The following is a 70,825-nucleotide window of genomic DNA, read 5'->3' on the forward strand; positions in this document are numbered from 1 at the left end:
GTATAAACCCAAAATCTTTGATCATCTAATCAAAGCATACATTCCAACTCCGAGATGCTTACTCCAGTCCTTAGAGGATCGCTGAAGCTTTGCATACTTGTTAGCATCTTTCAGGATTGACAAAACCTTCTGGTTGTATCACATACAACCTTTCCTCAAGAAAATCGTCGAGGAAACAATGTTTTGACATCCTATCTGCAAGATTTCATAAATAATGCAGTAACTGCTAATATAATTCCAACAGACTCTTAGCATCGCTACGAGTGAGAAAGTCTCATCGTAGTCAACTCCTTGAACTTGTCGGAAAACATCTTAACGACAAGTCAAGCTTTCTTAATGGTGACACATGCCATCATTGTCTGTCTTCCTTTTAAAATCCATCTGCACCCAACAGCCTTACGACCATCAAGTAGTTCTTCCAAACTCTATACTTTGTTTTTATACATGGATCCTCTCTCAGATTTTATGGCCTCAAGCCATTCGTCAGAATCCGGCCCCACCATCGCTTCTTCATAGCTCGTAGGTTCATTGTTGTCTAGCAACATAACTTCCAAGACAGGATTACCGTACCACTCTGAAGTAGTACGGATCCTTGTCGACCTACGGGGTTTGGCAGTGACTTGATCCGAAGTTTCATGATCACTATCATCAGCTTCCACTTCAATTGGTGTAGGCGCCACAGGAACAACTTCCTGTGCCCTGCTACACGCTAGTTGAAGTGACGGTTCAACAACCTCATCAAGTCTCCACCATCCTCCCACTCAATTCTTTCGAGAGAAACTTTTCCTCGAGAAAGGACCCGTTTCTAGAAACAATCACTTTTGCTTCTGGATCTGAAATAGGAGGTATACCCAACTGTATTGGGTATTCTATGAAGATGCATTTATCTGCTTTGGGTTCGAGCTTATCGGCCTGAAATTTTTTCACATAAGCGTTGCAGCCCCAAACTTTTAAGAAACGACAGCTTAGATTTTTTTCTAAACCATAGTTCATACGGTATCGTCTCAATGGAATTGCGTGGTGCCCTATTTAAAGTGAATGCGGTTTTCTCTAATGCCTAACCCATAAACGATAGTGGTAATTCGATAAGAGACATCATGGTATGCACCATATCCAATAGGGTGCAGTTATGATGTTCGGACACACCATCACACTATGGTGTTCCAGGCGGTATTAGTGGTGAAACAATTTCCACAATGTCTTAATTGTGTGCCAAACTCGTAACTCAGATATTCATCTCTATGATCATATCATAGACATTTTATCCTCTTGTCACGATGATCTTCAACTTCACTCTGACTTAAACCTTTCAATAATTCAGACTTGTGTTCCATCAAGTAAATATACTCAGCATCTACTCAAATCATCTGTGAAGTAAGAACATAACGATATCCACTGCGTGCCTCAGCACTCATTGGACTACACACATCAAAATGTATTACTTCCAACAAGTTGCTTTCTTATTCCATCTTACTGAAAACGAGGCCTTTCAGTCATCTTTCCCATGTGGTATGATTTGCATGTCTCAAGTGATTCAAAATCAAGTGAGTCCAAATGATCCATCTGTATGGAGTTTCTTCATGCATATCTACCAACAGAGATGGTTCGCATGTCTCAATCTTTTCAAAAACGAGTGAGTCCAAAGATCCATCAACATGGAGCTTCTTCATGCATTTTATACCAACATGACTCAAATGGCAGTGCCACCAGTATGTGGTACTATCATTACTATCTTATATCTTTTGGCATGAACATGTGTATCACCATGATCGAGATTCAATAAACCATTCATTTTAGGTGCAAGACCATTGAAGGTATTATTCAAATAAACAGAGTAACCATTATTCTCCTTAAATGAATAACCGTATTGCGATAAACATAATCCAATCATGTCTATGCTCAATGCAAACACCAAATAACAATTATTTAGGTTTAACACCAATCCCGATGGTAGAGGGAGCGTGCGATGGTAGAGGGAGCATGCGATGTTTGATCACATCAACCTTGGAAACACTTCCAACACATATCGTCATCTCACCTTTAGCTAGTCTACTCAGCCTTTTATTTCGAGTTACTAACACTTAGCAACCGAATCGGTATTTATTACCCTGGTGGTACTAGGAGTACTAGTAAAGTACACAACAATATAACATATATTAAAAATACTTCTGTCGACCTTGCCAGCCTTCTCATCTACCAAGTATCTAGGGTAGTTCTGCTTCAGTGACCGTTCCCCTCATTACAGAAGCACTTAGTCTCGGGTTTGGGTTCAACCTTGGGTTTCTTCACTAGAGCAGCAACTGATTTGCCATTTCATGAAGTATCCCTTCTTTCCCTTGCCCTTCTTGAAACTAGTGGTTTTACTAACCATCAACAATTGATGTTCCTACTTGATTTCTACTTTCGCGGTGTCAAACATCGCGAATTGCTCAAGGATCATCATGTTTGTCCCTGATATGTTATAGTTCATCACTAAGCTCTAATAGATTGGTGGCAGTGACTATGGAGAACTATCACTATCTCATCTGGAAGATTAACTCCCACTCGATTCAAGCGATTGTAGTACTCAGACAATCTAAGCACATGCTCAACGATTGAGCTTTTCTCCCTTAGTTTTGCAGGCTTAAGAAACTTGTCATAGGTCTCATACCTCTTGATGTGGGCACTAGTCTGAAATCCCAATTTTAGTCTTTGGAACATCTCATACGTTCTGCGATGTTTCAAAAACGTCTTTGGCGCCTCAATTCTAAACCATTAGCATTGCGCACTGAACTATCACATAGTCATCAAGACGTGTATGTCAGATGTTCGCAACATCCACAGACGACGCTCGAGGTTCAGCACACCGAGCGGTGCATTAAGGACATAAGCCTTTTGCGCAGAAATGAGGATAATCCTCAGTTTACGGACCCAGTCCGCATAATTTCTACTATCAACTTTCAACTAAATTTTCTCTAGGAACATATCTTAAATAGTAGAACCAAAGCGTAAGCTACGACATAATTTGCAAAGGCCTTTTGACTATGTTCATGATAATTAAGTTCATCTGATTATTTAATGAACTCCCACTTAGATAGACATCCCTCTAGTCATCTAAGTGATACATGATCCGAGTAAACTAAGCCGTGTCCGATCATCACGTGAGACAGACTAGTCATCATCAGTGAACATCTTCATGTTGATCGTATCTACTATACGACTCATGTTCAACCTTTCGGTCTCTTGTGTTCCGAGGCCATGTCTGTACATGCTAGACTCGTCAAGTCAACCTAAGTGTTTCGCATGTGTAAATCTGGCTTACACCCGTTGTATGCGAATGTTAGAATCTATCACACCCGATCATCACGTGGTGCTTTGAAACAACGAACCTTCGCAACGGTGCACAATTAGGGGGAACACTTTCTTGAAATTTTAGCGAGGGATCATCTTATTTATGATATCGTCGTTCTAAGCAAATAAGATGTAAACATGACAAACATCACATGCAAATCATAAAGTGACATGATATGGCCAATATCATCTTGCGCCTTTGATCTCCATCTTCGAGGCGCGGCATGATCACCTTCGTCACCCGCATGACACCATGATCTCCATCATCGTGTCTTCATGAAGTTGTCTCGCCAACTATTACTTCTACTACTATGGCTAACGGTTAGCAATAAAGTAAAGTAATTACATGGCGTTTTTCATTGACACGCAGGTCATGCAATAAATTAAGACAACTCCTATGGCTCCTGTCGGTTGTCATACTCATCAACATGCAAGTCGTGATTCCTATTACAAGAACATGATCAATCTCATACATCACATATATATAATTCATCGCATCCTTTTGGCCATATCACATCACATAGCATACCCTGCAAAAACAAGTTAGATGTCCTCTAATTGTTGTTGCATGTTTTACGTGGCTGCTATGGGTTTCTAGCAAGAACGTTTCTTACCTACGCAAAAGCCACAACGGTGATATGCCAATTTCTATTTACCCTCCATAAGGACCCTCTTCATTGAATCTGATCCGATTAAAGTGGGAGAGACAGACACCCGCTAGCCACCTTATGCATCAAGTGCATGTCGGTCGGTGGAACCTGTCTCACGTAAGTGTACATGTAAGGTCGGTCCAGGCCACTTCATCCCACAATGCCGCCGAATCAAGATAAGACTAGTAACGGCAAGCAAATTGAACAAATCATCGCCCACAACTACTTTGTGTTCTACTCGTGCATAGAATCTACGCATAGACCTAGCTCATGATGCCACTGTTGGGGAACCTAGCAATAATTCAAAATTTTCCTACGTGTCACCAAGATCAATCTAAGAGATGCTAGCAACGAGAGAGAGGGAGTGCATCTTCATACCCTTGAAGATCGCTAAGCAGAAGCGTTACAAGAACGCGGTTGATGGAGTTGTACTCACGGTGATTCAAATCGCGGAAGATCCGATCTAGCGCCGAACGGACGGCGCCTCTGTGTTCAACACACGTACAGTCCGGGGACGTCTCCTCCTTCTTGATCCAGCAAGGGGAGAGGAGAAGTTGAGGGAGGACTCTAGCAGCACGACGGCGTGGTGGTGGAGCTTGTGGTATTCCTGCAGGGCTTCGCCAAGCTCTACGGAGGAGAAGGAAGAGTTGGAGGAGGGAGGGGCTGCGCCAGGGAAGGGGGTGCGGCTGCCCTCTCTCTCCCTCACTATATATAGGGGGAAGGGGGTGGAGGAGGCGCCCTAGGGTTCCCTAGGGGAGGGGCGGCAGCCATAGGGGAAACCCTAGATGGGTTTGGGCGACCCCACCCCTAGGAAACTTGCCCCCCAAGCCGGGAGGGGTGGCTGCCCTAGGGGAGGCGCCCCCACCTCTCCAAGTTACGTGAGATGGGGTGGGAGGGGTGCTCAGCCCCTTAGTGGGCTGATGTGCCCCCCTCCCCTTGGCCCATAAGGCCCCCCAACGCTTGTCGGGGCCTCCGAAACCCCTTTCGGACACGCTGGTCGTCACCTGGTACCCCCGGAAAAATTCCGGACTCCAATACCCTTCGTCCAATATATCGATCTTCACCTCCGGACCATTCCGGAACTCCTCGTCACGTCCTGGATCTCATCCGGGACTCTGAACAACCTTCGGTAACCACATACTATTTCCCATAACAACTCTAGCGTCACCGAACCTTAAGTGTGTAGACCCTACGGGTTCGGGAACCATGCAGACATGACCGAGACATCTCTCCGGCCAATAACCAATAGCGGGATCTAGATACCCATATTGGATCCCACATGTTCCACGATGGTCTCATCGGATGAACCACGATGTCGAGGATTCAATCAATCCCATATACAACTCCCTTTGTCTATCAGTATGTTACTTGCCCGAGATTCGATCGTTGGTATCCCTATACCTTGTTCAATCTTGTTACCGGCAAGTCTCTTTACTCGTTCTATAGCGCATGATCCCGTGGCTAACTCATTAGTCACATTGAGCTCATTATGGTGATGCATTACCGAGTGGGCCCGGAGATACCTCTCCGTCACACGGAGTGATAAATCCTAGTCTCGATTCGTGCCAACTCAACAGACACTTTCGGAGATACCCATAGTGTGCCTTTATAGCCACCCAGTTACGTTGTGACGTTTGGCACACCCAAAGTATTCCTACAGTATCCGGGAGTTGCACAATCTCATGGTCTAAGGAAATGATACTTGGCATTAGAAAAGCTTTAGCAGACGAACTATACGATCTTGTGCTATGCTTAGGATTGGGTCTTGTGCATCACATCATTCTCCCAATGATGTGATCCCGTTATCAACGACATCCAATGTCCATGGTCAGGAAACCATAACCATCTATTGATCAATGAGCTAGTCAACTAGAGACTTACTAGGGACATGTTGTGGTCTATGTATTCACACATGTATTACGGTTTCCAGTTAATACAATTATAGCATGAACAATAGACAATTATCATGAACAAGGAAATACAATAATAACCATTTTATTATTGCCTCTAGGGCCTATTTCCAACAAGAAGCCACTAGTGAAACCTACGGCCCCGGGGTCTCTTTCTCATATTATTTGTCTTTGCGATCTATTTTTCTTTGCTTTTATTTTCAGATCTTTTAAACCAAAAATACAAAAATACCTTGCTGCACTTTATTTTATTTGGTGTTCCATCAATCAATATTTACTACTCTCTCACATCCGTTTGCCAATTTCCGGCGCCGCTACCCGAAAAGGATTGACAACCCCTTTCACACGTTGGGTTGCGAGTATTTGTTATTTGTGTGCAGGTGTTGTTTATGTAGTGTTTCTTGGTTCTCCTACTGGTTCGATAACTTTGGTCTCATCACTGAGGGAAATACCTACCGCCGTTGTGCTGCATCATCCCTTCCTCTTTGGAGAAATACCGACGTAGCTTCAAGCCGCATCAATGTGTTGTTTCGTAAGGGGCTGATTTGGATCCGCATGTTTCATGCTATGGTTAGGTTTATCTTAATTCTTCTTTCATAGTTGCAGATGCTTGTGAGAGGGGTTAATCATAAGTGGGAGGCTTGTCCAAGTAAGGACAGCACCCAAGCACTGGTCCACCCACATATCAAATTATCAAAGTAACGAACGTGAATCATATGAGCATGATGAAAACTAACTTGACAACAATTCCCATGTGTCCTGGGGAGCGCTTGCTTTATATAAGAATTCGCCCAGGCTTGTCCTTTGCTGCAAAAAGGATTGGGCCACCTTGCTGCACCTTAGTTACATTTGTTACTTGTTACCCGTTACGAATTATCTTATCACAAAACTGTCTGTTGCCGATAATTCCAGTACTTGTAGAGAATACCTTGCTGAAAACCGCTTGTCATTTCCTTCTGCTCCTTGTTGGGTTCGACACTCTTACTTATCGAAAGGACTACGATAGACCCCCTATACTTGTGGGTCATCAAAGATCTCATGAATATAGCATTAACTAAGACATAACTAAGTCTTGGTAGACCAGAATTTTAGCAAAACCATATCGAAAGTGTTGTTAACACCAAAACATATCTCCAAATTTTGTTTTATATTGATCCTAATTTGGTTTGAATATTTTTGATAGAAGAAAATATCAACATACATAACTGAAGACACGGGCGAGGAAGGTTCCGGACAACTTCTGCTTAAACATACAAATAGTGAAGGGGTGGAGTGACTCTCAGTGCACACCGTTGGAGGATGGTTGTCACGTTTGAGAAGTAGTCGGCCTTGCCCAAAACGGAAATCGCTATCTGCAAGAAGGAGATGTCGGAGCCATTTGGCACGTACCGTTGGCCAAGTTCATGCATGCATGCATGTGTGGGCTGCTCTTGTTGTTCCGCTATATAAGTTCCCCTCCTACTCCTCCCTTCCGTCTACCTCCCGCCCCTGACTACCCCAGCTTCCTTCAATCGCAGTTCACCGTCACCCTTGACTCCCTCCTCGCCCTCGTCAATGACATGTCACGTGCTGGAGGTGACGGCATGCCGGCCAAGGACAACAACATTGCCGCTGGCAAGACCACCCTTTGAGCCCGCCTCCAGGACGCCATCTATCGTCGCCAGTCGTTCGACGCCCCGCTCTACGTAAGTGCCTCCCTCATCCTTTCACTTGATCGTTCTCACCCTTCTTCTCTTGATTGCCCCTTCTTGCTTCAATCGCAGTTCACCATCATACTCGACTCCCTCCTCGCCCTCGTCGAGGACAAGCTTAGAATCTTTAGTAGACGTGAAGAGATGACAAAATCATAGAGAAAACGTTGGACCAAACCCAGCAGTGGAAGTCCATTGATCAACCCACAGTGAGAAGGGGGCCAAAGCCCCCTCCCCTCTTTATCAATGGTTTATTAGAAGTAGAATGCACCCAATTACTAAAACACGTTTTCTCGCTAGTTGTGTTGAAAGTGTTTGGCATATTCGAGTGCAAAAGTTGTGTTGATGACTAATGCATATGTTGGTTTTCCTACTCCGCCCAGAAGGTGACGAGGCCCACACCATCATCATAGAACGGCAAATTATCTTGACCTGCGAGCAGCATGGAGAAGATATTAACATCGTCGCCTACCATGTGTCAAGGCCCACGACCATGGTCATCAAAGAGAGAAATGTGTTGCTACGAGTTTGGTCATGGTCGAAGGGGCCATGTGAGTGTTGTTCGTGCTCATCCATAGAACAAAAGTAACGTGAGTTTGTTCATGCTAATTTTTGAAGTATCTTTTTCATGGTAAAGTTCATTTGTCAAATCTCTATTATCTTCTCGATGTGAATTATGGATTTTATTCAATAAAGGGCGGTTTTTATCATAAAATGAAGCATCAAGCAGATACAAAATATAATGAGTAACATCCGGCCTCTACATAAATAGGATGCACGCAATCAAACACCAAAAGTCGGATGAAAGGAAATATAGCAAAAGCCGACAAATCTGCAATGATAGAGTCCTATAGACTGACACTATGCCTATGTCGAAAGTGGCGGTGGATCGATCCGGAGGTTATGCTGCCACCCATGTTGAAAAAAAAACCTTCGTAGTCGTCTGCTCCAACCACGTACACATGCCTTGAACAATAGTCAAAGCGACTGAAGCACATAGGCTCCCACCCTTGTTAGCATTTTGAACCTATTTGGGATACCATCCAACCAATGACCAAATATATTGGCAACACTTATGGGCGGATACAAATTTGACGGTATTTGGATGACTTACCATATAGAATGTGTAAACTTGCATTGGGAAAGAAGGTGTTTGATTGTCTTGTCATGATCACAAAAGCAACACTGCTTACTTCCTGGTCAGTTTCTCATGCAAGGTTTTTTTATTAACATAACTACCCTATGAAGATACCACATGAAGATTTTAACTTTTAATGGAATCATCGACTTCCAAATTTTATTGTTATTACGCACTTGTACCTCAGAATGTGTGAGCGTACAGTAGATAGAGTCCATTGTGAAAGGCCCCGGTGTAGTAAGGTTGCAGCGAAACACATCCCGACCTTGTGTCAGGTTAATCGAATCCAGCCAGGATAAAAGATTATGCCCTGACATAAGTCTGGGGCAATCAAATCCCTCCTGAACGAAATATGCGATGGGGATGGACTAAGCACCTACGCAATAGTATTAATCTTATTGCGGGAAATTGTGTACAAAGCTGGATATTGTTCTCGAATACTGGCATTGTCTAGCCATATGTCTTTCCAGAAATGGAACTCTGACCCATCCTTTATCATGGAAGACCCAAAGCAAAAGAGATGCTTCTTTGCCGTCATTAAGCATGCCCAAAAGTAAGAGTCACCAGGTTTCCAATAGGTCTGAGGCACCGCCTTCTGGCTTAGATACTTGTTGCGCACCATGGTTTGCCAAACACCATCCTCAATAAGAAGTTTGAACAAGTATTTACTAACTAGGGCCTCATTCTTGGCCTGCAGGTCATGAATTCCAAGGTCACCTTGGTCTTTCGCCCTACAAACCATGCTTCATTTGGCTAGCCTGTACTTTTTCTTTTCACCATCTCCTTTCAAAAAGAATCTGTATCTAAAATAGTTCGGTCTTTGTAGGACCCCTTTTGGGAGTTGGAAAAAAGAAAGCATATAGAGAACCATATTTCTGAGGTCAAAGTTAATCAAAACTTGTCGTTCTCCGATTGAGAGCAGCTTGGCTTTTCAACTGATCAACTCTAGATGCTCCTCTACATGTTTCCACTCCGCAATTGTAAGACGTCGATAGTGAATTGGTATTCCCAGATATTTAATCAGGATTTGGTCATGTAGCAATCAAACAGGTCAGCATAATTGGCAGCCACCTCAATGGCTCCTCCAAAGCAGAAAAGTTCGTTATGAAAGTTAATTTTGAGACCCAACATTTGCTCAAACGTTGAAAGAAGAGTTTCATGTTTTGAGCCTTGTCCATGTCATGTTCCATAAAAAGAACTGTGTCATCGGCATATTGTAGAATAGAGAGGCCAACATCCACAAGGTGTGGCACTGCTCCTGCAATTTGGTCGTCCTGCTTGGTGTGCTCAATCAGAATAGCCAACATGTTAGCAACCATGTTAAATAACATTGGGGGCATGGTGTCACCCTGTTGTAGTCCTTTTCTGTGTGAAAGTAATGGCCTACATCATCATTGACTTTGATGGCCACATTACCTCCACTTATAAAATTTTGGATCCACTGACGCCATTTATCGGAAAAATATTTCATTCTTAGGCATGTTGCTAATATGAATTTGGACATGGTTAGCAAAATACTTTTTTTATATAAAATACAATAATGTTTGTGATATAGGGATGGAAAGTGAGAGCGAAAATGATTGCATGATTTGTGTGCTACTCCTAGCGTAGAGCACTGATTCCCCACCGAATCAGAAGTTCTCACATAGTACACCGGAGTGCAAACTAGTACAGTGTGATATTGGATTAGCTCATATACAACAAAACCTCCATCAAATAAAAAAATTGCGTCAAGTCTTAGTCCATCAACAAAAAATGAAGGATGGAGTTATACGCAAACAAAGAATAAATAGCAGAAATTATATAAATTCATATAATATGCGAAGAGATGAAGGAGGGTTTTGAGGGAAACACATAGCATGCTCGTTGGTTGTCTTGAAAGTGTTGGCATCTCATGGTGCAAAAGTTTTGCTGATGCCTGATGCATATCTTGGTTTGCCTACTTATCAAGCATGAGCTTCTTGTTAAAAAGCGACACTAGGATATTTTCTGTTCCTTTTGCAAGTTCTGAATTTGAATTAGACAGATTCTTCATCTGACTCTCCTGCCTAAAGATCCTCTCCTTCGGAGACATGATGAGTGGAAATGTTCTATTTTTCTTTATCGTATCCTTTCTTTCTCCTTCTCGTTCTCGTTTGACATTCTTTCTTTGTCTTCTCAATTTCACCCTCGTCAACATTATCTGCATACAAGTCATCACCACCACCACTTATGTCATAATCATTATCCACTATTTCCCTAGATCGAATCTAAATCTCAATAATCTGATGTTCTATCACCTTTTGTTGAATCTTATTCCTCCACGACAAAGATAAACTTGTTCTTACTTCTAGTCTTCATGCTCCACCTTGCTTTGTGCCTCTTGCTTTGTGGCCTTAGGTTATAAATTTTTGCTGATGTCTAGATCTGGATACGCAATTTGTATAGGCATTGGGACACTTTCTGAATTGATGACATGCTCTGCCTTAGGGTCTTCTACTTAATTTGAGTGTGTCTCACTTTGGATATTGTTCCTTGGCTTTGAAGGGTTGAGAATTGAGGACAGATAAGCTACTGGGAACTCCAGAACATCATCTAGAATGATGGCCCTCAAGTTGTCATCACGATCAAGATAAATACTCTGAAAAGGGTCCCAATTGGCACGAAATCAAGGCATTTTCTTGTGTCATCCTCAATTCTAATTCATATTAAACCGTTCATGTTGACTACAAGTATTGATACAAAGTAATAGCCTTTAACCTTACCATTGCATACCGGATCTCCTCCATGACGTTCTCAATTAGAAGAGGCACCCATATATCCTTATCTAGATAATCATACAAATGCCATGACCATTAACTTAGGATTGATTACTACCGGTGCCAAGAAAGTACCTACCATGGTTAAACTCTGCTGAGAAATAATTGCCGCCTAGAACTTCAAGAAGAATCCATACATTCCATTTCACAGGTTGCGTTCAATTAATTTATTTTCGGAACAAAAACCCTCCCAAACCCCTGCCCGAACATTAGCACATTTCCTAATCTCCATCATCTTGCACCGCTAACGATCGACAATGTCAAAATAAAGAAGCCTTTTTTGACAAGTAAAACTCCAAAAAAACATGATAATGCGAAGAGATTAAGGAGGTGGAGCACCTACGGGGGGACGAGAAAAAGACGTCACCACCTCTTCCAATTAGAGGACAAGCACTTCGGCAACGAACTCTTCATCCACACGTCGGCGGTCACTTTCGCCCATTGCCGTAACTCGTACGGTCACATGCAATGCCGCCGCCAGTTAGTGTCACTTCCGCGGCCCTCATTTTGAACAAACTCGGCAAGGCAGAGCACTTGCCGGCTGGGATGATTTGACATGTTAGCACCGTGCCACGTCGACCATGGACGCATATGGTGATCGTAGATGGCCCTCCAGTGACCATAAATCACATTTTTCTCACTGGAGTGAGTCACCACTGGTGCATTTTGGGTTAGTTTATACTCGTACGTACTACTTGTATATAGTACTGTGCTTATTAAAATTAATAACGAGGCAGATACTAAATCGGAGCTGCGGCCGGTTTCATCCGACACTCGGAGGTACCCTGCCAAATGGCTCTGCTTTCCCCCTTCCTCCTTGGGGCGCTTCCCGAGAGCGGGCGGCAGGCGACGTGTCGCGGGGGCAGGCGGGCGTGCGCACACCTGGAGCGCATGGGCGGCGACACCCAAACTCCTCCCAGTCCCCCACTCCCCCGTGCTCAGCTCGCCGCCCCGCCTATTTAGGCCCCGGGATAAGGACGGGCCCGAGGCCTTGATGCTTCTCGGCGCCTCCATCTCACCGCAATCCGGCCACCATGGTACCGCTCTCCCGCCTCCTCCTCTGAAGATCCGCTCTACGCATTTCTCTAATCGCCGATTGACATTGCCCTCTGTAGTAGGAGTAGTTGCTAATCTAGTAATTTGGGCGCGCCCATGGGTTCTTGTTCTTCCATTTCAACACAAGAAATCGTTTGCTTGCTGATGACAAATGTCTTAGAGTTCTTGCGTTTCCTTTTCTGTAGTTTAGCTGGCCTGTGGTTCTGATTCTGAAACGCCCTCGTACGTGATGGGTTCCGAGTTATGTACCATCCTGTCTTCATGGTTCTGATTCTGAAACCCCCTATATGTGATGTTTGTGCTCTGACTTATTTCTCAGTTTCAACTGTGAACATGGGCATTACTGCATCTGGCAAGAATCTTGAGGATGTAAAAATAATGGCAGTAACTGGTCACTCCTGCCTGTATAATAAAGTTTGCTATTGAGTCGTATTGAGAGGGGATACACTTTACTACAACTACAAGAGTTGTACAGTAGATTTTACTGGAAAAAAATGGTCATTTCCTTCCTGATGTATGTGTACGATGCATCAAGTCACTAATCTAGCCGTTGAATCGAATGTATGGCTCACTTCCTTTCCCCCTAGTATCTGTATGCTGCTCACGGAAATGTTGATGTCCTTGGAGGTACACGAGACAAGATCACGGACTCATGCGGCTGAAGAAGGGAAAGATGCCCCAAAAAGGCAGAAGGAAGAGCACAAAGAGCAGGAAGGGGGGAAGGAGCGGCCCTCCAAGAACAAGAAGCCGGCCGAGCCAGAGGCACCAACCAAGACCAAGAAGCTCAAGGGTGGGGAGTCGGAGCTAGATGGGAAGGAAAACTCGACGAAAGAGTACACAGATTTCTGCAAGGCCATAAGAGAGCACCTCTCTGTGGAGGACATGCGCAAGATCCTCGAAGCCAACGGGCAAGACGCTTCCGGATCAGAAGATGCAGTTGTTCCAAGCTGGTATAGTCTATTTGACATTCTGAGTGAAATGTTAAGAAATGTTAACAACATGCTTGATGATTTGCTCATATGATAAATGTTCTGCCAAATGTTCACAACATGCTTGATGGTTTCAGTGAGGATATGATGTTTTACGGGCCGCTTGAGAAGTGCCCAACATGTGGTGGCCAGCTTGAGTGCAAGGGGTGGAAGTACAAGTGCACTGGTAAATACAGTGAGTGGGCAAGCTGCATTTTCAGCAGCAGCAATCCTCCAAGGAAATCTGATCCTATAAAGGTGCCGGAGGAAATCAACAATGATTATGTGAACAAGGTAATGAGGCCACACTCTTCTTAGTATATTTATTTACCAGTGCTGCATTCACTTGGCGAGCGGTCTACAATCTGAAATAATTTGCCTGTTACCCTGCAGTGGCTGAAGCAGCAAGAAGGGAAGGGGTACCCTAAGCGTGATGTGGACGAAGAGGCCCATATCTTCTCGGGCATGATGATCGCATTATCTGGACGGATGTCGCGCTCACACGTATAGTATTTGAACATTTACCCCCTTCTACATTATGGTTACGAGTTGCACATATCTGATTCTATTGCTTCTGAAAATGGCCAGGCTTATTTCAAGGAGCAGATTCTGAACCATGGAGGGCAAGTGAATAATTCTGTGCTTGGTGGGTGTCATGTAGTACTATCCTTTCTGTTGTATCATCTATGAACTGCTGCCATTGCTGATGTCTGTGCCTTCGCCTTGCAGGTGTCACATGTGTAGTTGCTTCTCCAGCCGAGAGAGACAAGGGGGGCTCAGGAGGATTTGCTGAAGCACTGTAATAATCCCTTGCCGATCACTTTCTTATCTTGATGTCTTCCAATATGGTCCATGCTCCAAGATGTGTTTAGCACATATGGAAGCAGTTCATTTCTATTTACTTGTTACTTTAGATGGAATGTTACCCCTGCACATTACGCTTTCTGATCATGTGTTCGTTTCACAATTGAACCATGCATGCGCAGGGAGCGTGGAACTCCAGTAGTGAGTGAGAACTGGATAGTTGATAGCATTCAGAAGAAGGAAGCCCAGCCTTTGGCTGCTTATGATATTGTATCGGATGTTGTTCCGGAGGGCAGAGGACTGCCACTGGATAAGCTTGATCCAAGCGAGGAGGCCATCGAGACTTTGGCTGCAGAGGTAATCAATTGCCTTTAACTTCTACACTTTTCACAATTGCAGCTCCAGTCAGGTAATCTATAGCTCTGTTTTGGTTGGGCAGCTGAAACTTGCTGGCAAAAGATCGGTGCACAAGGACTCTAAACTGGACAAAGACGGTGGGCATATCTTCGAGAAGGATGGCATCATCTATAACTGCGCCTGTTCGGTTTGCGACTTAGGGTCTGAGATGAATCAGTATGCACTTCTGTGTTCTATCGTATGTGTTGAGGCCTGAGTGGAAGTGAAGTATACATTGATTCAAGCACCCACAAACTGTTCTATCTATGCAGGTTCTGCATTATGCAGCTGATCATGCTACCTGAAAAACACCTGCACCTCTTCTACAAGAAGGGTCCAATTGGCCATGATCAGATGGCAGAGGAACGGGTCGAGGATTTTGGTAATCGTGTCAATGATGCTATCAAGGAATTTGCTCGTCTGTTTGAGGAAGTTACTGGAAATGAGTTCGAGCCATGGGAGAGAGAAAAGAAGTTTGAGAAGAAGAGCATGAAGATGTACCCCTTAGACATGGTACATCTTTTAGCTTCTTCCTTCTCTGATTCCATGCTTTGGAGTAGCACCCAGAAACATTACTGTTTTTCTTCTTTCCTTGGCAGGATGTCGGTTTCGACGTGCGTCATGGAGGTGCAGCACTTCGTCAACTGGGAGCTGCAGCAGCACACTGCAAGCTTGACCCTGCTATTTCTTTTCTTCTAAAGCAATTGTGCGGCCAAGAAATATACAGGTATCAGTTAACTTCTGTGTTGCTAGTTGAAAACATCGATTAAATTTGTCTTGGGAAATAATTGGAAAACAACATGTCTATGTTTCTTGGGGAATCTTTGAAATGGCTGTAATAGTATAGCCTCCTAAATTTAGGGGCCATCAGTTTGTCAAGAGATGGTAAAAAATGTTACCTTACTGGTCTGTGTCACAGGTATGCTCTGACAGAGATGGCCCAGGATCTGCCTGACCTTCCTGTTGGGATGCTTACGGATCTCCATTTGAAGAGAGGTTTGCCCTTAAACATTTCTGTTTGCCTCACTTGTCAGTCTATATCATCAACTGTTCCAATTGGCAGGGGAGGAAGTGCTACTTGAATGGATCCGAGACGCGGAAGCAGTGCCGGAGTCCGGCCCTGCTGCTGATGCATTGTGGATAGAGATAAGCAACAAGTGGTTCACCCTGTTCCCCACAACTCGGCCATATATAATGAGGGGGTTTGAACAGATTGCCGACAATGTACGGTTGCATACCATACTTCTCACATTATCTCCAGTCAGTTAACCTATTCATGATGATCTCAAGGTTTGTTCCGAATGCAGGTGGCCTCTGGTTTCGAGACGATCCGCGATATAAATGTTGCGTCTCATCTCATAGGAGATGTTTTTGGGTCAACCTTAGATGATCCGCTGTCTGAATGCTACAAGAAGCTGGGTTGTTCAATCAACAGCGTTCCTGAAGATTCAGATGATTACAAGATGATTGTCAAGTACCTGGAGAAAACGTACGAGCCGGTCAAGGTTGACGACGTGGTAAGGCGTCGCACTGCCATGCCTTTAGCTTTTCTTCACCCATGGTTGGTTCTGCCTTATGATCCGCTCTCTTTCAGGTCTATGGCGTGTCGGTGGATCGGATATATGCCGTTGAGTCCAGTGCATTCCCTTCGTATGAAGAAATAAAGAAACTGCCAAACAAAGTTCTTCTCTGGTGTGGTACGTCCGTGCATGTTGCGGTTTAGCTGATGTGTTGCTGATTGTTGGTACTGTCACTCGCGTTTTAACTTGTCGGCCTCTTGTTTTGCGCAGGAACTAGGAGCTCGAACCTGCTCAGGCATCTGCATAAAGGATTCATGCCTGCTGTTTGTCATCTGCCTGTGCCCGGATACATGGTAATTCTCCTGTTACGTGGTCGATCCCTGTGCCAGTAGATAGGCTGAGCATGGTGCTGAAATCTTGTACACCGTTTGTGCAGTTTGGTCGAGCCATAGTCTGTTCGGACGCGGCGGCTGAAGCTGCTCGTTATGGCTATACGGCGGTGGACCGTCCAGAGGGATACCTGGTCTTGGCAGTGGCCTCTCTGGGGGAAGAGATCAAGGAGATAACGGGCACACCAGGAGCAGAGGTACTCTGACCCACCCTGTGTAATGTATACCCACACATTTCAGGATGTTTTTGAACCTGTTGTTACTCATTACTGATGTTGACATGTTGTCCTTCTGTTTTGGACCCAACAGGATGTGAAATCCCTGGAGGAGAAGAAGCTTGGCGTGAAGGGGGTGGGGAGGAAGACGACGGACGAGTCGGAGCACCTCACCTGGAGGGACGACGTCAAGGTGCCCTGCGGCAAGCTGGTGCCCTCGGGGAACGAGGACGGCCCTCTCGAGTACAACGAGTTCGCCGTGTATGACCCGAAGCAGGTACGCTGCCAAACTCGACGTGGCCGGTGATGTCTGTGTTTTGGTGATCAGCTTCGATGACGATGCCGTCCTGGTTGCGCAGGTGAGCATCCAGTTCCTGGTCGGGGTGAGGTACGAGGAGCAGAACATGGAGGTGGTGCCGGACGAGTGAAGCGTCCGCCCTCGGGCCTCCGGTCATGGCGGCGTCCGGCCGCGGTCAGGTCGACGGTTCCCTGTATTTTGGAACGCTTTAGTGGTAGTGGTAGTGACCGTTTAACGGTCGTGTGATCGGCGCGGCGATGTAGTTCGGCGATGATGTCGGTGGCCTGTGTCCCATTTTGGGCTGCCTCCAGGTTTCGTCCCCGTTGCCGCCGGTTAGTAGGCGTTGTTGGGTAACATGGAGGTAGGAGGAACGCTTGTGGTTGTAGTAGCTGAACATGTTGTGCCTGTATATATGTCTGTAGCAGAATGTGTGTATGTATGTATGCATCTGCCAGCTGGGGTCCTGGTGCCGTGGTGCACGTAGCAGGAATGCATGTGGATGTTGGTTTGCTGTGCACTACTAGATCGTGCTGTGCTACATCCTGGGTTCTTGGTTTTATTTTAGAAATCTAGCACAGCAAGCTTGCTGTTGCATCTTCTTTTTTCTAGCCTATCTATGCTGTTGATCCATGTTGGGCCACTCAAGATAGCAAACATGAACCGTAGGATGTTAAGGTTGGGTTTCATATGAAATTTCTTTGAAACTAAACAGCCATGAATGGTTTGGTTAGTGGGCAATTTGTATTCTACTACTTTGAATTAAAAGGCCCTGGATGGTGAAAATTTGGCCCTCATGTCTTCGCCGTCCGCGGCGGTGGTCCGAACCCCTAATCCATTCAATCCCAACATGACCAACAATACGTAGATAAATTGAACATAGCATAGGTCAGACAGGTATACCAAGTTCACAAGATATACCAAGTTCATTGATCCACTAATATCTATGACTAATAAACGATAATAAGGATAGAGAGGCGGTAGTACTTTTCGGTGTATGCTGCTTGGCGGCGGCGGCGCCATTAGTGGACGAGGATGAGTAGGAGATGTCAGGCCGCTCAGACTCCCCAAGCCTAGCCGCAATGCCTTTACATTTTTGCGGTGGTCGTTCGCCTCCGCTGAGGTCAAGGACCGATGGATGACGTTGTGGAGGAGGTCGTCATTTGAGTCAGCGGCTCAGGCTAGCCATAGTGAGGGTAACTTAGTTAGTAACTTAACACATCCCAAGATAATTTTACTTATGTGGCAAGTATTATGAGGAGAGAGGTGTTTGGAGTAACATAATATGTTACTGTAACATAGCGCTTCTCGAGGTAAAATGAGTCTATAAAGCAATAAATGAAACAATCTATGACACTACTACTAAGATACTTTGCAGTACGAAGATAGTAATTTAGACTAATGTCATATGCATGACACTAGACTCCCCACTATGACCAGCCTCAGACACATATCTACATGACCCGCAACCAGACCGGCTGGATTTGTCCTGCGTCGCCCACTATTTCGCACGGCGAGCAGCCTGTGCCTTCGAATGGGCCGGATAACCATGGGCTCGGCGGTACAGGTACCAGCACACAATGCCGTCCGGGAGGAACAGGAGCTAGAAGTGTCAAGCCACACTACTTGCATTAAATAATGTTTGTGAAATGTTAAATTTTGTTCACACAATTTCAAAAAAAGGTACATACAATTTGAAATTTTTTACACAATTAACACATATGTAAAACAAATGTAGACTTAATTTGTGTTCAAAATTGTAGCATTCGAAAATGTTGACGAGATTTTAAAAATATGTTCATAACATTTTAAAAAATCATAAAATGTAAAACAAATATTAAAACTTTTTTTAAACTGTTCATGCAATGTAAAAATATTGTTCGTATAATTTTCTAAAAATATTTTATACCATTAAAAAAGAATCATGACATTTATTAAAAAAATCATGTTAAATAATATGTTTATGATTGTACAAAGTGTGTTTAAATAATGTTCGGCATGCAGTTAAAAAAATTAACGTCCATTTGGCAAATGTTCAGCTTATGTTCAACATAAATTTTTAAAAATATTAGACGGTTATACGAAAAATGGTTTACTTGTATTAAAAAATTGTTCACCATGTATTTGTAAGAATAATAACATGCATTTTAAAAAATAAAACAAAAGAACAGAAAAGGGTAAAAATAAATAAATAAACCAAAAGAAAACTTTTGAAATCCAATAGAGATAACATAGTAAAAACTAAAAAAACGTAGAGAATATTTACAAAATCGGGCAAAAGGTTCCTATAAGTTATCCAGGTCCGTAAAAATTTCCCAAAACCATATTGTAGGTCCGACCCACTAAGACAAATGGTGTATGCGAGGCTCTCTCTAGAATTTTTTTTGGGGGGGGGGGGGGGGGGGGGGGATTCGCATTGGGGGAGGATTCGTATCCTCTTACGGCCTCTCGGCCCACCCCACCCTTATATACACAAGCCCGTGAGGCGTTTCTTCCTCCTCTCCTGTGATTCAAGCTTCGAGGTGTGTCCGCCATCTCAACTCTCAACCATGGAGGAGCAGGCGGACGGCATCGGCCTCCTCCCGGACTGCCTTCTAGGCACCATCGTCTCCATGCTCCCGCCCAAGGCCGCCGCCCGCACCACGCTGCTCTCGCGCCGATGGCGACACATCTGGCCGTCGCTGCCGCTAGACCTACAACACAACGCCGATTCGGACGCTCCTTTCCTGACCGCCGAGTCCATCAATTCCGTCCTCTCCTCGCACCGCGGCCCCATCCGCCGCTTCTGTGTGACTGATAGATCGCCGGCCGGAGTAAACACGTGGACACGAGGGAGATGAACGAGAGAGAGGTAGACGAAGACACCGGTATTTTGCGAGGCGCAACTGCCGTCCTCTTTTCTGTTTTTTTTTCTTTATTCTTTCGGCTGCACGCCCAACAGAACGTGGCCATTACATGCTAAGTCTCCGCATGATCCTATTCACCCGTGCCATCCCACGGAGGATCGCCAGGAGGCTGACCAACTCATCGAATCTAATCATATGCGTGCACACACACGTGACAGGTCCTAATTATTTGCTACATGCAAACTAATTAAATGGAAAGCCAATGCATGCACGTACAAACACATACAGGTACAAACTAGTCTATAATGAACTAATGCATGGAGCTAAAGTCTAATGCAACATTTGGCAGACCTTGTAACAAGATTAGCACCAACAGTGACGACCCTCGACGGCGTCGGCACCTGCGCCTGGCTTCGAGCCCTAGCGGAGCGGCGCATCGACGACACCCTCATCGTGCGGTGGGCGTGCAGGTTCCAGCACCCCGTGCCCCGCACCCTGCTGGGCAAGGCCGCGGTTTCCATACGCCATCTGGATCTCCACTGCTGCCGCCTCGGCCCTTCTAATGTCCCCTATTCTCCGGTGCCGGCCTTGCCGAACCTCGACTATCTCTACCTGTCCGACGTGATCATCTCCGAGGCAGCGCTCCACCGCATGATCGAGGTCTGCCCTGTTCTCCGAGAGCTGCATCTCTTCATGATCCATGGACTCCACCACGTTTGCTTCCGCTCCTGCACCCTGACGACCATGTCCATGAGCACGCCCTGTGTCCCTCTCGATGAGTTCTTCGTAAGGGTATCTTCAACAGTTTGTATGTTAGCTTGTTGGTAAATATATCATGTCATCGACCAACACTTTAACATACAACAACTTCAATGGGTTGTATGTAGTTTGCCCATTAGGATGTGAGATAATAAATAAGGTGCTCTCTCATTCTACATTGGAGCTTGTGCAAAGGATGTTGGTTCATGTACATACAACCCTTCTCTCTTCCCTCATTTATTATATGACACATCATCAAAAATCCTATGTGGCAAAATTTACCAACAACTATCTTACAACCATTGAAGATGCCTTAAGGGACACGCCCGCCCTTCAAAGCATCACCTTCACGCACATTGATCTTTGGCGTATACCAAATTTTATTAATTTTGGTAAGCGAAGGCTTCCAGAGCTTGTGCTTAAGCTGCCGAGCTTGGGCTCGCCCAGCCTTACTACTTTTTCTAATAAGGTATATGCACTGACTATTTGTTATATTAGCACTTGTAACTTTGTAGTGACTGATCAATTAGCGATAATTCAGTTAAGTCCAAAACGTATTTTATGTTGTTGGTTTATCAATTTTAGCGGCCAAACATATAGATATCTAAATATTTTTTGGTTTCTACTTGATGCAGAAACCCTTGCCCTTTGTAACCTCGCTCGTTTCGGTATGAAATTCACAAACGGCGAAGAGCTGACCAAAGCTATACACCTCTTAACCTTATTCACATGTTTGCGACGTCTCGAGATATTGGTAACTATGCCGCATGCTTTGCTTTCTATTTGATTGTTTTACTTCATTTGCAATTTAAGTTCCCTATGCAACTTAAATTTGTGTTATATATATATATATGGTTTAATTTTGTTTACCATCAAATAAGGTTTTTACAAACTTAGTTTTTTTAGAATTTACAAACTTGCTTTTTAATGTGTCCATTATAGGCATACGTTTATTAAAAAAAATCATGTTTAAACTTGTACCCAGTTATCAATAGTTCTAAATTTCGCACCAAATCCTTAATTTTCCTTTAGCTTTACTTTTCAGGGTCAACCATTGTATTCATCAGTTTCGCACAGAGAAGCTTAAATAAAACTATCAACTGACATTTTTTGATAGATGGAGAGATTGGAAGGTTTTAAGAAAATTCATTTGATATTCTTTTAATTGATTGCATTCAAATTGCTTCATAATGGATGCTTCTCGTTTTACACACACATACATGACTCAATGGTTAATGGAGAACTAGCAAGGAGTTAGGCCACTGGCTTACAAGACTTCCAAAAGGATGTTGATGTCTCAGGGCTGTTGCATGGTTCACAATTAAAAAGATAGCGAAAATAGAATGACAGATCATGTGGCTAGAGTTAAAGAATCTTAAGAGAGGATATTAGGTCCTTTGTAATATTTTAAGTGAGACAATATTTGGAATTTTTAAACATATGATGGACATTAGTAAGTTGACTACACAAGGTTTGTTATTGCATTGGAATTACAATTTGGTTGCTCATGTTCAGTGTGATACATAACTAGAGGAATTGGTTGGGTACATAAACTAACACCTAGAGCATGATTTTGACTTGTAGCTCATTTCGGTTGTTATTGTTTGTAATTTTTACATGAGCGTTGGTCTCCCATGAAAGTAGAGTGCATGTGTTTTTATATTAGGCCCCACATGTGAGTAAAATTACATTGTTTTATTTATGTCATTTGAAGTATTAGTCCACATTGGATAGGAGTGCTTTTCTTTATTTGTGAAGGTTGTTCATTCTACATATGAACTCACCACTAGCTTCAACATTTATAAGAATGATGATGAAAGGCAAACATTTTTATTACCTCTACATTAACAAGTGCCAACTATGTTACAATTTTGTGTTTATGACAGTGCTTCTACTTCGGTCCAAATAATGAAGCTGGTTGTGGAGATTGGAAACCGGCATCCGAGATGGTCATCTTGCAAAGTAAGCATCTAACGCATGTGCGACTGAGTGGATATTGTGGTACGGTTGGAGAGATAGATTTTGCAAGGTATCCTATGGTTAGAGCGCAATCTCTAAGGGCCATGGATGTCAGTCATTCCGTTGATTGGACCTCAAAGGATATCAGCCGCCAAACTGAGTTGATATGCGTGGAAGGGAAGGCCTCGCCATTGGCTGAGCTATTTTTCACTAGAAGCACCCAGCCAGATGACGTGCGAAGGAAAGTAGCTAGATATCTTCATACATTGCCCATGCTTTGATGAAATGTACACCCCCTTGGGTTTGGGTTGTATTTTCCTTGTAATCATGGTGTTATTATAGCTTGAAACTCTTTTCTAAGAATGGTTTTCATTTGTGTTAAGGGTGTGGCTACTGGTCAATCGACTCAAAGTGAATTTTGGGTCAGTCGATTGACTCCAAACTCTGTTTCAATTAAGCCTGATTAATTAGGCAGCCACATAAGCCCACGCAGCGTCCGCACAGGTGCAAGCTGGACCATGGGCTGCTCCAGTCCAATATTACGTCCAAGCCAGCCTATTCTTTTGTACATTAATTACGGCCTGCTCTAGCATAGTATTGGTCAAGCATTTGTAGATGACCAATGAATAGCACTCTCACACATATTTGCATGCAAATGGTTAGTGGCTATGTGTGCAATCACACATGTATATTATTTTTATACATGTGCAATCTCACCGATGAATAGCACTCTCACACAAGTTTATTTTTATGCATGCATATATTTGGAAAATGTTATTACTATGCAAAACTGAGAATAATATAGTGAGATTTCTGCAAAAAAAATGTTTTTTGAAAAGTAATGGAATAGTGACATCGGTATTATCCTTACAAAAGAAAAGAAATGAAAAATAAAACAAAAACAAAAAATGAAAAACTAAAACAAAATTTAAAAAATGATGTTTGTTCTATGGAAGAATAAATTCATGGCATTGGCATTACCCTTTCAGGAAGACAAAAACAAAAACAAAATAATGAAGTTTTCTAAGAAAGAATGAAACCCTTTAAGAAGAAAGAAAATGAAAGAGAAAAACACTTTCAAAACTTGCACGCAATTTGCACTGAAATTGCACTTTTTGAAATATGTAAAGAATAAGCATATAATGGTGCAATTTTTGCATCCTACTATAATTTACACATGGTGTAATTGAAATAATGTATTTCCTTTAAGAAGAAAGAAAATTTAAAAAACCTGCGCACTACTTTGCACCGAAATTGCACTTTATCATAATTTGCAAAAAATAATCATATAATCATAAAACTTTGGCACATATTATATAGTATTTGTATGTATATAATCACACTCAGCCAAAAACCTACAAAAAAAAATAACTAATAAAGGGGGAAAAGGAAAAAAGAAAAACGCAGCCCAGGAGAGCAAAAACGAGCTCAAGAAGCAATTTGACTGACATATATCTAAAGTGATGTGTTAATGGATTCCTTTTATGCAGATTACACACAGCCCAACTCACCACCAAAATGACACAGAAAAAAAAAAACAGCACACTTCTCAAAGCAGAATCGGACGGCCATAAAATCGACCGACCCAAAAAGAATTTTCAGCTGTCTGACATATATCTAAAGTGATGTGTTAATGGATTCCTTTTATGCAGATTACATGGAGAAGTACAAATCCATGTAGTTTATTATGTCCTAACACCTGAAACAAGGGACAACGTTCTCCTATATGATTAGGATTGGTGCAGTTGAACCTAGTGGCAGAGAAAAGCACTTCTACCATGCACGGGACGTCCCGTGCATGGATCAACCGTTGACTCGGTTTGAGTTTAGGATGCATGCAAACTTACCAGTAGTATTTGTTATTCCTAGAGTAATATAATTATATATTCTGACAATCAATCAATCAACTTTACGGCTTCTCTCTCCTCATTTTTCTCTCACACCACATGCACACAGGGTGAGTTCTCTCTCCTACTCATTAGTACACATGCATTTGTTTTCAATCTTAAAATTGGAACAACTATATATGTTCAAATAAACTTCAGAAAAATATTCCATTTGTACATGTGTTTTTATTTCGATTTTATCTTCAAAATAAGCCCAATATTGAATATGCTTCGACAAAGTTCAAATTTCAAAGTTGAACTAAAACCATGACAAAAATTATAAAATGGAGGGAGTATAATTTTGTTATAAATAATATGAAACATTTAATTTTTAAATAAAACTCAACTAGATGAAACTAACTAGGAAATATCACGTTACGACATATTATGTGAAAGAAATCAATGTGTGTGATGTCAGGATGCTATATTTTACCTGTTTAATATTGTGATGGCACATATCCCAACGAAACAAGGGAGTGGTGGATGCATGCACGGTAGATACCGTGCATGGTAGAAAAACCAGTCTCCCTAGTGGCAGGATCGGCTACAGACCCATGTGTGATTGCATTTGATGCATACTCATGTCATGTGCTTCACTGTTTTGGTTCCTGTATACATGATATACCTACATTTGTTTATGACATGTTATGGCGCAAAATTCTATGATGTTGCTTCAGATCTTTTTTGAAATATCGGCCAGGTATTGACTGAGCCGGGCATCAGAGTGTGCAACCAGTGCCCAGCTGAGCCTTTCAGCATAAGCGGCAGGTTCTTCACGGCGTGTAGGTCATCGTCGTTCACCACTTGGACCACGAGCATATAATCACCTATCCAAATCGCGGGATCCGTGGAACCGTCGTACTTGACATAGTTCGTGAGCTTAAAAGTTCAGCGGGAAGGGACGGGCGACCACCCAATCCTAGAAAGACGACGAGCACACCCTGGAGAGCCCCCCTATTTCTCGGAGAGCGTCAATGGTTTGGTGTGCGTCATTGATGCCAGCATCCTCATCGTATCTGGAGAAAGCCGGCCTATACCAGACCGTGGCCTGCCCGTGTAGCCTAGCTATCTGCTCAGCTGACGTCTCATGGCAGCGTGGGGGGGCGTGGCGTGGTATGCCCGGACTGGTAGATCGTCCAGGGTGTGTCGTCCTTGGGCGATGTCGGGTGACATTTCTTGGATGGGATCTTGACTTGCCCAACTTCAGATGTCCATGCTGCCCACATCGTGAGATACATCAGCATGGCTTTTCGTGCGACGTCCCGCCACCTCGGGAGCGCCTTTGTTCTTATTGTCCAGTCGGGGGCTATTTATCCAAAACCATCACATTTGGGGCTAGAGTAACAACTTGGTACCAGATTTAAGCCAGGGCACAGAAAACCATCGAAATTGTGCCTAATGTGTAACGCGGGGCACTGATAGTCTAATAACATCGCGAAAACAGTGAAACTGACAAGTTGGGCCCACCTGTCAGGCTGACGTGGCATGCTTAGGTGGACAATATGCTGAGCTGGACAAGGGTCCCACCTGTCAATGACTCATGTGTTTATTTTTTTACCTTTTCTTTTTATTTCTTCCCTCTTTTCCTCCATGGGCATTTCAACAAACATGTTGTGAGCGTCCATTGCTTCTTCCCTGTCTCCGGCCGAGCTCCGTCGTGACTGATTCTTCTCCGTCGCCGAGTTGTGTGCGCCGCCGGGCGACACGTACACGCGATGGAGACCAGGTCGCGTTCCCGAGCCGTGTGGTGGAACTGGCCGCCTCCCTCGGCGCCGTGCAAGGCGTGCCCGAGAAGCCCCTGAAGCACGGGTCGCGCAAAAGCTCGGGCGGCGCCCATGGTGTTCTTATGCAGTTGGGGATGCGACGGTGGTCTCGGGCCGCCCTTGTCGAGCATCGCCGACGCTAGCGCACCCGCCGCCAACGGCCGGAGGCAGGAGAAGACGATGGGCGCACATGGCAGACCCGTGGGCGGCGCACGGCCGGCGCAACAGCGAGCTGAGGTGCGGCTCGTGCGGCGGCTGGTGGAGCAGCTCGGCACGACGGCGCCGCCGTCCGCCGTGCGCAGCAGCACACCAGCTCCAACACTCGGCCACTGCGGCGCTCCCGTCGGGGCCGTGGACGCACTCGGCCACTGCGGCGCTCCCGTCGAGGCCGTGGACACACTCGGCTCGGGTGGACACGACTTCCTGCGCCGCACCTCGTCGCAGGGGCGCTGGAGCCAAGGAAGAACGGCGTGGTGGCCGGACGCTCGGGAACGGGTCCGACGAAGGGAGGCGGGGATCTGGCGCTTGAGGCAGAGGGGAAGAAGGTGGATGACGGAATCTAGCGGCCGGAGGTAGCCGTAGGGACGCGCTGGGACGGTTCCCTCGCTGGATCGGGCGGCGTCGAGCCGTCGTGGTCGTCTTCTTCCGCCGGGAGTCTGACATGCTCGTCGTTGACCCTCCAGTTCGTACATAGAGAGGGGAAGAGACGGGAGGAGGAAGAAGTAGGTGGGGGTTGCCGGTGGGACCCGTGTCCACCTAAGCAATTTGTACAAGTAGACATGCCACATCGGACCGACAAGTGAGTCCAACCGGCCAGTTTCGCTGTTTTCGCGAGATTATCACAGCATTAGTGCTCCGCGTTATGCATTAGGCACAATTTCGGTAGTTTTCTGTGCCCTGGCTTAAATCCGGTACCAAGTTGTTACCCTAGCTCCAAGTGTGATAGTTTTGGATAAATAACTCTCCAGTCGGCCATCACAACGGAGAGGCCAATCTCCTACACTAGGGTGCAGATCTGTAGCCCACTTGTGTTTAGAAACCACACTGTAGTCTGCAGTGGCGTCCAAGTCCTTCATCGGGTTACGGCCTTCCTTGGCCGATGCCTTCTTGGTCGCCTCCTACTTCTTCTTGTTTTTCAGATTATCCTCGTACTGCAATATCTGCTGCCAGCGGTCATCGACGGCCTACATCCATTGGAGCAACCGGTTTGTTGTCCCTGACTACCTTATTGGCCGATCTGGCCAGCCTCTCACGATATTCATCGTGGCGTGGGATGTCGAGCGATTCATTCAGAATGTCTTCATCAAAGGGACCAAACACATTATTGGGATCCCCATTCTCATCACGTGAACCATCACTTGAAGGGCTGTCAGGGGCGCTGATGCTGTTTCCATTGGTGTTTGGCATGTCCACCATGTAGATGTCGTGTGTAGAGGTCTCCTTCCACTTGCCTGAGGGCGTTGTGGCTGGTGGTTGGATGTTCATGGACTCGTCGACCTCCTCTTCTGTGGTGTCAACCTCATCGGTGGTTCCTTCGAGGACGTCGGTGGGATCTTTGACGTTGGCAGTGATCTGGGTGTTGGGTGGGTAAAAAAATTGACTTTCTCTGGCAACTCCGGGATTTGATTTGACATAAATATTGGAAGATCCAATGTCTACTGCTCCTCGATCCGGTGAGATGCCAACCTGAGAAGATCAGCTGTCCGCGGAACCACGGTGTACTCTGTGTTGCTGAATCTTAAGATCAAGCCTAGAGCGAAGGCTTCGACTTGGCCGAGGTAGCTAGTTAAGTTGGCGACAAGGGTGATGTTGCCTAAGACGAACATCTGGGCCAAGCGCGATGATCGTGATGGAACCAATTTGAGCGTTCATTTGCACTCCATCGCACCGTGGTGTTCACCTAGTAGGACTTGCATGGGCCACAACTATCAAAACTAAATCCAACAGATCCCTCGGTAGTGTATCCTAAACTAGGCTACTTGGCGCGATGGTAACAAAGACGAGGAGATTCAGGCTCTCTAGAGGAAATAATACCCTACGTCCTAGTTGTGTTTTATTGCGTTGGAGTGCATCGAGGGTACCATTGTAAGTTGTTTATCTACAAGCCTGGTGCCTGGCTTATGTAGCATACTCGAGGTCCTAGGGTACATGGATCCTAGTCGGCTATGTACGGGAAGGTAGAATTCTCCATGACCCTGGCTTCTTATCTTGCACGTCAAACCTTTTGGAATCTTCGCGTGGTACACCATGGCCCGCCCAAAGTGGCCCTGGATGGAACCAGACCGTGACCCCCCGTGATGAGAGGCCCCTTAGTCAGGGCACCATCATCATATGCCATGAATGAGGGTTGGTGACGGCCGCATGGCAGGCTCTAAGCACGCGGTTGTAGCTCGAAGGCGGCGGTGGTGCGATGAGACGGGGTGGCGGAGCAACGTCGAGACATGGCGTGAAGCACTTGGATGTCGTGATAGGGGAGGATGTGGTGGCGTAAGGTGATCAGGGAGCGACTACACGCTGAACAACTCGGAGGACACGTGGGGCCGGTGCCAAAGGGATGGTCACGTTGTCACCGGCATGGCATTGGTTGGTGGCTGTGCCGGCGCGCGGAGGGAGTTGGACGTAGTCCGACGGTGGCACGGGGGCGTTGGGAGAACTAGGTTCGGCGTGAAAGTTTATTGGCGCCAGCAATCCCAATTTTAAAGTGTCTTATATTTTTTCTCTCTCTCCTTCAACTAGTATAAAGGCTCCTTCATATGTCTTTTTTAAAAATTTAGGGATACAAGGGTGCTTAGGCAATCTGTTAGAGTGCTATCTTTTTTGGCAAAAATGTTAAGAGTGTTTTGTTACCCTCGAGCCTTTATATTGGCAATTAGTCCCTCCGTTCCTTTATATAAGATGTATTTATTTTTTTAATAAAGTTTCATAATGTAAGGTGCATTTCTTCCAATTCCTTAAAAATCTGTTTTTAGCCCTCTAGTAAAAAGGAAAGTGTCTTTTCCCCGATGCATGTATCTCTTTTTGTAAAGGGATAAAGGATCTCTCTCCTGATTGTGCATATATCTTACTTTCCTAGCTTAAATGATTTACTTGACACTAATAAATGATTTAGCTAGGGTTAATTTTGTCCTAACTTGTGTATAATTATATGCCTTGGTCACTGTGCTGAAAATTATACACCTTACATAAAGGAATGGATGAAGTATTATGTTAGAGGGTGCGTGCTTTCAAGAATCTAGAGTTTTTTTTTCTCTAGAGAATTTCGATCTATGCATAATCAATTATGGCAGTGCATACAACACTAGCGGTAAAGAAAATTACAGCCAGATATGTGGACCTGCTATGCTCTTGCTGTTTCTTGGATCGTGATGGTTGGATTTACTGGAACAAGAATGTTGGAGGGTGCGTGCTTTCGGGGATCTAGGGTTGTTCTTACTTTTTTTTTGGTTATTGATGGAACAAGAATGTTGGAGGGTACATAGAAATCGTCGCGAGCCTGGAGCAAAGCAACCAGACATGCCGTAAAAAATAAGGACCAGTCTCACCGTAGGGAGAGGGTCTACACCGGCGCACCCCGGGTCCCCGAGTTACGGAGGGAGAGAGGACAGGACCCAAAGGCTCCGTCCGGACCACTTGATCCTTTGCGTGGGTCCCTCCGCCTCAGGCGCAAGAATCTTTCCTTCCCAAGCCTCCGCCCGCGTGGGCTAGTTCTTTTCAGCGATTTTCTCAGAATCGTCCCCCTCCCCAGCTTCTTTCAGAATCGTCACTTCATATATATATATATATTTTACAATCATATCTAGTTAAGGTCTAATTAGCTAGGATTGTAAAAAAAAACATATGGAGTAGTGATTCTGGGAGAAGCTGGGGAGAGGGACGATTCTGAACTGGCCCTAAATCGAATCCGAATCGCGGACCCGAGCGTTGCGGTGTCGCACTGCCGTCTTCTGCCCGTCCGGCGTGCCCATGCCCATGCGTCATATGGCGTCGACCTCGATAGTTCAGTCAGTTCGGGCGTGTTTGGTTCGAGTTTGCAATAGTAGTTGCATTTCATGTTCATCTTCAGCTAGTCTGGTTCTGAAAAAACAGCAACATATGCGATATTTGTAAATTGTTTGGTTGCCTTCTTATAGTATTCCTGCATTAGATAATACACAAATGCACTTTGTTTGGTTGCCAGCATTAGCCCAAGCGGCACATGAACACGGTGTTTGGTTGCCCGCATGTGATATGATTAAGAACTAGCACTTGCACTTAGCACACAGGGTTAAGAGCTAGCAGAGGGAGGGGAGAAGAAATGCAGTGTGCGTCGGACAATGGCGACTGCGGTGGCTAGTGGCCGTGGCGCCGTGTCCGACATGGCAAGCATGGAGTCGTGGACGAGCGACCCCGTCGACGGCACGGCGAGCGACACCGGGGCGAACTAGTTACGGCGCTCGCGCAAAGCGAGTCGACAGAGGAGAAGAATGCAGTGCTCGCACCATGGTATCGTCAGTGCAGTGAACGAGAGAGGAGGCTAAGATGATCGACGCCGGAAACGACTCTAGTGTAGTAGGGCGCGAGAGAGGAGGTCAAGATGATCGACCCTGTCGACGACGCGGCGAACTGCAGTGTGCACGGAGGCAGAGGACACAAGAAAACAGTGTGTGCGCCATTGCAGTATCAATGCAGTAGGAGGACAACAGAGAGTATGCCGAGATGAGCGACACCAGAAATGACTCTAGTGTAGTAGGACGTGGGCAAAGAGATCAAGGGGAAGGGCGTCGGCGTCGAGGGGGGCGAATAGGAGGGCTTTGAGCAGAGGACAGAGGAGCTCGACATGGCGGCGTTAGTGCAATAGACTGTTGTTTAAAGAGAGATGAAGCTATGATCGTCGAAACCAAAAACTTACAACACGAATGTGGTGAGTAACTATGAGATTAGGCTGCTGGTCAAAGGAAATTTTAAATAATCGATCGTGGGCAATGAATTTGACAAAATTCTTTCATAATAGCTTCAAACGAGAACACGAAATAAAGTACCTCCGACTGACCAAACTACGAACCGATCGCTTAAATGGAACCATAGCATCGAAATGCATTTTTTCGTGTAGAGCTTATCTCGAATCGAAGCATCGTTGTGTAGGTCAAAGAGACAAGGAGGAAAGGAGATTAGAGAGAAGTTTACCCGAGGTTCAAGAAGACCTCACCTAATCACCTCGCATCCCTCGCGTCTCCGCTTGTGCAAGGGCCCGCTCGCCTGCGCTCACCTCTGCTTGGCTCGCAAGAAACTGCTGATGTGAACGTTTCCAGCATGCCAAGCCCAAAAATGCTTTAAAAAGTGGCTGGATTCTTTTCGTACGGGCCTGATTAAAATATATGCACGCTACCAAACACGTCCTTCCTGTCACCGACGAACCCCACTCGCAGCACAGGCCGATATGTAATCTCATCCCGCCATACTAAACAATCTTATCTGAACCTCTCGCTTTACCTCAAAAAAAAAAGACCTGAACCTCTGGCTCCTCCCAGCACCCTTGCACGATACGGTACGGTACGGAGGAGAAACACAAACAAACATTCCAACCGAACTCCCATCCAATCCAACCACGATCGCGCTCGAGCTGGTTCGTTTACGATCGCAATCGCCTCCTAATTACGTTATCTTCCAGCATCCCCCGCCGACCGTGCCCAGCCCATTATTCCTCTTATTCCTTTGCTTTCCCCCGCGGTCTCAGTCCGGTCCCTTTCCCCATTCCAAACAGGCCCAAGCTGCCTTCGATAACGAACTTGCCCACCGCCCCCGGGCGCACGGCGAGACCCAATCCCTGTCCATCGCGGTCCATCAACATGACACCTGCAGGGTTTGGGTATGGATATTACGTGCCCATATCTGCACCCATCTCAAAAAAATTCACCCATCCCCGTATCCGTACCCACGCACCGGGTTTCAAACTGTTCCCGTATGCGTACCCGCAGGTAAAAACTACCCAGCTAGGTGTGTATGTTTGAGCATTTACATTTTCGTATTTTGACACATATTGACAGCATCTCAGCACCTACATACAATATTCCATCACATATACCCATCTAGGAGATCAGGAGAAGGAGCAGGCCGGAGGCGGCTGGTTGCTTTCATGCACGCAGCGGCGGTGGCTTGGCGGCAGCACGGCGCCGACCGCCTAGGGTTAGCAAGTGGGCGCGATTTGATGGTGTGTGTGAGGTTCAACCGCCTAGGGTTAGCAAGTGGGTGCGATTTGATAGTGTGTATGGGGTGCAAGGGGGTGGGGCGCAATTTTGGATCCGGAATTTGGAGGGGGCGGGACGTGGTTGGGTCCAGTAGCAGCTTAGGCTTTTTTTATCTTAAGTCAATGACACATGAGACCTATTTGATATGGTTATTATTATATGGGTTTGAGGGTTTGCATGTATGGGTATTGCCTTCCCATACCCGTACCCGCCTAACCCATTGGGTATGATTTTTCTCATTTAAAAACCCATAGGTGTTTTAATTTCTCATATCCTTATTCTATTAGGATTTTTATCTGTTCGCAGGTAGCGGGTACTCGTTGCCACGTTGAGCCGTCCATCGCCACCACCTCCTTGTGTACCCGCTCGTGGGGTGGGCCCGGTGCTGACCCGGCCCCACGAACCCGGAACCCACCGAGAGAAAGAAAGAAAAGCTAGCCGAGCCGCCCCACCGCCCACGCTATTTACCACCTCGTTCTACGCGCGGCGACACAGACGAGAGCAGAGAGAGCCAGACTAGTCCGAGCGCGCGCGAGAGAGGTATGAAGGGGGGAGAGGCGCCGGCGCCGGCGGCGACGGTGGTGGTGGGGGAGGAGCACTGCGAGGCGGAGGACAGGGAGCTGACGGTGCGCAAGACCACGCTCTTCTCCCCGGGGGACGGGCTGGAGGCCTACGACCACCGCACGGGCGCGCTGGCCTTCCGCCTCGAGACGTACGGCCGGGGAGGCGCCTGCGGCGGGGGCGCGGCGGCGGGGGATCTGGCGCTGCTGGGCGCCGCGGGGGACCCCGTGCTCACCGTCCGCAGGCGCCGCCCCAGCCTGCACCACCGCTGGGACGGCTTCCTGGGCGACGGGGGGGCCGCGGGCGGCGCCAAGCCGCTCTTCTCCGCGCGCCGCTCCTCCATCCTCGGCGCCGGGGCCGGGGTCCTCGTCGACCTCCTCGCCCCCGCCCACTCCCCCGCCGCCAAGGAGTTCCGCGTCGACGGGTCCTTCCCCAGGCGGTGCTGCCGCGTGGTGGCGGTGGCCTCCTCGGGCGGCGCGGGCGAGGTGGAGGAGGGGGAGGACCAGGAGACGGTGGTGGCGGAGGTGCGCAGGAAGGTGGACGAGGGCGCGCACGTGGTGCTCGGCCGCGACGTGTTCGTGCTGTGGGTGCGCGCCGGCTTCGACGCCGCCTTCGCCATGGGGATCGTGCTCGTGCTCGGCCGCATCACCGGGGACGAGCTCGACGGCGTCCTCGGCGAGGAGCTGCTCCTCGAGGCCACCTCGCCGGTGTAGTGGTAGCCACTAGGCTCCCCGTGGTTGCCTGGTCCTCTGTCCCCCTCCATTGGTCTGCGCAGGCAGGCAGGGTGGGTGATGCGCATCTCGCGGACGGACTCCTGGCTGGCATTGTTGCCTGGCAAGCAAAGCTTGGATTGGATCGAGCTTGTAGCTTTGAGTGAACATGGACAAGATCTCCACTGCACTGCACTGTTTGATTATTACATTAGTTTTGATATAATTATAAAAGTACTATCTGGAATTGTTAAACAGGGTGTTATGAAAGTCTTCTATACCTACTGAAGATTCGGATCCATCGCTCATGACTACTGCAATTAAGCGATATATCTGGTGCAAAGCGTAACCGCGCGCGCTGAATTTACTCTAATGTGGTAAAATTTTCAAAAATTGACTGCAATTCATCCTAAAACGATGCTATAAACCAGAGCCGACTGCATTGTCTTCTATCTCGATTGCCTCGTATAATATTGGTGATCCACCTGAGCTACCTCACCACGAGGTGTGCGTATTTGGAAATTCAGAGTCAGCAAGTTGGAAACTGGGAACAACGTGGTGTGGCAGTGAAGAGAAGGCCGTGCTTTCAGACTGAGAAATTAAGGCCTCTTTTGGTTCATATGATAGGATTATCATAGGAATAGAAATCTTATAGGAAATGAGATGACATGTATCTCAAATCCTATGAATAGTAATAGGAAACAAGATGTCATTTGGTTGACACCAAAGGAATTTTTTCATTGAGTCTAGGCTCTTTTTTATTTTCCTATGAAATGTGAAGAATAGGAACCAATCCTATGTAGGAATAGGAATCCATTCCTATAACCAAAGGGCTTTAAAGGAAAAAATCCTATAAGGATCCTATCCTCTAGAATTCCTATGAAATTTCTCTAAACCAAAGGAGAGATCCCCTCTACCTACAAAAGATTCGGGTTTGGTCATGCGACTGGTTCCAATAGCTCATGAGTCATGACTTGTGTAAATTAAGAGGTACTCCACTAGTACAAGCTAAATTACCACTAGTGATAGCAAATTTACTTCTGTGTAGTACTACTAAATTGCAAGGTCAAGTTTTCAGAAAAGAAGATTATCATGAAACATTGGCATAAACCGAAGCCGAGTGCACCATTTTCAGTCTCGATTGCCTCGTATAATTTTTTTGAACTACCTTGCTACGATGCGTATACATTTTCAAAATTCAGGGTCAGCAAATTGCAAACTGGAGACCAGTTTATGTGGCGGTGAAGCGAAGCTGGCGCTTTCAGGCCGAGAAATTAAACGTGCAACCTCTCCTGTGGACGGCGATCAACTTGGAAAAATAGGACAATCGTCACAATATCTCTTTCCCTTTCGGCGCGAGCAGTGCACCGGTGAAGACCTGCCGTCGCTTTGGTTGGTTGGTGAAATGTGTGTAGCAACATCAGCGCATCCCAACCACAAGGCAGGTCAAATTACCGATGATTGCGACAACATTGGGCCAGAAAACCGTGGCGGCAAATCAGACAGCTCCTCCTAACGCTGTACAGTTCATGAAAAATATACAAGAAAAAGAAAGAATAAAAAATAAATATTATTCTCGATCAGCTTGAGCATCTCCGATGGATGATGATGCATTTTATCCCACTAGCAAAGAATAAGACGGTATGGGGCACCTTCAGCCAAAGCTCCGCAGGCCACAGCTTTGCACTCTGCACATGTCATCTCACATTCTCATGAACTGTCCGTTCAGCATCCAGCAGAAGATAACAACAACCTCGACTGTACAACCCTCGGATGCCTTGGACAGTTGCGCCGAGGCATGTTGGCGGAGAGGTGCTCGCATGTCATGGCTTGTAACTCTATGCTATGTCAGGTATGTTCTTGATGATCTATGAGCCAGCACCGCCAGTGTTGATGCTGAAGTAGAAGGTCTTGCGACTGAAGGCGTTCATGGCGTAGTCGACTCGGATTTGGCCTATGTCCGTGTTGAAGTGGACGCCGTATCCAAACCCGACACCGAATCCCGGTTTCCCTTGCCGAAGAGCCGGATTGCCTGCCATCATTTGGTGAATGATGAATGATCATTGAACAAAAAATCACAGCAGGACGGAACGAGTATGGTCAAGGAAATACTATCATACTGAGATATGAAGAAAAAAAACATCAAATGCAACTCAGCATTGATATGTTGCACTAAATGTTTCATAACCAGGAGTGGGCATAAAACAAAAGGATGTTTGAGGACTCTACTATAACTCTTGTCCAATCTGTGCTCTATGGTACAGTATGCTGATGTCAATTGCATTGTCCTCATGTTGATAAGCTTAACTCCTTCAGTCAAATCAGGTGATGTGTTGATTTACTTAGTTCGATCTTCATTGGTTGATACATCACGTCAATGATATTTGCATGATTTTCCACCGCAGAGACATCTTGATCTTGGTTATCCCATACAAAATGCCAGAATTTTTTATTATTTAAGCTTCTACTGTACTACTGAATTTGTAAGTCCAAACCAATTTAATAGTAAGCTCTAACTGTTTGAGAAAGGCGTGCTTGCTTTCCACACAGACACAAAACTGCACAAATTTAGTGTAGCTGAGTAGCGAGCAACTGTAAATCAAGCCCCTCATTTTTACTTTATGAATTACACTGTTCAATTTTAAAAGCATCGGAAAAGCTTAAGTATATCAGCCTCATTTTCTTCTAGTTGCAATTAGATTTTTATTTTATTTTGAAAAAAAGGCAAATAGAAATTACTAAGTACTCAAGTATGCAAAGATGAAGCGAAGCCCTTACCAGGAACATGACGAGCAGATCCTAAATCACTACCGCAGTCCATGAAAAGAGAACCTTCGAGATTCTTTGCCTTCACAGAAACAGACGTTTCAGTATTTGATTGATAATCCAAATGGACAAGACTACCACAAGAAGATAAACCCAATATCAACCAGTACGGATTTCCATTGGTGGAGGATGCTTTAATAGTCAAATAAGTGACAGCACCAACGGTGAGTTCACTTTCTACTAGAACAATCCCAGGACAATTCTTTTTGCCTGGCAGTCTAGCTAGAGTTTGCCAAAGCATGTGTAAATTCAATGGAAATTGTGTATTCTCATACAGTAGTTCCAGTCATGAGTGGTATGTTCGCTATGCAATATCTTAATATTAATGAACTGATTAGTGTGTAACTCTATCCAGCAAAACTCTAGCACAAATTAAGTAACCACAAGAAATGTCCTTATTGTGCTAGTTGCATTTAAAAGGCTGAAAATGATATGGCCACATGATTTCTTCAGAATTTTGGTTCCATTTATGCAGATCTGATAAAACTTGCACCGGTTAACTACCATACAAATATAAAATGGATAAAGTCATCTAGTAAGCACCAAAATTAGTACAGTATTAATTTGTTTTAGAGAGACGGGACTTGCTGATTCTCGAAGAAGAACCAATTGCAAGCCTTCATGTTATATTCCGCTAATATAGTTTGAATTTATCTTTCTTCCAGTATCAAGATTAAGCAGGTTTATTAGAAGAGAGAAATTCCCATTTATGCTAACTTCTGAACTTTCAACCCTAAAATTCTATCCTTCGACTATCAATTCCTCATCGCAGTCCTTTGCAGTATTTGGTATATTCCTCTTGCATGCAGACACCACCTATCATCCCATAAATTTGACCCATATATGCAACAGGAGAAAATGTAAAAGACCACAATGGGTAAAAGAGAAAGAAAAAAAGGTGAATATTGCATAAAGCATACAAATTAATAATGATGGCAAAAAAAAGAGTCCAAGTAAATATGTACGCATCTAATTGATTGCATTTTTTTATCCATTTCATGTTTGGATGCAACTTCTAGTTACTTCTGGTTCTTGGATTACCAAGTTTGATTTACGGACTACATAAACTGTTTGGGGGATTATATAATATATATGGCTTGTTATTTACATACCAAAGGAACCGTGTATTCGCAGTTACCAATTAGGCACAGTCTTCCTGAACCAACTGCACCCTCGCCATAACCCCGGACGCTACCAAGTCCACCTATTGCAAATGCTTGATACGGTGCCATGTCGCCCACAATGGAACCGCCTGTCAAGCTGCAGCATAGGAAGAGATTAATTAACTTTCATAGAAGAGTGTTGCTGCACTACAGTAGGCAGATGCAGTACCTAGTAACCAAAAATGTTGGCCCCAGTTTAATGCCTTTCGAAACAGCACATTTAACTCTGTTAAAAGTTAGTGATTTTGGTACAAGTGGCAATCCTTGTTCCATTTGAAAATTAACCTGTCATTGGGAACTATATAAGATGGAGTTACAGTCAAGTCAAGGAAAGATGGAGATGAAATAAACACAAACTTACTCTTAAGAAGCTATTATCTTTAACATCCGCATAACCAGACTCTTGCTTCAAGATAATCATGTTGTCATGGAGGTTACCACTGCATCATAAAAGAACATTAAACAATGAGACTTCTTTTTATTGTATCAAAGGGCACCTCCAAAGAAATACTGTTATCACCTGCATGTTAGGGGAAAGCCTTCGTGGTCCCTAGCTATTGAGCGCCCATCATTATTAACAGGACGGATATGCTGGAGGGAAAGGACATCTGATAAGAGAAGTTGTACAGCATGAAGATGATGCAAACAACTGGATTTGACTAGATGCTCACCTCAAACTTAACACTGGTTCCAGAAGTCCATTTTGATGTTGTCGGTTCATTAATCTCCACCCCAAGCGACAACCGGCTTAGATTCACCCCTCTGCTCCCTGACCGTGTGAAGTTGTCAGCCGGAAAACCATGCACCGCAATTTCTGGTGTCATCGAGTGCTGATTGCTCAAACCAGCACGCAAACAAGAAAAGGTGTGTGAACAGAAAAGACAGCATACAACGCCTAACCACTTTTCACAAGTTCATACTTACATACTTCATAAAAATAATTACCCGATCAACTTGCATGAAAGGTAACCATTCATAATGGAAGTAATATGACAAAGATCAAGCCAAGTGTATGGTACGAGCAACCATCCAATCCTAATTCCAAACGTAATCCACTTGTTTTGTTTGAAGGGCGGAATGGATTGGTCCATTATCACCTTATCCCTCACAAGCACAAAATTAAGACAAGATGAGGGATGGTGTCCTCACACCAACACCAACAGTCATGGGACGGTCTTATGATGGGCAAACCCGTTCTAGGATAAGGTGGTCACCAAACCAATCAACTTGCAAGATAATGGAACCATTAATTGCTAGAATTACTACGGCGAATAACGTCTTCTGCTTAATACTTCAATTACAAATTCAGACACTGGTGGAGCCGATGCCCCAGCATGCCAGGGCGGCTACCTCAGGTCAGTTGCAAGCAAAAGGGATTGTAATGGTCCGGCAACAAGTAAAGTAGGGCAGGTCCATAACCAACACAGCAACTAGAGAGGCCTAAAAATTGATTCTCCATTCCAATCAGGAACAACAGACAGCATTGAGTAGTTGAGTTGCAGGCCCATCACACAACAATGATAGTGAGAATGTGTGCTGCAGAAGGTGTGTTTTTACTCCTTTCTGCCAAACATTTGTCTAAATCTCAGTGTATACTGGTGTGCTGTTGTACTTAGTATGCTTTGTTTCAGATTTTTCAATGGTTTTTGGGTAACTCGAGACCCTGTTTTGATTTTGATCAAAGAAGACAGGGTATCTCTCTGTGCTCAGGAAAATAAAATTAACTTGAGAGCCTTACGTTGTTTACAGTGATTAGTCATGTTAAATGTTAAACATGCCATCTGGTGTTTGAGTTTAAAATTTTCCTATTTCTCATGATATTGTATCCACCACTCTACTGCTACATCTACTATAGAAGAGATGTTAACAGGGCCAACTATCACTCTACTACATCTCTTCTACTCATTTCTAGTGCAGAGAACACCAGAGAATTAGAATACCAATGAAAATGAGAAATGAGTACTGTTAACAAGATCAATGAAGTATAAATTGCTTAGCAACAATTTAAAACACTATACCATGTTTCTGCTATAGCACTGCAGCATATATATTCAATTTCAGACAGAAGGCTCAATTAAGAAGCCGAGATACAATCAGACAGAATGCAGACCTGAATGACAAACGACTGCTGCGATAACCATTCGGGCCTTGGGCGTCTAAAGGCAACAACAACATTAGAGTCATTGACACCCTTATCCAGAATCACGTCCAACTTCTCACTCCTCCCAAATAGGCTTGGGTGTTTGAGGGAGATCCTGCAGACCAAACTTCACAACTCAGAACAAAATGGTACAACTTCAGAACTCGGAACAAAATGACACAGCTTCAGAACTCGGAACAAAATGGTACAGCTTCGGAACTCAGAACAAGATGGTACAACTTCAGAACTCGGAACAAAGTGGTACAAAGTTTAAACAGAGAGCAATCATTCGTAAATCCAGACGGGTATTCTGCGACGCGTGTGAAGTGAAATACACCGACGCGTGCACGCACACATGGACGCGCACAAATCAGCCAACTATGCCTGCCTGAATGAATTCTGTGACGCATATGAACATAAACTTTACTAGCAGCGGAATCAGGACACGCAACCCCACCTTCCGACGATTTGCGAGATGGTGGCGCTGGAGCTGCTGAAAGGAAAAACAGACCAAGAAAACAACACAGTCAGCAATCCAAGGTCCGTAAACAAAAAACCGCGGCGTGCGGCCCGACCGCGGCCGGCCAATCGGTCGTGGAGGCAAAAGGGCGAGCACCTCAGGGGCGGCAGCAGGAGCGCCTCGCAGAGCATGTGGGTGAGGTCGACCTGCAAATCCACCTTGGCTGCGGCATTCACGCAAACACGTTAGCCACGCGCAGTCGCGGAACGCCAAAACGGCGGAGCGGGCGAGGTAGGGATCGAGCTAGAGCCGCGGGGGGTGGGGGAGGGGGCACGGACCTTTGCCGGCATTGACGCTCTGCTGGGCTCCCATGGCTGCGGACGCCGGTGGGGCTGGGAGGCGGGCCGGCTCATGCGGCGTCGGGGGCGGGGGCGGGGGCGGGGGTGGAGTGGCGTCGGGGGTGGGGTGGGGTGTGGGGGATTTTTGAGCGGGAGGTCGGGTCGGGTGCCTTGCGTGGGGCGGAGGGAGAGGCGGCAGGCACTGGGGTTGCTTCGGTCGGGCTACCACCGTCGCGTCCTGCCCAATTCTTAATCGCTTTCCCTCTTTCTTTTTTGCCTAGGGCTCGTAGTAGTAAAGTGGAACGGCTCGAAATCTTTTCCTCTCTTCTTTACCTGTGGCTCTAAATCTTTCTTTTTTTCTACTATGGCTTTCGTTTCACCTCGCCCGTTCTCTCTTTTTTAAAGAGTATCTCTAGCGCATCCCTAGGGCTCGTAGTAAAATGGTACGGCTCGAAGTCTCTTTTCTTCAGCCATGGCTCCAAATCTTTTCGTTACCTTCAATACATCCTATCATCTTCTTCTTTTTTTACGGGGAATACATCCTATCATCTACACCCTCCGTTCCTAAACATATAATGTTTCGATAGTTCGGTATATGATGTTTGATAGTTCAAAATATATGTTGAACTATCAAAACATCATAATTGAACTACCAAAACATAAACACCATATATTTAGGAGCGGAGGGAGTATCCTCTAAGCTCTACAGCGTGCTTGATTCGTGGGAATTAAAGGTGGGGAATGGGAGTTGAGAGGTGAGAAGATTAAAAGTCCTTTGATTGATCAGAGGGCATGGAAAATTTAAGTGGAAAAGGGAATGGGAGTTGAGAGGGCCAATTCCCATTGTCTTCTTTCCATGGGGTACCCTGCTAATTTGTGGGCAGAGCTCTATTCCGGTCTAATTCTCAACTTATACCAAACAAGGGAATGGAAGTAAAATCTACTTCCCAAGTCTAATCCCTATGCAAACTCCCACGTACAAACTCCCATTCTCTTGTCTTAATGGCCACCAAATAGGTTGCTAGGGTTTTCATTTTCCCTCTCTCATTCTCTTTGTTCTGCCCCTCTCTTTGAGAGTCTACCCAAGTCGCAAGATGTATAGGTTAGGTTCTAGGGTTAGTTCTGTCTTGGGTGTAGGCTAGCATCTATTCAAATTAACCGCTTTTGGATTTTTCATTTTTGTGCTAGATCTTTATAAAGTGGGATGGCTTGAAATCTTTGTCGTCTTCTTCAAAAGATCCAACGGAGTTAGCGCACAGTGACAGAGCTGGGAATCAACGTTTAGAGGCCAAATGAGTCAAACTTTTGATAAACAAGGTTAAGCTATATATACTAAATACTTTCTCCATTCCAAAATAAGTGTCATGGTTCAAAGGGTGCATTTTCCCAAATTATTGCACACATGTGGATTATGGAGGAAAACTTTGCCCTTGCCAGCTCGTTGCCCCCGCTACCAAGAGAGCTGCCAGAGCTAGGGCATATGGTCAGTTTGTGGCTCCGACACAAAGTGACTCAATTATAGGAGCTAGCTTGCCATGAAACTTGTCACTCGATTGGCTCTGGCAATCTAGTGCCTTAAGGGGCAATGTGATTGAACGGTCATCTTTTTACCCAAGTAATTTACGCCATTTTTAACTAGAATGTCAAACAACATGGATGCGCATTCCATGTGTTCACTCCCTACACACATAAAAAGACAACAAAATTGCACCTAATATGTTCACTCCCTGGTCTTAGTGAGTGAAAGCTATGACTTCGTTCAAGCCAGGCGATCGATATGGGACGAGATGGAAAGGGTGAAGAATAAAGAAAAGGAACAGAGAAGTGGTTGATAGTAAGTTGGATGTCAACAACTTGAAGAGCTGACTAGTTTTGAAGGCCAACCACAGGGGCAAAAATTATATGTAGGTGGACAGGAGGCAACAATAATGAATTGAAGGAGGAGGTTTACTATGGGCACGACCAAGGTAGTCGGATGTGGAGGACCCGTTTAACACATGTGTTTACTCTTGTTTTAGTTCTCCTTTAAATATATATGTGGAAATGTTTTACTTAATATATATAATATACTTCCAACATTTGGTAGGTAAAAATGGATTCCATCTAGTTTTATATTTAACTCATATAGTATTGAGATTTGTTGATGCATATCATCAAATATAATGGTTACACAACATGTAAAAATGTTACCATATATATACTCCTTCATTTTCGGTTTTAAAGGCCCACACACATCCCTAAATCGACAATCCACCAATTTAATCCAAATTATATATCACAATAAACATCATTATAAAATATAGCATTTAAGGTCAGTGGCGGAGCTAGCAGAAGGTCTGGGGGGGGGGGGGGGAAAGAAATATGCATCTTTGGGGGGGGGCAAATGGGTAAACTCTGCTTAATTTAACTCCCTAAAAAAATTTCCCTTCAGTAATTAGGCTAAGATTGCACGTAGCTCCGCCGATGTTTAAAGTTTCTAATGGTATTTTTCTGATATATAAGATGGAACACATGGGAGAAAACTTTAAAAAGAACGGTTCCATGGACTTTGGTGTAATTAATTCATTCATTTATAGGCAGACTGAGTGCTTTTCGAGAGAGAAAAACAAAAAAAAGGAAAAGAAACATAACAAAGGAAGCAGAAGAAGAAGACCAGGAGCTTTCTTGGGCCGGAAGGTGGGATTATTGTCCGTTCGAGACAACGGGAAGACTGCAAAGACGGCCCAATCTCCTCTGCTTATCTGCCTAAACCCCACTGCCTCTCTCGCCGTGCTCGAGGCGACGGGAAAAGCTTCCTTCGCGGGTGGCAGGCAGGGCCAATGGCCGCCGGCGCCTCTCCGCGGCGGACGGCCCCGGGGACGAAGACGGGGAGGAGGGGGAGGGGGAGGAGGAGCAATGCCGCATCTGCCGCCTCCCGGCCGAGGCGGGCCGCCCCCTGCGCCACCCCTGCGCCTGCCGCGGCAGCATCAGGTTCGTCCACGACGACTGCCAGCTCCGGTGGCTCGCCACCCGCCAGGGGCCCCGATGCGAGGTATCGCCTCCGTTCACCTCTCCTCGCCCGCCTAGGGTTTCTCCTCTCTCGGCGTCCGTGCCCGCTTTGAATGGTTGCTGAGTTCGTGCTGTTGCTGTGGCTGCGCGTGCTTTATTCCGTTCAGGTTCATCTCGTTCGCTGCAGCTAGTTTCAGTCCCGTGTGCCACTAGATGTCTAGGTGATACGATGCTGCGTGCGTGCGTGCGTGCTTGGTGAATGTTTTGCCATGATTCCAATCCTCACCAAAAATGTCCCCTTTTCAATGTGATGCGCCATTGCCATACTGTTGCAATGTAAATACGTTGTCAGCATTGTATATCCTCCACGAATGATCCCCTTCATCATGTTGCTGCGTGCCTGTGAGTGACCCACCCTTTGCGCAACTAATTTCAACTCCAACTACTGAAAGATGCCTTGTGATTCTGTCTGTGTGCTGAAAATGTCCATTGCCATTGTCAATCGCCACCCTTGTCAATCGCCATTGCCATTGCCATGATTCCTCGCTGAAAATGTCCCCCTTTTGCAATGTAATACTCAAAGTTCTTGTCATATTCTTGTTGGGATTGCGGTTAATTCATCTTCGTGTTCATCTCGATGTGATTTTTTTGTGATGTTGATGCGATTGATGGTATCATTTCAGCTGTGCAACAACGACATCTCCATCCGACCTGTGTACGCTGCAGACGCCCCTGCGAGGCTGCCTGTTTCCGAGTTCATCGCGGGTTTCTCCCACAAACTCATGGATCTGTTGCTCCTCCTTATCTGCCTCGTCCCAGCACTTGTCATGCACCTCATCACCCTCAGGGCATGGCTCCTCGCGCTTGCCAGGTCCTTTGCTCAAGTGCACTATCTGCTGTCCCTCCGGCTCCGCCCCTCGGTCGCCTCGACTGTTGCTCAAACTGCAATTTTCATTTTAAGGCTGCCTGGTATAATTCTCAGAGGGGTCGTAGGTTCTATCCCCTTCGTCGCCTCGATTGTTGCTCAAACTGCAGTATTCATTTTAAGGCTGCCTGGTATATTTCTCAGAGGGGTCGTGCGTTCTATTCCTGCTGCCAATTTTTGTCTTAATCTGCTGAGCGCAAAAATATTACACCCGGTGTTCTTTGGCTGGGCGCTTGATATCTGCACTTCAGAAATGTTTGGTGCAACAATGTCCCAGAGGTTCAAGCTTATGCTTGCTTCATCTTTTGCTTCAACTGTCCTTCATTGGTATTTTGGATGCATCTTTTGGCACCTAGGCCTTAGATTCTTCAGACTTCTTGATAAGGTATGTACCATGTTATATCTGTGACCTCATTATGTCAATAGTATGTCCAGTATACAGTTCAGGGTATAATGGGTGCTGATTTTGTTTGTCAATAGATACTGAGGCCAGGAATTGCCATTCCCTTTGTCCACTATGAAGCTCACGAACCATTCTACAAATTTTATTTCAAGAAGCTTCATGTTCCTTTTGTTGGAATCATCTCTATGGTTTTGGTCATTCTTGTTCCTATTCAAATTGGCGGGCTATTGGTGCCGGAGTTGTTCCCATTTCATATCACGTAAGTATTCTAAATTTATTTTATGTTTTTATCTGATGTATTTGCCTGATTTTGAAGACTAACACTTTGTTTTACTGTCTGTGATTTGCAGCTACTTCAGTTGTGGTGCAAAGGGCATATCATTTTGGCAAGCACCACGAAACTATGTCGATTCAGTTTCTCATGCTCTTCTTCTGAAGTTTCTCATTGATAACACTAAGACACTCGTATACCTTGAGTGGTTGGTGAAGAAGGTAACCCAGTATTCCTTTGTCACTGCTGGACATGCTCTAGGCTTGTCAGATTCATTGAGTATCTGGCCCGTTGGTGCATCTGGACATGATGAGATTGGGAGTAGTGTCGCACCAGAAGACCAGTATGATAGGATCAATGAAGCTAAGGATGGAAGGTAAACCCCCATAGTTTTGTTCATTTACGGAATTGCACACTGCACATCATTTTTAGCTTGCCACATCTAGTTCCATTTTCTAATGTTATCTATTTCTTACCTTATGATTTCATTGTTCACTGCTTATTTACGAACTTGCGTATTGGTGGATAGGAAGCAGTTTTGGGCTTCTGAAATATGTTTTCTTTGCTCATTTTACCTACTGGGGTATTTGTGATACTCTTCCCTAGTGTGCTCTGCATAGTGGTAATTATTAAGCGATGACACCTTGCCATTTGACACATGATGCTTACCATGCTGATCACATATATATCAAACAGCTCCAAAGAAGGTTTTGCGTCTGACATGACTTCCATATCAGCACTATGGATCATGTGAAAAAGGCTCTGTGAGAAACAAGCTTGTTGGATCGTTGGTACTCTAACAATCTTGTTCTGAAGTGTCAAAAGAAACTGTGATGGCAAAGCAACCTTGTGGCAGCAATTAACTATTAAAATATGAATAATTAAGTCAATGATGGTAAGTATTGTAGTTAGGTTTGTGGAAATAGATACATTTCGTTAGGAAAGAAATAGGTTAAAATAGGAAGATAAGGATATGGTTTGTTAGGGAAGTAAAGATCCTGTTCTTAGGGGTCAAGTCGAATTTTCCCTATGAGACACTTTGTAGTGTGTACTCGTCAATTATTCAGCAAATGCTCTATACCTGATCTCCAGACCTTTACCAATCGCTCCGCATGATCTTTTCTCTAATCTCATTGTTTGTTGGTTATACTTGTCTGCTCACTTATTACTTTCACAATTCAGTGCATTGAAGCGTTTGCAAACCAAGAGGTGTTGCTTGCACAACTTTTGAGTGGATACTTACCTTCTTGTACATTGTACCAGGAGATCAGTTGCAGTTGCTACAATCCTAAGTCTGGTGCTTGCATGGTTGACTATTGTGGTATTCAATTTGGCTGTGCTCATTTTTCCAATCTCAATTGGGCGTGCCATCACTCGGCTGCCACTAGCAGGTGGACTGAAATCCGATGGTAATGATTGTCCAGAGATGGTAATTTGGATTGTTGGACTTCCTTAAAAACAAGAAAATATTTTAACCTTGTTTTGGCTTACTTGTCGATATTTTCTCTTAGATATGCTTGCTTTGGCTATTGGATTTGGCACCATATCAACTGTTATTGCCGCCTCTAGAGATTCATTTGCCTACGTGACTTCTGGGAGAACAGACCTTCTAGCCCTGAATCGCTATCTGGTTGTGTTCTTATGGGTGAGCAATTTACTTCAGGTGGTTTCCTTCATATTTTACTTTCTACTATGCTGTAGCTGAATAACTTATGTCTGCTGTCAGCTTGTCATCGCTCCTTTCCTGACCGGGCTGTTGGTTGATTTATCACTAATATCACCATTCACTGGGCTTGCTGATGACGTTCCAGTTGTAGGCCTTTCCTACTATTGGAGCCTGGGGTGTCTATCTCTGAAAATCTGGGGGAAGCAGGTGAGTTCCAAGTCCAATTTCACATCTCACTTTCTGACCTCTTAACCTATATTATTATTGTCACGTATGTACCGAACTTGACATATTGCTACATGGCACACAAATTGTACTGGTTGTGAAAATCCCACTGCTAAAGTGAATACCAAAAATAACACATTCACATTTTTATTGATTAGGTTATCGTCCGAAAATAGGAAAATTATTTAATTTCTGGGTTTGTCTTTGTGGCTTGAAGGCTTGTCGGACAAGGGCCAGATGCTTGCGAGCCTATTTCATCGACGAAAGGTGGGGCCCAAAGCTTAATCAGGCAAAGGCGGATTGGGATTCAGGGATCGCACCAATGTGGTGGTTCTTGCAAGATGTGTGCATTCCTATCGTCACGAAGCTGCTCGCTGCTCTGGGTGTTCCCTATGTGCTTGCCAAGGGGGTCTTCCCAAGATTCGGCTACTCCGTTGCCATGAACTCGGCGGTGTACCGTTTCGTGTGTGCCAAACTCCATGATTCTATCAGGGACGCCCGCTATGTCGTCGGGCAGAGGTTGGAGGATGTCGCCGACGGTAGCTGAAGACTCTTCTTCCCTGACCACTCTGTTTCCAGTCAGTTGGGGACGAAAGAGGTTCTGGTGATACTAACAGTTAGTAGCATGCAAACGTGTTGCTGACATCAACAAATGCAGACGAGATGATGCCAGACAGATAAATTCCTGGTGAAACTTGTAAATATGGGTGCGGTTTTCATTTTCCATGTGGAAGTTACCTGGAGTCGTATCGGTCAGTTCCCGACGAATCGCTGGGATGTAAGGCGCCGTTGAATTTAGGCAGATATCTTGTAGATTTCTACGCTTTTTTGCAAGGTGTTATCAGGATTGTTGTATGGTTAGCTGCTGACAGGCTCTCGGGCCTTTCCAGTGCCAAATGTGCTTTGGCACTGTTATAAGGCAATTGTGGTGGGTTTGGAAACTTTTATCTTGGAGCCATGTGCATCAAGTTTCCGGGGCAAACATTTGCACCAACATGCGAATTGTCACAAATTCAACAGGGGAACGACCTATAATATATACTGGAGTCATCACTGCATTCGAAATTACACGCCTTCCAGGCTCGCTGCTCCCTCTCTGCAGCTGTTTGATAAAATTCTGGCTGCAGCTGCTGCCTGTTGGTATGGATGTAACAAAAAAATGTGGACAGAATCATGGTCGATACGCGGCTATTAATATCTTCATTTGACGTGTGCAAGTGGTACAAAACTAGGGCAGGACATGTCTAACATTTTTGGCCGCCAAAATTTTGATTACATCCATCAGCCAAAAGAAATTTCCATATCAACAGGCAGTAGCTACATTTCAACCATAAGTTTTGAGTCATCATCTCACCCCCCCCCCCCCCCCCCCCCCCCCCCCCCCCCCCCCCCCCCCCGGCACACGACGGCATCACAATGACATCGAAAAGCACAAATTCAGACCAAAAGTGTGATCATCCCAAGCTTCAAAATGACATTTTAGACTATTTGCCTCTTCTTTGGAGCGAATCTTCTTTGCAACTTTCACAGCAGCCCTTGCTGGTGAAGTAGGGATTCCTGCTGTCATAGCAACTTTCCAAAGCAATGCACCCATGCTATTATGCATTCAGAAGGAGGACCACTGTTAGTCTGTTACACAATTCAAGAGAAATATTTTTTTTACTTCTGTGTGGTAGGACCGGGCTGCCTTGTGATTGGCTGGCCCTATTGCTGACAGGAGGTGCAATTTCATACAAAATAGCTGACATGTGGACCCAGACCTCAAAATGCAGGAAAAAAACATTTGATCTAATTGCCAACCAAATGCATGCCATTTTATCTAAGCAAAGGAAAGTGTTGCTCCTGAATCTTCAAGCGCCAAAGAAAAGAATGCCATTTTATCAAGTTCCTCGATAATGGCCACAACCAGGATACACGACCTGAACTCGACAGAATGTGCTGTCATATAAGAGGAGGAACAGAAGAAACCACATAGCAGGCAAAAATGTTGGATGATCAGAGGTATCCAATCCTCATCACTATCGAGTCTCACAAGACTACCCTACATTTCCTGGAATCTTACCTCTATCATACGCTAAATTGAACATGCTGACTATTCTACTTCGTCCCAGGATAAAGACATCTGTGAACCAAACTCGCCAACTCTCATTTGCTCCACAATACGATCTGACCATCGGCACCCACCAACTTCTCTTGAACCTTGTCTAGTTCGAGCATGAAGCAGCCGCTTTTCGCACTGTCCGCGCATATCCCCTTGCCGATGTCGGCCATTTTACCTAATAGCATCACACATCTCTTTCTCTCTTCTGTTCTCTTCGAGCATTTCTCCTCGTACTCTTTCAGCCGTTCCTCTCTGAATTCTCGGGCCCATCTGGGCACTATGTACTGCGCTGGTATTTCGATGACTCCAAGCTGTGTGAAAACTCTGAATATGTGGCAGCATAAAATCCCATCCCTGGTAAACTTTGCGCATTGGCACTTGAATGTGTGGGTGCCAGGGTCAACTAGCACTTCAAAAGAGTTTCTGTCAAACTCAGGGTTCTCGTAGTCGAAGACCTTTTCGAGTCTATACGCTGCTCCACCTTGTATCTCATGTGCATTGAGTGCCGTAGAATAGTATAGCTCTTTCTGCACTCTCAGAAATATTTGCCTTGTGTATATACGCGCTGCATGCTTTTCTATTGGCTGCATGGAGAAGTATGCTGGTTCAGTTGCTGACTGCAATGTATCCTCTTCCTCTGTTTTTACTATGCCCTCCTGTATCCTCTCATATTGCTCGATAAACTTCTCGATTCTGTCCTTAGGAAGCACATTGTCTTTGAATAATAAGTTTGACCCCTCACCATGTTCAGCTGACTCGACGAATGGGTAGAAATCTGCCTGGAAATAAACAGGCACCCAGTTTTTCCTTGTTTTCCACATGAGCCGGAGGTACTCGTTTTCACTTGCATCATATCTCTCAATGAGCACAGCCCATCCCTCTTCAAATTCCTTTTCTGTCAGTGAGTTGTCTACCAAGCTGTGCAGCTCTGCATTCATGTTGCCCCTTGCTGCCATGAAGGCTCCTAGCATTTCCTGTGCTTTTCGCATCACACTGAACTTGCAAAGCCTGTGCCTTACCTGTGGCATGACCTCTGCAATTGCTTTCACCATACCTTCATCCTGGTCTATTATGATTGTTTTTGGCAGTTTCCCTCTCATCACATGCAAGAAAGTTTGGAACATCCATTTGAAGGTTTCAGCTTTCTGATCTTGTAGCAAGGCACATCCAAACACAAGGATTCGCCCATGATTATTCACTCCAATGATAGGGGTGAAAGGCATATTATGCCTATTAGTGCTATAGGAAGTGCTAAATGATATGAAATCTCCAAAAATCTCATAATCTACTTTCGACCTTGCATCAGTCCAGAAAAGACTCCTAACTATGTTATCTTCATCTTTTTGCATGGTGTAGGAAAATCCTAGGTTCCGCAGCTCCAGTTCTTTGAAGCGCTTCAGTGCGGTTTCAACATCTGAATTTTCTTTTCTCCATTGGTCTACACACTGTGAATTGCTCATATCTTTCTCGTTTGATGATGATACATTTCCAAAGTTGCTTCTCATTCTCTGGAAAATATTCATAGCTTTCCTTGGATTTACCCTACTTTGTTGCAGAACTCTTAGAAATAACTTTTCTTCACTTGACAAGTATTTATGATCCAAAAAGAAACTCGTGAGCGATGGGGATGGACATAGTGGATGGTTGTGCTCGTGCTTAACTCCTGTGAACTCCCATTGCTCGTTATGGAGCTTCACTATCACCTTTGCTTGGCACTGTGAGCCCAAAACATTAACCTTCCTCTTCCTCTGCAGGTCCTGAGTTGGCTTTAATTTACCACTTCTGTTGCATAGTAGGTGAAACTTCTTTCTCTTGTAATTAGTTCCCCTCCTTGCTGCAAAACCAGTTAGCATAGCATGTGTGCTATAGAAACATTCTGCATCTTCAAGGGTAGGAAATTTCATGCCAACTTCCGGCGGTCTTGAATTCTCCAATGCCTCGATACTAGGGTAAAAGCATTTTCCTAGTTCAGTATCCAACTCGCTCCCAGAGCTGCTACCTGCATCACTTCCACTGCTTGTATCATTGCTACACAATTCATGCCCTTCTGTAACATCGTGTAACTGGTCTTGTTCTTCAGCGTGCTGCACTGTAGGGTCCACCGAGTTGGTTTGCTTATGCAACATATCTGCCAACAGTCCTTGCACAGTTGTGCCAATGCCATTTGATGCATTTTCCTGCAGGCAAGAGAACAATCTCTGTTAAGCCACAATGTAATGCAGTACTGAATTCCACTTGTTTGACAGAGCGGTACTTGTCATGTTTCGTTTGGTTTCCATACCTGATTAATTTCACCAATCGGCTGTTGACTTCCTTCCGGGTTTGCTTGTTTGCCAGCGTGTTCCTGTGTAAGTAACCATTTATTTCCTAGTCAAACCAGGCATGAGGGCATTCTAAAAGATATAGTCAGTACAGTAATGATGTTTTTAAGGGAAAGGTGTCAAAGCCTAGGCCCTCCCCGGTTTCTACCACCAGAAACCCATAATGTTACCAACTACGGGTGCTGAGCAGAAGTTCAACCACAGAAGGAAAACACAGTAATGGCGATGAATACTGTAATCAGTTAACTGCGAATGTCCTTGCTTTCCCATCAATTTTACTGTCATGTGAGAGCAATTCACCATTTGATTCTGATAGGTGGATATTTTTCTTGTAGTATATCATCAACAGAGGAATGCACATTGTAAAGCAGATGCGTCGAAGGATACCTTTTCCACTCGCAGCCCTTCTCCTGAGTGGCTCGGTTCTACGGCCCTGTCCTGATAGGTCATCACAACCTGCACCAATTTCGTGAAAGTTCATTTCCACCTGTGGTTAGGTACACGCTCATACAGTCCAAGATTTTCAGCGATATGCAAGAAAATCCCCAGGCAAATTTATTGGTGGCTATACATACTCGTTCGAAATTGGTTGCATGAGCAGGGCCCGATGTCTGTTCCCCGCAATTGTCTGATGAATGCATCCGTGCATCGGCGGCGGCTCACTGTCTCTGATTTGGGGAATTTGGCACCTGATGAAAAAAGAAAAGAAGATGGTAAGTGTCAGCAACAGACGTCATCAAACATCCGCCGCCGCACCGGCGGCACCGCGCTGTGCGGATGGGAGGGAGAAGGAGGGGGCTAGATCCGGATCCTCGAGGGCAGACGGGAAGAGAGGGATTGGAACCTGTGTGTGCCCTGAGCGGCTCCGACGTGCGAGGAGACGAGGGGAGAAGAGAACGGCGGCGGACGGCGGGACGGGGAGAGACGAGGCGGTGCGGTGCGGCGGCCGCCTGCTGGATAGAGAGACTCCGCGAATCAGATGGGAAGGAGTGGGGGAACAGTTCCAGGAGGGAAGGTCGAGTGCGCCCCCGTGTATGCGGTGAACGTCCACCCATTAGTGCATCTCTAACCCAAGCTTAGCTCCTTTGTTGTTTAGAGAAATCTTGTAGGAATTTCATATGATAGGATTTATATAGAAAAAATTTCTTTAGAGCCCTTTGGTTTGTAGGAATGAAACCTATTCCTGTAGAGGGATTCTTCCTATCCTCCACATTTCATAGGAAAATAAACATTAGACTAGATTCAATGGAAAAAATTCTATGATGTGAATCAAAGAGCATCTTCTTTCCTATTCCTACTCATAGGATTTGAGATACATGTCATCTCATTTCCTATGACTTTTCTATTCCTATGATTTTCCTACCCTATGAACCAAAAAAGGCTTTAGAGGCTCGCATCTTATTAGGAATTAAACCTTTCTAACTAACAATGTTGCTAAGTCTAAGTCGACCAAGACATCGATATGTCTCAGTCAATGCTATATTTTTTTATCTGGCATGAGGATTCGTGCAACATTCTTTTTAGTTTTTTTCTTTTTCTTCTTCTTATGTAATACTAAATCACTTGACTGAGATTTGGTTCAGTTGATTGAGACCTAGCCACATCCTCTAGCTAAACCTCCAATAAGTTTAACTCCCTTCAAATTTGAGCAGAAGCAGTCTCCGCTACTCAAATTTAACCAGTCCAAATCGATTTTTAGTAAAAGATTTCCTCTCCCGCACCCCTCTCTCTTGCTCGGCCTCATCCACGTCGGCGTCTCCTCCACCGCATTCCTTGCCTCTGGTGGACACCCCTACCCATGCAGGTCCATCGATACACCGCATCCCCTCGACCTACTACTCCACCTTTGCTTTGTCCGCCACCATGAGTTCAGCAATGGCTCAAGCTACCGCGTCACCTCGTTTCCTCATGAATGGAAAATGTCAAAGGAGTTGGATGTTGTAGAGCACTCACGCTCGAGCTTTATGGTGGTGGGTTCTCGGCCACACTGGCAGCCTTTTGAACGTCGAAGTGGAGCCAAGGTGGGCTTCCTCAGCAAACCTTGGGCATAGCTTAACTAGACGGGAATCACGCTCGTCGAAGCATGCATGACATCCCCTCAGCCCCACTTTCCAGTTGCAATCTCGACTTATAGCAACGCCAGACGTCATGGCTCTCACCTCCCTTGCCCGCCAAGTGTTGGATAAATTTACTACGTAGATCATTTTCCCTTTCTTGGTTTTATTTCCTGTTTTTGCAATCAGATTAAGCATTCAGCATTGCAATTTCTAGATGAAGAGGTTGAGGGAGATGTACTTCGCAACTCTTCGTCTAAAGAGGATGAAGATGATAATTATTTTGAGATGACCATTGTCGTGATCGTTAGGGGGGTGACCGAGATGATGATCTCAACTAGGCCTCTTTTATATCAATCATGATAGCGTAGAAGGCCATGCCAAACTTATCAAGGATTAATTTGCGGCCAATGCAACATATCCGAAGAAGTATTTTCGATGGCTATTCTGGATGCACTGGGATCTCTTTCGACGCCATTGCAAGAGTCGTTGAGGGTCACGATCCTTGGTTTTCATTGAGAAGGAGTGCAGCTGGAGAAACTAGTGCGAGTCCATTGAAGTGTGTCACGACTCTTTGACTGATGGCCCATGGATGCTTAGGCGTGCCATCGATGACTACATATATATTGGGGAAGATATAATCCTCAAGACGGTTAGAAGATTCACACAATCCTGATCGAGATCTTCAGACCGGAGTACTTGAAGGCACTAAATGATGAAGACATCGAGAGGCTCATGGGTTTCATTGAAGAACAAGGATGGCTAGGGGTGTTGAATTTAATTGATTGCATGCATTTGACATGGAAGAATTGCCCCGCAGGATGAAAAATTTGGTACAAAGGGCATTCGAAAAATCCAGTCATCATTCTCAAGGTAGTTGCATCAATGGATTTGGCTTTCATACTTTGGTGCATGGCCCTCATAATGACCTTGATGTCCTTTCGAGATCACCATCGTCGAGAAGGCTTATTACTGGAGATGCTCGGCCTTGCAACTATGGTGTCAATGGCCATGAGCACAAGATTAACTACTACTTTGCATATGGCATATATCCCACATGGGCATATTTTTAGGAAGTTAAGTTTTAGGGGGTCGGTTACCTCCATGTTTGTTTTAATTCCTCAGATCTGATGAGGAGTTTGGGGAGTTAAAATTTAGGGCTTCTATTAGAGATGCTCTTAAACAAGTAGTGTGCACTTTGTTTATTTTTCTTCGCTAACAATCAATTCAATTATTCAAGGGATCATAGCTAGGGTGACGCATTGAGTATATGCTCCCATGCAAACTGTAAAAATCTGAGTAAAAAAACTACATCATACATGTTTTATATATGGCGGCAAAGCCTAATAAAAAGATCTTGCATAAAAACATAATCTGATCCCTGGGCTCTCAGTCTTGGCATCAGATTGCACGGAGTTCTGTTCGGTGTGCATCTAGGGTCACTTGGTTTGGTCACGACTATCCTGGCCTTTGTGACAGACCATCCGTGGCTGGAGTAGTGGCCAAGTCTGACCTTGGGTGATGCCCATCGGTGTTCTGTCCGGGTTTACGTCTGTGACCATTCGAGGTCACTTGGTTTCCTCGCCGAATCATCCGGGCTTTGGGTCAAACTATCTGGGGCCGTGAAAAAGAAGTCCGTTTCATTGACTAGCTACAAAGTTGCTCGTTGGACCTTTCGGACATATAATGTATGTAGAAAACGACTAGTTTATAGATCTCTAGTTTATACCCTTCCCAATTTGGTCTAGGGCTACCCCCTCATCCATTCATTTCATGTGTAGGAAAAAAACGTCCCACACCCTTCCCATGCCCTACTTTTTAAGTTCTCGAGGGATTAGAGAGGAGCTACCCCTAGTGAGATTCAAGACTACCTCGCTCTTCGATCATTTACTTTTGAGATTGGAGCAACATTTCCAAGATTTTAATCTTGTTAACTCTGGTAGGTGTTGGAGACTCCTAAGCGGTAGGGATCACCAGCAATGTTCCCAAGTTTGTGCATTTTTCGGGAGTTTGGGAAGGTTTGGAGGTCACCTCAAGTCCTGCAATTAGTGGATTGAGCTTGGCCTTTGTTTGTCGAGGCTCACAGAGAAGAAGGCTAGACTTTTGTTGTGCGGTGCTTTGTTTGACCACCGCCCCTCCACTAGTGATTGGTTTCTCTCCAAGAAAGTGAACAACGAGTTACATCTTAGTCCTCATGTGCTTTAGTTATTTTTATCCCTAACTTATTTACTTGCGATTATATTGTTGCTTGGTCATCGTATAGGGTGTTATATATAGTTGCATATTCAAATAAGTTGATTTATCCTAAATTCCCTAAATTTGTAAATAAAAGATTAAAAATTGTAGGCGCATATTCACCCCCTCTAGACAACATATTTAAAATTTCAAACACAAATTTATGAAAGAAGGGTGTTTACCCTCCAACATGTGAATTAAAAAGAAGTGTCTTATTCTAGACTGGCTCTGGCATGATGCTTGCTTACATGTGTTTAGTTCCCACATCTCTTCAGTTATGCAAAGAACACTAACATGATAATTTCCTTTGTCTTACAACATGAATTCTTGGATGATCTATTTCATTTACCTTTGTCCTCTCAAACGCGCGAAGAATTTATTTAGATGTAGTATCTTTGTTTTCATATTGCTACTTTCATATTGCTACTTCTGAAGAAAAGAATTCATTGGATACCTGGAGCTACATTTGGGGGCAATGGTAGGTGTCGGTGCATAATGCTAGCATAACCTCGGTAGGGTGTCGTGCGTAGACGAAAGGCGAGATGAGAGTGTACACAAAGAAATTACCCAAGTCCAAGCCCTTCAAGTGGAGGTAAATACCCCAGTTCAGCTTGGATTGGATTGATGGTGTATATGCTTTGTGTGAGGAGGTTTGAGTACAAGGGTGAGACCGTTAGGATCACGTGGACCGAAAGTGGTCTGCAATTTAATTTTGCCAGTCGGGTCTTGAACTCAAGACCTCTTGACTCTGATACCATGTAGAATTGTACGCACCAGCCAGTTCACCCAAAAGCTCAAGCTGATGGAGAAATATGGGCTACACATTTATACGTCACTAATTCGAGCATAGTTATGCTCAACTCGTTTTCTTGTATGTAGGTGACTGGAGTTTCTTTTGGTATAAGCCAACTTGCCTTCCTCCCTTTCGTCTTCCTCATTGTGCCACAGACACCGGCTGTGTTACTGCGCACGCCTCGCCGCCTCGACCTTTTCAAGTCACCTCCTGCATCACTCTGTTGCTTCTCCGATCATCCTAAGCCTCATCCTTCTTCGGCCCGGGTGATCGGACCCCGTCCTACACCCACACCTGTGAATCTTCTTCCTCTCCATTGCCGGTGACACCACAACATCTCTGTCTCCGGCTAGGTCTCCGGCGAGTAGCATTGCCCCTATCTCAACCTCAGAGCTCCATGTCGCCTCGTCTTCTTCTCCTAGGAAAATGGACTTATACCCCCAGCCATTTTCAGGCCTACGAATAGCAAATGTGACATTTATTTCTTTGCTTTGGAAGAGTTGCTGATGACCCACAAGTATAGGGGATCTATGGTAGTCCTTTCGATAAGTAAGAGGGTCGAACCCAACGAGGAGCAGAAGGAAATGATAAGCGGTTTTCAGCAAGGTATTCTCTGCAAGTACTGAAATAAGTGGTAACAGATAGTTTTGTGATAGGATAAATTGTAACGAGCAACAAGTAACAAAAGTAAATAAAGTGCAACAAGGTGGCCCAATCCTTTTGTAGCAAAGGACAAGCCGGAACAAACTCTTATAATAGGAAAAGCGCTCCCGAGGACACATGGGAATATCGTCAAGCTAGTTTTCATCACGTTCATATGATTCGCGTTCGATACTTTGATAATTTGATATGTGGGTGGACCGGTGCTTGGGTGCTGTTCTTACTTGAACAAGCATCCCACTTATGATTAACCTCTATTGCAAGCATCTGCAACTACAACAAAAGTATTAAGGTAAACCTAACCATAGCATGAAACATATGGATCCAAATCAGCCCCTTACGAAGCAACGCATAAACTAGGGTTTAAGCTTCTGTCACTCTAGCAACCCATCATCTACTTATTACTTCCCAATGCCTTCCTCTAGGCCCAAATAATGGTGAAGTGTTATGTAGTCGACGTTCACATAACACCACCGGATGCTAGACAACATACATCTTATCAAAATATCAAACGAATACCAAATTCACATGACTACTCGTAGCAAGACTTCTCCCTTGTCCTCAGGAACGAACGTAATTACTCACAAAGCATATTCATGTTCATAATCAAAGGGGTAATAATATGCATATAGGATCTGAACATATGATCTTCCACCAAATAAACCAACTAGCATCAACTACAAGGAGTAATCAACACTACTAGCAACCTACTAGCACCAATCCTGGACTTTGAGACAAGAATTGGATACAAGAGATGAACTAGGGTTTGGAGATGAGATGGTGCTGGTGAAGATGTTGATGGAGATTGCCCTCTCCCGATGAGAGGAGCGTTGGTGATGACGATGGTGATGATTTCCCCCTCCCGGAGGGAAGTTTCCTCGGCAGAACAGCTCTGCTGGAGCTCTAGATTGGATCCGCCAAGGTTCCGCCTCGTGGCGGCGGAGTCTCATCCCGAAAAGTTCCTCCCTATTTTTTTTCTCATCGAAAGACCTCATATAGGAGAAGATGGGCGTCGGAGAGCCACCAGGGGGCCCATGAGGTAGGGGGCGCGCCCTAGGGGGGGGGCGCCCCCCACCCTCGTGAGAAGGGTGTGGGCCCCCTGGCCTTCATCTTTGGCGAGGATTTTTCTTTATTTATTTTAAGACGTTCCGTGGAGTTTCAGGACTTTTGGAGTTGCGCAGAATAGGTCTCTAATATTTGCTCCTTTTCCAGCCCAGAATTCCAGCTGCCGGCATTCTCCCTCCTTATGTAAACCTTGTAAAATAAGAGAGAATAGCTATAAGTATTGTGACATAAAGTGAAATAACAGTCCATAATGCGATAAATATCGATATAAAAGCATGATGCAAAATGTACGTATCAGTTCCCCCAAGCTTAGACCTGGCTTGTCCTCAAGCGAAAAGCCGATAACAATAAATATGTCCTCATGTTTAGAGGTAGAGGCGTCGATAAAAATAAAATACGGACATGAAGGCATCATGATTATTCTCATAACAACATCATATATAGATTTTGTCATATGATTACTTATATTCAAGTGATGATCTATTCACAATGCATAAGTATAAATCATAAACCTTATTGGGCTCCGACAAACTATAATCTCAGTCATTGAAGCAATTGCAATTTATCATAACATCGGAAAGAGTCTATGTCAGAGCTAAAAAGCAAGTCCACATACTCAACTATCATTTAGTCCTCCATAATTGCTAACACTCACACAATACTTGTGGCTACGGAGTTTTAATCGGACACAGAGAAAGATAGGGGCTTATAGTTTTGCCCCACAACCTTTTACCTCAAGGGTAATGTCAACAATAATGGTTCATGCTCCCCTACATCCAATTAGATATATATATATATATCATGTTTTTTCCAACATGCTGAGCTTGCCAAAGGATAAAATGTAAAAGAAAAGGTGAAGATCACCATGACTCTTGCATAAGGTAGAAGATAATAATAAAGGATAGGCCCTTCGCAGAGGGAAGCAGAGGTTGCCATGCGCTTTTATGGTTGGATATATAAAATCTCAATGCGAAAGAACGTCACTTTATATTGCCCCTTGTGATAGGAACCTTTATTATGCAGTCCGTCGCTTTTATTACTTCCACATCACAAAATCGTGTAAAGCTTATTTCTCCCACACCAATCAATCATACATATTTAGAGCAATTTTTATTGCTTTGCACCGATGACAACTTACTTGAAGGATCTTACTCAATCCATATGTAGATATGGTGGACTCTCATGGCAAACTGGTTTAAGGGTATTTGGAAGCACAAGTAGTATTTCTACTTGGTGATGAGAATTTGGCTAGCATGAGGGGGAAAGGCAAGTTCAACAAGTTAGAGGATCCATGACAACATACTTTATCTCATATATAAGAAAGACATGACTCATTACGTCGCCTTCCTTGTCCAACATCAACTCTTTAGCATGTCATATTTTAATGAGTGCTCCCAATCATAAAAGATGTCAATGATAATATATCTATATGTGAAAACCTCTCCTTCCTTATTACTTCCTATTAATTGCAACAATGACCAAAGCTATGTCTGCCAACTCCCAACAACTTTTAATCATAATACTCTTTCTATGTGAAGTCATTACTCTCAATAAGATCAATATGAACTTTTTGTTTCTTTTTATTCTTTTTATCTTTTCTTTTATTCACCCAAGATCATGGCAAAATAATCAAGCCCTTGACTCAACACTAATCTTTATTATATATAACTCACGGACTCGATTACATAGAGGGATCATAAAGCAAAACTCAAAACTAGATCATGACATAAACTTTATTCTTCTAGATCAAGATACTACTAATAGGATCGAACTAAGAAAAACGGTAAAGATAGGAGTTGTGATGGTGATACGATACCGGGGCACCTCCCCCAAGCTTGGCAGTTGCCAAGGGGAGTGCCCATACCCAAGTGATTATATCTCCTTTGTCGGTGAAGAAGGTGGAGGTGTTGTTGATGATGCGGGCTTGTCATCCATCTTCCAAGGCATAGGTTCACCATCATAGAAGGATGATCGAGTCTCCGGAATCCTCGAATCTGCAAACAAACTCATTCTTTTGAATCTATATTCATACTCACAGTTTTGGTTTTGCAGGTCATAGATTTGGGCTTGGAGGTGCTCGATCTTCTCATATAGCTTGAAGATGGCCTCCTCGGTGTTCTTGGCATCTGGCTTGTAGTTGTTAGTGAACTCCGCGAGCATCGTGTGGCTAGCGTTGATTCCACTCCCCACTATCCCCTTGCACTTGAAAATTTGTTGCTCCACTGCTTCGAGCCTCGTCTCCACGCTTCCGGTTCCCTTTGGTCCCTCAACATCGTGGATGTGCAACAACCCATCATGCATCTCAATGGTCTGAGGGTGTCGCAGCACCTCCGTGACCCCTGGCCTTCATCTTTGGCGAGGATTTTTCTTTATTTATTTTAAGACGTTCCGTGGAGTTTCATGACTTTTGGAGTTGCGCAGAATAGGTCTCTAATATTTGCTCCTTTTCCAGCCCAGAATTCCAGCTGCCGACATTCTCCCTCCTTATGTAAACCTTGTAAAATAAGAGAGAATAGCTATAAGTATTGTGACATAAAGTGAAATAACAGTCCATAATGCGATAAATATCGATATAAAAGCATGATGCAAAAAGGACGTATCAGTTGCCGCAAGAGAAAGATAAGACGGCCTAAGAAAATGACATAAACAAAGTGTTAGTTTGTCACATTGTGGTATTAGACTCTTTTTTTCTTTGCAATTGTAATAAAGAGTATTTACACAAATTTACGACATATCAAAGTCCCAACAAGTTACTCTAGTCTAGTCTAATAAACGCCTAACCATGCGTAAACATTCCCCATTTTCACCTAGGGGCTAGCCCTAGCCCTAGCGTCGTCGCCTTCATTGTTCCACGGTGCACCTGGCCTCCCCTCCTCGGCTCCCCCAATCGACCGCAACTTCCATGGTGAGCCGCGTCCAACTCGCCCCCACCCGGCAAACCAACCCTCCAGCGTTTCTCGATCACCGGGTAGGCTAACCCAAAACCCATGCGCTCCATGATCGCATTGCAGGCTAAAAGGATCGAGAAGAGGTGTCTAGAGGGGGGGTGAATAGACTCTTAGCAAGAAAAGTTGCAGTTTTTTAATTCTTTAAGTTGAAGTGGAGTTTTAGCACAAGTTCAAACATTCACAATACATATTGAGCAAGCATGATAAGAGTATATGAGCAGTGGAAAGTAAATCATGCAAGTTGCAAGAATGTAAAGGGATGGGATTGGAGTGGGCAAACGCAATTGGAGACACAGAGATTTTTGGCGTGGTTCCGATAGGTGGTGCTATCGTACATCCATGTTGATGGAGACTTCAACCCATGAAGGATAACGGTTGCGCGAGTCCACGGAGGGCTCCACCCACGAAGGGTCCACGAAGAAGCAACATTGTCTATCCCACCATGGCCATCGCCCACGAAGGACTTGCCTCACTAGGGTATATCTTCACGAAGTAGGCGATCTCCTTGCCCGTACAAACTCCTTGGTTCAACTCCACAGTCTTGACGAAGGCTCCCAAGTGACACCTAACCAATCTAGGAGACACCACTCTCCAAAAGGTAATAGATGGTGTGTTGATGATGAACTCCTTGCTCTTGTGCTTCAAATGATAGTCTCCCCAACACTCAACTCTCTCTCATAGGATTGGATTTGGTAGAAAGATGATTTGAGTGGAAAGCAACTTGGGGAAGGCTAGAGATCAAGATTTATGTGGTTGGAATGGAATATCTTGACCTCAACACAAGTGTAGGTGGTTCTCTCTCAGAAAATGTATGTTGGAAGTATAGGCATGTTCTGATGGCTCTCTCCACGAATCAAGAGTGGGTGAAGGGGTATATATATCCTCCACACAAAATCTAACCGTTACATACAAATGTCCAAACTCGGTGGGACCGAATTATAAAACTCGGTCGGACCGATTTGGTTCATAATGTGACCGTTAGGCATTTCGGTGGGAACGACATGATCAACTTGGTGGGACCGATGTGCTAGGGTTAGGGTAAAGCCTTATCTTGGTTGGACCGATTACACAAACTCAGTGGGCCTGATTTTGGTAATAAGCTAAACAGAGAGTTGGCCAAGCAAACTCGATGGGACCGATTTCATATTTCGGTGAGACGGAAATTAATGCAATAGGCGGCAGAGAGTTTGCAAACCCATCTCGGTGAGACCGAGATCCCATCGGTGAGACCAAATTGATTAGGGTTTCTGGCAGTGGCTATGTCAAGAGAACTCGGTGGCGCCAGATAGAAAGTTTCGGTGGGGCCGAGTTTGACTTTTGGTTTGGGACATATGTGGATGTGAGAAAGTGGTTGAGGGTTGTGGAGCATATCACTAAGCACTTTGAGCAAGCAAGCCATTAAGCAACACCTCATCCCCTCTTAATAGTATTGGCTTACTTATGGACTCAATGTGATCTTGGATCACTAAAATGAAAAATGTAGAGTCCTGAGCTTTGAGCTTGAGCCAATCCTTTTTCCTTATCATCTTGAAGGGGTTCCACATCCTCTAGTCCATGCCACTCCATTGTTGAACTTATCTGAAACATACTAGATGAAAACATTAGTCCAACAAGAGATATGTTGACATTAATTACCAAAATCACCCAGGGAGCACTTGTGCTTTCAATCTCCCCCCTTTTGGTAATTTATGACAACATACATCAAAGCTTTAGATAAAGATATAGAGAATAACAAGTAAAGCTTTGGAAAGACATGTAGCATGCATAGGCTCCCCCTATATGTATGCAATCATGTAAATGTGGAATATAAGATCATGTGAATGCATAATCATGAAAGAGTAAGCAATGTGTTACATGTATCTTGGCTATATGCATCAGAGAAAATGATGTGAGTATAGGAAATGAACCTTCATGCTCATGAGTACTTCTTGCAAACAGTATGTACATCAGCAAGAAATCCTCATGCACATGAGTGTGATGCATATACTTACCTTGTGGTCTTGAGTTGGCTTAGAAAGGGATGAACCTGAGTAAACAAGGTTAGATAACACGGATACATCTACTAGCCTGAGCAAACAAAAGGAACCACAAGAGTACCAAGATTGGGATGACATGTAGAGAGTGAGTACTGAGTACTCTATTGGATGAAGACATATCCCCAAAGGAAAAAGATATGCAATGAATTCAAAGATTTCCTTCCCTAGCAGTCTTTCTCCCCCTGAATCTTGTATTGGATAATGGGAGAATGTAGGGAAACAAAATCAGAGCAAAAACAGATCATAAACATAAACATAACATAGACATGTCTTTCCCCTCTTAAAGACATGTGACTTCTCTCCTCTTGAACACCAAGCATCTGGGGCCTCTGATGTGATTTCTCTTTTCCCCCTTTTATTCTCTCTCCCCTTTGAAGAGAATAAGCTTTGATGTGATCTCTCTCCCCCTTTGACATCAATTTCCAAGAAGGAATCTTCTGGAATGTGAGTCAAAAGGTTTGGTCCTTGAGTCACAGAGCAAAGCAGCATATAGATTGTGATGCTGGTAGAGGACAAGAATCATCGAGCGGAGTTGGAACAAAAGTGTAGGAACAAGTGGCAAATGGTCTTTTCTGCGTAGAAATCGGTGACACCGAGTTGTTTACTTCAGTAGCACCAAAAGGTGTCGGTTTGACCGAAAATGGCAGACCGGTGTGACCGAGTTCAACACAGAGAGAACACTTGTCACCTCAGCTCACTGGGCAAATAAGATCTCACAAAGATTTGCAAGGAATTAACTGAAGGATTTGCAATGAATTGGATGCAGGGAATGTAGAACAAAACAGATAAAATAAAATCTAGATGAAGTATTTTTTTGAAAAAGGAAAGGGAATAAATATGCAAAGGACAAGTGCAAAAACTCAAGGAAACACTAGAGAACTTCATCTAGAATTGGGCGGTGACAAAGTCACCTATGTTAGAGTATATTGACTAAGGAGTCAAGCGAGAACACTTGATCATAAGTCATACTCATCGTTTAAGCTCAAAATGGGGTTACCATTTTTTGTTTAAGCATTTGATGTATTCACATCTTGTTGAGTTGCTTTGACCTATGACTTGACGTAAAGCTTCTATAATATGGAATGACATACCTTGGGTGGTGGTGTTGATCCTAGTCATGAAGTTGAACTTGTGTGAGTTGCTCGAGGTTGATGTAGCTCATCAAGAGTCTGGAGCACCACTTTGGAAGTGAGTTCATCTACCTACATGGGTTAGTTTTTGCAAGGAAGAGCACTTGTGTATCCAAAATGACAATCATGAAATTTGATACCAAGTGAAATTTGATATATAGAATTTGTCAAAGGATATGTTGAGGGGTTTCATGCTTCCTCGTCATCAACCACCATTGTGTAGAGACTTGGTGATGTAGAGATTGCTCAAGATGTGAGTGAGTCGCAATCTCATAGATTTAGATCCATCCAACTACCTACAAGGGTTAGATAACATACAAGGGTGCAAATATATCCAAGACATATGAATATCATCATAAGAGAAATATCAAGGATTAGTCATAGATTCATGCCTTGCATTTATCCAAATGGACTTCCTACTCCAAGTTTGAAGCATCAATGATGTTCAATTCACCTCTCAAACGGCAAAAGACTTTCTCATCAAGCGGTTTGGTGAATATATCCGCCAACTGCTTATCGGTGCGAACATGCTTAAGATCAATGTCCCCTTTGGCAACATGATCTTGAATGAAATGATGACGAACTTCAATATGCTTAGTTCGAGAATGTTGCATGGGGTTTTGAGCAATCTTAATAGCACTTTCATTGTCACAAAGCAATGGAACATGTTTCACATTGATCCCATAATCTTTAAGAGTTTGGGTGATCCAAAGTAATTGAGCACAACATGAACCGGCGGCAATGTATTCCGCTTCGGTGGTGGATAATGATACCGAGTTTTGTTTCTTGGAAGACCAAGACACAAGAGATCTACAAAGAAATTGACAAGTACCCGAAGTGGACTTCCTATCAACCTTCTCTCCGGCATAGTCCGAGTCGGAATAGCCAACAAGATCAAAAGAGGTCCTCTTAGGATACCAAATGCCAAAATTTGGTGTATGTATTAAGTATCTCACTATCCATTTCACAACCTTAAGATGACATTCTTTGGGGGCCGCTTGATATCGTGCACACATGCACACACTTAGCATAATCAATGATATAACAATAGATATAACAATGATCCAATCATAGAGCGATAATCCTTTTGATCAATTGGTTTACCATCCTTAGTGAAATCAAGATGTCCACTAGTAGGCATGGGAGTTTTCATACCTTTGCTTTCTTGCATGTTGAACTTCTTGAATAAGTCCTTGGTGTAGTTTGTTTGAGAGACAAAGGTGCCTTCCTTCGTTTGCTTGATTTGCAAACCAAGAAAGAACTTGAGTTCACTCATCATAGACATCTCAAACTTCTCCGACATTAGCTTTCTAAACTTCTCACTAAAATGAGGGTTAGTTGGGCCAAATATGATATCATCAACATGTTGGGGAACGTTGCAGAAAACAAAATTTTTCCTACGGTTTCACCAAGATCCATCTATGAGTTCATCTAGCAACGAGTGATCGGATTGCATCTACATACCTTTGTAGATCACGCACGGAAGCATTCAAAGAACGGGGATGAGGAAGTCGTACTCGACGTGATCCAAATCACCGGAGATCCTAGCGCCGAATGGACGACACCTCCGTGTTCAACACACGTACAGTCAGCGTGACGTCTCCTCCTTCTTGATCCAGCAAGGGGGGAGGAGAGGTTGATGAAGATCTAGCAGCACGACAGTGTGGTGATGGATGCAGGGGTCACCGCAGCAGGGCTTCGCTGTTCTACTGCGAGAGGGAGAGGTGTAGCAGGGGAGAGGGAGGCGCCAAGACTCAAGGGTGTGGCTGCCCCTCCCTCCCCCCCTTTATATAGGCTCCCCTAGGGGGGGCGCCGGCCCTAGGAGATGGGATCTCCTAGGGGGGGCGGCGGCCAAGGGGTGGAGTGCCCCCCAAGCCAGGTGGGGCGCCCCCCCACCCTAGGGTTCCCAACCCTAGGCGCATGGGGTGGACCAAGGGGGGCGCACCAGCCCACTATGGGCTGGTTCCCCTCCCCACTTTGGCCCATGGGGCCCTCCGGGATGGGTGGCCCCACCCGGTGGACCCCCGGGACCCTTCCGGTGGTCCCGGTACAATACCGGTGACCCCCGAAACTCTCCCGATGGCCGAAACTGCACTTCCTATATATAATTCTTCACCTACGGACCATTCCGGAACTCCTCGTGACGTCCGGGATCTCATCCGGGACTCCGAAAAACTTTCGGATTACTGCATATTATATCTCTACAACCCTAGCGTCACCGAACCTTAAGTGTGTAGACCCTACGGGTTCGGGAGACATGTAGACATGACCGAGATGGCTCTCCGGTCAATAACCAACATCGGGATCTGGATACCCATGTTGGCTCCCACATGCTCCTCGATGATCTCATCGGATGAACCACGATGTCGAGGATTCAAGCAACCCCGTATACAATTCCCTTTGTCAATCGGTACGTTACTTGCCCGAGATTCGATCGTCGGTATCCCAATACCTCGTTCAATCTCATTACCGGCAAGTCACTTTACTCGTACTGTAATGCATGATCCCGTGACCAGACACTTGGTCACTTTGAGCTCATTATGATGATGCATTACCGAGTGGGCCCAGAGATACCTCTCTGTTATACGGAGTGAAAAATCCCAGTCTTGATCCGTGTCAACCCAACAGACACTTTCGGAGATACCGTAGTATACCTTTATAGTCACCCAGTTACGTTGTGACGTTTGGTACACCCAAAGCACTCCTACGGCATAAGTGAGTTACACGATCTCATGGTCTAAGGAAAAGATACTTGACATTGGAAAAACTCTAGCAAACGAACTATACGATCTTGTGCTATGTTTAGGATTGGGTCTTGTCCATCACATCATTCTCCTAATGATGTGATCTCGTTATCAATGACATCCAATGTCCATAGTCAGGAAACCGTGACTATCTGTTGATCAACGAGCTAGTCAACTAGAGGCTTACTAGGGACATGTTGGTGTCTATGTATTCACACATGTATTACGATTTCCGGATAACACAATTATAGCATGAATAAAAGACAATTATCATGAACAAGGAAATATAATAATAATCCTTTTATTATTGCCTCTAGGGCATATTTCCAACAGTCTCCCACTTGCAGTAGAGTCAATAATCTAGTTACATTGTGATGAATTGAACACCCATGGAATTCTGGTGTTGGTCATGTTTTGCTCTAGGGAGAGGTTTAGTCAACGGATCTGCTACATTCAGGTCCGTATGTACTTTACAAATATCTATGTCTCCATCTTGAACATTTTCATGAATGGAGTTGAAGCGACGCTTGATGTGCCTGGTCTTCTTGTGAAACCTGGGCTCCTTGGCAAGTGCAATAGCTCCAGTGTTGTCACAGAAGAGTTTGATCGGCCCCGACGCATTGGGTATGACTCCTAGGTCGGTGATGAACTCCTTCACCCAAATTGCTTCATGCGCTGCCTCCGAGGCTGCCATGTACTCCGCTTCACATGTAGATCCCGCCACTACGCTCTGCTTGCAACTGCACCAGCTTACTGCCCCACCATTCAAAATATACACGTATCCGGTTTGTGACTTAGAGTCATCCAGATCTGTGTCGAAGCTAGCGTCGACGTAACCCTTTACGACGAGCTCTTCGTCACCTCCATAAACGAGAAACATTTCCTTAGTCCTTTTCAGGTACTTCAGGATATTCTTGACCGCTGTCTAGTGTTCCTTGCCGGGATTACTTTGGTACCTACCTACCAAACTTACAGCAAGGTTTACATCAGGTCTGGTACACAGCATGGCATACATAATAGAACCTATGACTGAGGCATAGGGGATGACACTCATCTCTTCTATATCTTTTGCCGTGGTCGGACATTGAGCTGAGCTCAATTTCACACCTTGCAACACAGGCAAGAACCCCTTCTTCGACTGATCCATATTGAACTTCTTCAATATCTTATCAAGGTATGTGCTTTGTGAAAGACCTATGAGGCGTCTTGATCTATCTCTATAGATCTTGATGCCTAATATATAAGCAGCTTCTCCAAGGTCCTTCATTGAAAAACTCTTATTCAAGTAGGCCTTGATGCTGTCCAAAAGCTCTATATCATTTCCCATCAAAAGTATGTCATCCACATATAATATGAGAAATGCTACAGAGCTCCCACTCACTTTCTTGTAAACGCAGGCTTCTCCATAAGTCTGCATAAACCCAAACGCTTTGATCATCTCATCAAAGCGAATGTTCCAACTCCGAGATGCTTGCACCAGCCCATAAATCGAGCGTTGGAGCTTGCACACCTTGTCAGCATTCTTAGGATCGACAAAACCTTTCGGCTGCATCATATACAATTCTTCCTTAAGGAAACCATTAAGGAATGCCGTTTTGACGTCCACTTGCCATATCTCATAATCATAGAATGCGGCAATTGCTAACATGATTCGGACGGACTTCAGTTTCGCTACCGGTGAGAAAGTCTCATCGTAGTCAACCCCTTGAACTTGTCGATAACCCTTAGCGACAAGCCGAGCTTTATAGATGGTCACATTACCATCCGCGTCTGTCTTCTTCTTAAAGATCCATTTATTTTCTATGGCTCGCCACTCAACGGGCAAGTCAGTCAAAGTCCATACTTCGTTTTCATACATGGATCCTATCTCGGATTTCATGGCTTCCAGCCATTTGTCGGAATCCGGGCCCGCCATCGCTTCTTCATAGTTCGAAGGTTCACCGTTGTCTAACAATATGATTTCCAAGATAGGGTTGCCGTACCACTCTGGTGCGGAACATGTCCTTGTGGACCTACGAAGTTCAGTAGCAACTTGATCTGAAGTTTCATGATCATCATCATTAACTTCCTCTCTAGTCAGTGCAGGCACCTCAGGAACATTTTCTTGAGTTGCGCCATTTTACGGTTCAAGAGGTAATACTTCATCAAGTTCTACTTTCCTCCCACTTACTTCTTTCGAGAGAAACTCCTTCTCTAGAAAGGATCCATTCTTGGCAACAAAGATCTTGCCTTCGGATCTGAGGTAGAAGGTATACCCAATAGTTTCTTTAGGGTATCCTATGAAGACGCATTTTTCCGACTTGGGTTCGAGCTTTTCAAGTTGAAGTTTCTTGACATAAGGATCGCATCCCCAAACTTTTAGAAACGACAGCTCAGGTTTCTTCCCAAACCATAACTCATACAGTGTCGTCTCAACGGATTTTGACGGAGCCCTATTTAAAGTGAATGCGGCAGTCTCTAAAGCATAGCCCCAAAAAGATAGCGGTAAATCGGTAAGAGACATCATAGATCGCACCATATCTGATAGAGTGCGATTACGATGTTCGGACACACCATTACGCTGAGGTGTTCCAGGCGGCGTGAGTTGTGAAACTATTCCACATTTTCTTAAGTGTGTGCCAAATTCGTGACTCGAGTATTCTCCTCCATGATCTGATTGCAGGAACTTGATTTTCCTGTCACGTTGATTCTCAACCTCACTCTGAAATTCCTTGAACCTTTCAAAGGTCTCAGACTTGTGTTTCATTAAGTAGACATACCCATATCTACTCAAGTCATCATTGAGGGTGAGAACATAACGATAACCACCGCAAGCCTCAACACTCATTGGACCGCACACATCAGTACGTATGATTTCCAATAAGTTGGTTGCTCGCTCCATTGTTCCTGAGAACGGAGTCTTGGTCATTTTACCCATGAGGCATGGTTCGCATGTGTCAAATGATTCGTAATCAAGAGACTCTAAAAGTCCATCTGCATGGAGCCTCTTCATGCGTTTGACACCTATGTGACCAAAGCGGCAGTGCCACAAGTATGTGGGACTATCATTATCAACCTTACATCTTTTGGTACTCACACTATGAATATGTGTAGCATTACTCTCGAGATTCATTAAGAATAAACCATTCACCATCGGAGCATGACCATAAAACATATCTCTCATATAAATAGAACAACCATTATTCTCGGATTTAAATGAGTAGCCATCTCGTATTAAACAAGATCCTAATACAATGTTCATGCTCAAACTTGGCACTAAATAACAATTATTGAGGTTCAAAACTAATCCCGTAGGTAAATGTAGAGGTAGCGTGCCGACGGCGATCACATCGACCTTGGAACCATTCCCGACGCGCATCGTCACCTCGTCCTTCGCCAGTCTCCGCTTATTCCGTAGCTCCTGCTTTGAGTTACAAATGTGAGCAACTGCACCGGTATCAAATACCCAGGAGCTACTACGAGTAC

General features: G+C 44.7%; 5 protein-coding genes and 1 pseudogene across 8 annotated transcripts; 4 read left to right on the top strand and 2 right to left on the bottom strand.

Moving 5' to 3' along the window:
* Positions 1 to 12,283: 12,283 nt before the first annotated feature.
* On the top strand, positions 12,284 to 17,774 carry LOC125524049 (protein ADP-ribosyltransferase PARP3). Of its 3 annotated transcripts, none has more exons than XM_048689136.1 (18): positions 12,284 to 12,554; positions 13,201 to 13,523; positions 13,640 to 13,835; positions 13,935 to 14,045; positions 14,130 to 14,187; positions 14,271 to 14,340; positions 14,528 to 14,702; positions 14,785 to 14,903; positions 15,014 to 15,254; positions 15,341 to 15,468; positions 15,661 to 15,737; positions 15,805 to 15,965; positions 16,049 to 16,258; positions 16,336 to 16,438; positions 16,532 to 16,614; positions 16,698 to 16,847; positions 16,960 to 17,142; positions 17,225 to 17,774. In XM_048689136.1, exons 1-18 carry the CDS (start codon positions 12,552 to 12,554, stop codon positions 17,291 to 17,293), a joined length of 2,460 nt encoding a protein of 819 aa, XP_048545093.1. In that variant the 5' UTR covers positions 12,284 to 12,551; the 3' UTR covers positions 17,294 to 17,774. The 3 variants fall into 3 exon arrangements, with proteins under 3 accessions (XP_048545093.1, XP_048545089.1, XP_048545086.1); XM_048689132.1 differs by having other exon boundaries at positions 12,285 to 12,554; positions 14,785 to 14,918; XM_048689129.1 differs by lacking the exon at positions 12,284 to 12,554 and having other exon boundaries at positions 13,168 to 13,523; positions 14,785 to 14,918.
* Positions 17,775 to 19,709: 1,935 nt separating this feature from the next.
* On the top strand, positions 19,710 to 23,005 carry LOC125533017 (annotated as a pseudogene).
* A 10,048-nt stretch (positions 23,006 to 33,053) lies between these two features.
* LOC125524071 (protein LURP-one-related 5-like) lies at positions 33,054 to 34,157 on the top strand. The gene has a single exon (XM_048689145.1). The coding sequence runs from the start codon at positions 33,140 to 33,142 to the stop codon at positions 33,869 to 33,871; it is 732 nt and encodes a 243-aa protein (XP_048545102.1). The 5' UTR covers positions 33,054 to 33,139; the 3' UTR covers positions 33,872 to 34,157.
* A 1,162-nt stretch (positions 34,158 to 35,319) lies between these two features.
* LOC125524082 (outer envelope protein 39, chloroplastic) lies at positions 35,320 to 40,945 on the bottom strand. 2 transcript variants are annotated; one of them, XM_048689164.1, is made up of 11 exons: positions 40,796 to 40,945; positions 40,614 to 40,680; positions 40,455 to 40,487; positions 39,968 to 40,112; positions 38,529 to 38,687; positions 38,378 to 38,448; positions 38,219 to 38,297; positions 38,027 to 38,142; positions 37,807 to 37,954; positions 36,647 to 36,716; positions 35,320 to 35,900 (listed from the first exon to the last, which is right to left on the bottom strand). In XM_048689164.1, exons 1-11 carry the CDS (start codon positions 40,827 to 40,829, stop codon positions 35,737 to 35,739), a joined length of 1,086 nt encoding a protein of 361 aa, XP_048545121.1. In that variant the 5' UTR covers positions 40,830 to 40,945; the 3' UTR covers positions 35,320 to 35,736. The 2 variants fall into 2 exon arrangements, with proteins under 2 accessions (XP_048545121.1, XP_048545112.1); XM_048689155.1 differs by having other exon boundaries at positions 40,455 to 40,490.
* A 2,614-nt stretch (positions 40,946 to 43,559) lies between these two features.
* Positions 43,560 to 48,666, top strand: LOC125524091 (probable E3 ubiquitin ligase SUD1; the record flags this gene model as incomplete). Its single annotated transcript, XM_048689176.1, has 8 exons — positions 43,560 to 43,826; positions 44,467 to 45,093; positions 45,189 to 45,370; positions 45,462 to 45,758; positions 46,646 to 46,791; positions 46,894 to 47,027; positions 47,109 to 47,255; positions 47,491 to 48,666. Coding segments are annotated over 8 exons (2,130 nt in total), but the record flags the coding sequence as incomplete, so codon positions are not given.
* A 463-nt stretch (positions 48,667 to 49,129) lies between these two features.
* Positions 49,130 to 52,734, bottom strand: LOC125524103 (protein FAR1-RELATED SEQUENCE 9-like). The gene is made up of 5 exons (XM_048689181.1): positions 52,540 to 52,734; positions 52,271 to 52,384; positions 52,083 to 52,151; positions 51,656 to 51,718; positions 49,130 to 51,551 (listed from the first exon to the last, which is right to left on the bottom strand). Exons 2-5 carry the CDS (start codon positions 52,334 to 52,336, stop codon positions 49,419 to 49,421), a joined length of 2,331 nt encoding a protein of 776 aa, XP_048545138.1. The 5' UTR covers positions 52,337 to 52,384; positions 52,540 to 52,734; the 3' UTR covers positions 49,130 to 49,418.
* Positions 52,735 to 70,825: the final 18,091 nt, after the last annotated feature.

This window comes from Triticum urartu, chromosome 1 (genome assembly GCF_003073215.2).
Source record: "Triticum urartu cultivar G1812 chromosome 1, Tu2.1, whole genome shotgun sequence".
Lineage (NCBI taxonomy): Eukaryota > Viridiplantae > Streptophyta > Magnoliopsida > Poales > Poaceae > Triticum > Triticum urartu.

What these genes read in the sequence shown, in the direction of transcription:
- LOC125524049 (XM_048689129.1), top strand. Translation starts at nt 13,168, where the DNA reads ATGCTGCTCACGGAAATGTTGATGTCCTTGGAGGTACACGAGACAAGA. An exon ending in AGTGAATAATTCTGTGCTTG is followed by an intron (nt 14,188 to 14,270) that starts GTGGGTGTCATG and finishes TTCGCCTTGCAG; the next exon opens with GTGTCACATGTGTAGTTGCT. An exon ending in CAAAGTTCTTCTCTGGTGTG is followed by an intron (nt 16,439 to 16,531) that starts GTACGTCCGTGC and finishes TGTTTTGCGCAG; the next exon opens with GAACTAGGAGCTCGAACCTG.
- LOC125524082 (XM_048689155.1), bottom strand. Translation starts at nt 40,829, where the DNA reads ATGGGAGCCCAGCAGAGCGTCAATGCCGGCAAAG. An exon ending in CTCCTGCTGCCGCCCCTGAG is followed by an intron (nt 40,491 to 40,613) that starts GTGCTCGCCCTT and finishes TTTTCCTTTCAG; the next exon opens with CAGCTCCAGCGCCACCATCT. An exon ending in ATCTGCTCGTCATGTTCCTG is followed by an intron (nt 35,901 to 36,646) that starts GTAAGGGCTTCG and finishes AAATGATGGCAG; the next exon opens with GCAATCCGGCTCTTCGGCAA.
- LOC125524103 (XM_048689181.1), bottom strand. Translation starts at nt 52,336, where the DNA reads ATGCATTCATCAGACAATTGCGGGGAACAGACATCGGGCCCTGCTCAT. An exon ending in ATGCAACCAATTTCGAACGA is followed by an intron (nt 52,152 to 52,270) that starts GTATGTATAGCC and finishes AAATTGGTGCAG; the next exon opens with GTTGTGATGACCTATCAGGA. An exon ending in AAGGGCTGCGAGTGGAAAAG is followed by an intron (nt 51,719 to 52,082) that starts GTATCCTTCGAC and finishes TTACTTACACAG; the next exon opens with GAACACGCTGGCAAACAAGC.
- LOC125524071 (XM_048689145.1), top strand. Translation starts at nt 33,140, where the DNA reads ATGAAGGGGGGAGAGGCGCCGGCGCCGGCGGCGACGGTGGTGGTGGGG.